The following is a 72,089-nucleotide window of genomic DNA, read 5'->3' on the forward strand; positions in this document are numbered from 1 at the left end:
TTTTGTTCAAATGCATCCATTAATAAGATATTTCGTTTTAGTAAAATCATTCCGATAAAAAATTTGAAAAAAATACTTCTGTAGAATTTATTGAAATCCTTTAGGTATGCATTTTACTTTATCATATAAAGTAGTGTTAAATTAATGTAATACAGTTGATTTGAGTCATCTTTGGTAAAATAGCCAACATTTTAGGTTAAAATATACATTGGAAATGCTTAACAGTAGCATCTATTTAAAAATGACTTCAGGGAGTCAATATCACTTCATCCTCGGTAATAATTCCAACATCATCTTCATCAGGCCAATAAAAAGTGCCACTATTTCAGCTCTTTCTTGCGAATTTAGCAGTAAGGTTTTCATTAGTATCATCAAATTCCAAACTTAGAGTTATACTTTATGATTTTCTTTGACAAGTTTGTAGTTTTTCACAAATACATAGGCACCAGCTTTTGCAATTCTTTTAGATGAACTACACTGACTGACTAATGAAATAGAGGCTTTTAAGATTTGCATTTGAATGCGTGCAATGTGCAAGAGGGAGAATCATGATATGGAATCATGTTTTGCTGGCATTGAAGTGGTGACCTGGTATTCCTCGAGAGTAAACAGACTACCATGCGATACCTAGATATGCTGGCTGCTCAAGTGCACCCTGTAAAGTTGCATTTTTATTTTGATGGCGATGAATACTTCATGGACGATAATGCAATTATACATCATGCTAGTAATGTTGAAAATTTGCTCGCTAAGCATCATCCTGACTTCCAACACCTTCTCTGGTCACCGCATGGCCCACATCTTAACCCCATAGAAATGTGTGGGATATGGTGGACAGATGCATCCGATCGCACTCTCCTCTTCCATCTAATTTAAAAGATCTAAAAAGCTGCATAACCAATGCGTAATATTTTTCAGATGTAAATGCACTCCAAAGGCTTGTAGATTCGATGCCCAAACGAATCAGAGACGTTATCCGTGCAAAAGGTGGTTCAATAAAATATTGATAATGAGTTTCTAATTCATTGGTCAGCGATTGCATCAAAATTCCTTCTAGATCTTCATAATTATCTTGTATTTCATCCACAGAAATGTCTTTATCAGAATAGCTTCTCATTTCAAAATCGTCACTATTATGAGAGGACTCACTTACCCCTAAAATTTGAAATTCACGCGGTAAGAAAAACCCCTCCTCTTATACACTTATCCAAAATACTTTGTAAAAATTGCTATTGCACTTTAGTTTAAGTAATATATAGCAGTTTAATGAACATTAAAAATAAAATAAAAACTAACCCGAAAAAAATTCTTTATAAAGCAGAATAATAATCCGGTATTGAGTTTTGCAAAATGGTGGCAGTGAATTTAGACAAAGAAAAAAATATTTTGGGAATTATCAATCCCCGCCGTAACCAACGAAATTTGCGTTAAATGAACTTTTTTTAAGGTATAATCTTTATATTGTACCTATTCATATGGTGTTTGAAAAGTGCAACAAATCAATGTGTTGCTATATTTTATTTATTCCTTCCTTCTTGAAATTAAAGTTTAAAAAAAAATACATATTAGACATGTGCAAAATGAAACGCTCGCACTGAAGAAAATTGAGCTGCTGCACTCCTTCTTCACAAGCGTTGCCATCTTTATTTCAAAGGTTCTATTTAAAACCTAAGTGAACTTTCTCTAACTGTTACGAAATAAAGTAAATATAATTTTAACTCCACAAATGTCATAAAGATGCGTACGGATTTATTCTGTCTTTAGAAATGAAGAATTTCGTCAAAGAATGATAAAAGCATCATCTGGTAAGTCTGAAAGAGTACCTGTCATCACCATAGCAACGAAAGAAAGTAAGAGCCCTCAAAAACCAATTTTCACGTCATGACCGTCCCAACGACTACAGCACTCGATAGCTTAATAAAAACTCCATTTCCCCTCAAGTCAAATATTAGAGAAGCAAAATGCCATCTTCATTGAGCAGGAAACATTCTATCACTATCAGGTATATTTTTAGATTTTAAAAACTGATTTAGTAGGAAGTTTTCCTAATGATATGTGAAATACCTGGATGTCCTTATCTATTAGATTTTGATATTTTATCCATGAATAAAAGTATCACATTTTTAAAACCAGCTTTACAGCTTTTCATTGCAAGGTATATACTTTTCTTTCATACTTTACTAGTTTATAAATCAGTAGCATTAAAATTAGCATTTTATCTTATCGGATGTAATAAGATAAGACACGATTTCTTTATATTTGTACAAAATGCAATTACAAGTAAAAAAAATAAAGCACATAAGGTTCAAATGTCTCTAAGAGGTGAAAACGAACTCAACAAGTAAGAAAAAAAAATCTTGTAGTTGTATGGCTAAAAACTCATTTCTAGGGTTTTTTTTTTTTTTTTTTTTTTTTTTTTTTTTGATGTGATGAAATATTTAGAAAGCAGAATTATTAAAGAATTAATATGACGATAAAACCGAAACAACATAACGAAAAACTCGATTGTAAAGAGGCCTAAACAATGAAACAAAGGGATAAAAGGAATGGCAAAAATGAAAGCTGAAACAATAAATCAATAGAATTATACAAGAAACTGCAAAACTAAATTAGCAGAAACAAAAATACTAACCAATAAAACTCTTATGATACAAAGCTAATTTGTGTATAATGTTTTAACAGATGCATTTACCGTAGTTGATTGTTGTAAAAAATGCATAAAAAATTATGAATTCACACTGGAGCTGTTTAAAATGAAAACTGATGCTAACATTTTATGCATGATATTATTTTTACATTTCTACTAAAAACAGCAATAAGACACACAGAAATGTTACTCACCAAATAAATGTCTCATTAAAAATACACTTTATTGAATCAGTTCCACTTACCTATGAGAAAAAATGATCTATTATTACATAACACTAAAATTACATTCATTTATATCATTTTAAAACTATAGAACTGAGATAAAATTCCTACTGGTTAGATATCTTCCTGTTGATATTTTTTTTATTTGCGGCAAAAAATAAAATAAAATAAAATAAACTTATTTGCAGAGGAGCATTTTTAATTGATTTTTATTTTTTACATTCTCTTCCCAGATTTGCACCAGTAGGAATATAGCAAACAAGTAACGAGCAAAAAAAAAAGGAACAAGTGTGGGTTCACGCGTTTTGAAAAAACAATCATTGTTGAGACACATGGAGAGATCAATTATTTTAAGTTTTATTTGTTGCAGGTGTCTACTTTTCAATAAATAAAATCCCAGTAGTTTAGTTTAGTTTATACAAAAAGTTTTTCAAATGATTCTACATGTTTCTTTTAGTTTGTGACCAACAATTTTTAGTAGTTGTGCTCACATTTCTTTTTCCGTGTTTCTCATGTTTTCGAGAAAATGTTTATGTATTAAACTTTTACTAGTGTTCGCTCAGTGGTCGAAATTCGACCATATTCATAAATGAATATTTGCGAAAACTTGTATGAATTTAACTTTTCCCGACATTTTTATTTCTACTCTTACTCATGTTTACTGCATATCTGGAAACATACAATTTTTATATGTACACACAATACCAAACAGTAATAATTTATTCCAATTTTGCTTTTTGTCTGTTAATCTCAAAATAAATGGATGAAAGGGGATATTTCGGTAATGGGGTCGTTTCTGAAATTTAAAAAGTGTTTTTTTTTTTTTTTTGAAATAGCATGCTTAAAAACATAGGATTTAACCATTTTTTAAATAATTTGAAAAAAAATAATAATAATATTTTTTAACAATTATTTTTATCGGTGCGCAGATTGAAATTCATTCTTTACGCTTCTGCATATGGCATCAAAAGCAATGAAATGCCATTCACTGATGCCATTAGCGCACATCGCAAATTATCATAACCTGGAAACGCGGTTGACAGCAAAGCGTAAACATTTAGCGCGGCAATGGCGTAATGCGCCGAAGTACTTCACTTGTAACGTCATAAATACCACGCTTTATTACCAAAATCAAACATTAAAAAAATAATAAAAAATAACTGTCGGGAAAATAAAAGTTTTTTTCTGGCTCCACGTTATTTTTCTTTTGCTTATTCTATCAATTTCAGTGACTAAAAGTTGTACTTTTTACTGTTGAAAACAACCCCATTGACATATTAGTGTGGTCGTCAAACTCTTGGCTTGAATAATTTCATTTTGGATACCATGTTGCTTTGTATTAACCCTATGCAAATAGATATTTCCCTACTTATGTTTACGTATGCAAAGGAAAAATATTTTTCGCGCAGGCATTGGAAGACAAAAATTTGACGACAATGGATAAAAATCGCAAATTATCCAATTTTTGAAATCTTCCGGTATGAAATGAAGCATCAAAACTCAGTTTATACGTAAAACTTCTGTGTGAACAATATTACTTATAAAACGTCTACTGTTATTGAGTAAATTGATCCTTCGTTATTAGAAATATAAATTTCCAAGTATCAAATGAAGGAAATCTACTCGTGGCAATATATAACTGTCCATATCCATTTGAAAACACTGGACGTCGCAACAATAATACAATTTTTTAAAAAAAATGTTGTCTTTGAGATTTGTTTATGATTAAGGGCGGTGCATAACTGATATCACACTTTTCAACATTTACGACCCTCTCCCCTCTTTACCACAAAGTTTCACACTTCACCATACCCCCTCTTCCCTTTGTCACATATCACGCTGTTCTTCATAAAAGTTGCTATTAAAAAAAGGCTTGTCACATTCTTCCCTTTTTATGTCCCTCTTGTCATTTCTTTACTCTCCCTTTTCACAAACTGTTACTCTTTCGTGAACCTCACCTTAAAGCGGGACTTTTTTCGTGGACTGCCCCCGTTTTGTGGTAACCGTATGCAAGTATATATTTTTTCTACTCTTTGTTTACGTATGAAAAGAAAAAATAATTCTCGCGCTGCAATTGGTGCTAAAAATTTGACGCCAATAGATGAAAAGCGACAATTTCCCAATGGGGTCGTTTCCGAAATTTTAAAAGTATTTTTTTCTGAAAGGGCATGCTTAAAAACATGAGATATGACAATTTTTTAAATGATTTGTTTAAGTTTAATATTAAAAAAAATTACTTGAATCGGTGCGCTTTCATTGTTTATGTTTCTGCCCAATGACATCACAAATGATGAAATGCCATTCAGTGTTGCCATTCACAGACCAAAATATTTAATTCGCATCTTTATTCACGTGTATTGGCAATGATATTGTTGACAGCAAGCGTGAGCGCAATTTTAATTCGCTTGTTGATTATCATAACGTGGAACCGTGGTAGAAAGATGCGCCGAAATGCATCATTTGTGACGTCATCAAGATCACGGCTTGTTTGAAAAATCGGACACTTAATTAAAAAACAACTGTTGGGGGGAAAAAATATTTTCTGGGTCTATGTTTTTTCTTTTTTTTTTTTTTTGCTTATTCTATCAATTTCAGTGACTAAAAGTAGTACTTTTGGCTAAAAGAAACAGCCCCATCATTGAAATCTTCCCGAATGAAATGATGCCGCAAAACTCAGATTATATGTAAAACTTCTGCGTGAACAACATTTCTTCTTATTGAGTAAGTTGCCTTGACCTCCTCCATTAGAAATATAAAATTTCAAGCAGTCAAATGAACGAATCCTACTTGCTACATTAAAAATTGTCCATTCAAAAACACTGGACGTCGCAATCATAGTGCAATTTTATTTAAAAAAATCGTCTTTCTGATTTGTTTACCTTTTAGATAGTAACTGACTAATGCACTTTTCAAAATTTTTGGTCTCTCTCCCCTTTGTCACAAAGTATTACACTTCACCATATCCCCTCTTCCTTTTGTCACACTGTTTTTCAAAAACGTTCTTATCAAAAAGGGCTTGATGTCACATTTTCCATATTGTATGTCCCTCTAGTCATTTATTTCCTCCCCCTTGTTACGAACGCGTGGTTACAATTTAATGAACCCCGCCTTCAAGAGGGATTTCATTCGTAGTCAGCTCCTTGCAAATAGACATTTCTCTACGCTTTTTTTACGAATGAAAAAGAAAAATATTTCATTTTATAAAATGTCGCACTGGCATTGGTGTCAAAAATTTGACCCCAATGGATAAGGTTCGCCAATTTCACAATTATAAAAGTCTTCCATAATGAAATGATACTGAAAAACTCCTTTAATACGTAAAATTTCTGTATAAACAATATTTTAGTAAGCATGACCATTGCCGTTAAATATAAAATTTCCAACAGTCAAATAAACGAACTCGACTCGCGGAAACAAAAATTGTCCATGCGAAAGCACTGGACGTCGTAATAATAGGCCAATTTTATCAAAAGTTTCACCTTGATGTCTGTTGCTAGTGATAGCAAATGCAGGTATTATCATGAGCTGTTTTTTTTTTAAGAAGGTAATTTTGTTGAAAATGAAAGTCATCCGTCACTCCATAAAATGATTTGTTTAAATATTATAATCGCAAAAACATAAGCAAAATGAAAATATTTTTAATGCTCGTAGTTACCGAAAAAGCCTCAATAATAAAAAGAAACGCAAGAATTTCATTTCTTTATGCTCAAGCGAGGAATGGCATCACCACAATATTATCCAGAATTTCTTCGCGCGGATAATGTCTCGTGAAAAAGCAAATGAAAATGAATTTTCACTAATTTTTAATTGCTTCTAGCTCATTTTAGCGGTTTGGCGTTTTTGAACGGTAAACCGGATGGAACGTGTTTTTAAGTATTTTGCACGAGCTTTCCAACCATACCAAGCTTGAAGCGCTAAAATGCATTTTTCGTATAGAAAGAGCGGTTTAAAAAACCAATTAAAACTTAATGTTTCACGCTTCCAACAATGAATTTCAACAATGGAAAAGAGATAAAGTTAAAATTTTTGAGTTTCGGTAACTAAAAAACGCTTATAACTTTTTTTTCTAGTGTATTTAGGTTATTGGACCTTGGGCGCCCTGACAATTTATTCCATAGGAGTATTTTTTAAAGATCTTTCCAACCATATGAAATTCGAAAGAATTAGACCATCCGTTCGCGTAAAAAGAGCCCTTTAAGACGAAAATGCGTTTTTAATTAATATCTCCATTAATTACCGCTCGATTTCAAAAATTTGTACTGATGACACTAAAACTCTGCAATACCTACCGAACAAAAAAAAAGAATGAAGGAAATCGGTTCACAAACAGAGGAGAAATCGGTACCGAAAGAAAACGGCTTGCCTATTAATATATAAAGATATGAGCTCTGACCCGTGTAGTTCAGCATCATATGAGATTATTAATCAAGGTCGAAGGTTTTTAACGAAAAAAAATTAATATTAGTTCTTATTGACATAAGTTTCTGGCCAGAGAAAGGATTTAGTGATAAGATAATAAATGATGCTTTGAGATTTACAAGAAGAAGTCATTGACCCAATTAAAAGAAAAAAGCGGGTTCTTTAATGGATGAATCTGAACAAGCTTTGATGAAATTTTTTTTAAAATATCATAAAGTGAATAGAAACTTATTCGAGTACCTTCTGGCATAGTGGCGTAGTGACTCGGTCGTAGTGTCTCATATGCCTAAAGGCACAGGTTCAACCCGACTCAATTCGAAAGATTTTTCAAAACACAAAAAATAGCGTCCCTATCGTATGATCGGTGGGACTTAGAGTATTCATTTGGCCTCAAATATTCATAAAATAATTAACTACCAGTGAAGTTTTGCATCGGAGAGAGATCAGGTGCCGTCATCTAGTGAGGAAACTAAAAGTCAAAAATTTGAGATAATTTTTTTTCGCCAAAAGAGATGCCTATTGAAGAATGAACGCGCATGTACGAGTTCTGCATAAAGTGAAAAGCCAATGCACAGTCAGATCGCAAACAATCTTTGTTTGAGTATCTTTTTTTCTTATTTTGAAAACAGTGTTCATAAGGTATAAAAATGGCGATCGACCAATTTTAAATTGCAACAGCAGTAACTGATAAGTAAGTATAAAAGAAAAATAACTACATTTGCAATGTGTCCTAAATTAAGGAGAAAGATATGAAATGCTTGTAGCTTACAGTTTGTGTGGATAAATGTTGAAAATAGAATTTTAATGCAACTGCTTGGTTGTGCCTTTGTCAGGACTTGACTTTCTGGTGGTTTGGAACCGTGCTGAGGTGATTCACAACACTCAATGTCGTCAAAGAACGACAATGTGTAGTGTAAAAGCTTGTAAGTAAATTTGTTTTAGAAAAAATTCCCTTATTAATTTAATAAAGTAACAAAATCAGATGACTTGGAATTAAGTTTGGCTTTAGTACCGGAACTTCTTTATGTTAAGTTGAATACGGAAATATGGATTAAAAAAAATCCTCAAGTTTCAGGGCTTCTTTAGAAAAGTTCTTTCTGAAGTTCTTTGTTCCAGGAAGTTAAAAAAAGACTAAACGGATGCACAAAACTTCTTTTTTTCAAACATACAATGTTTGAGATTTTGATATAAAAGTAATTAGTAGATTTTAGTTGAAAATAATCAAATTACTTAACATTTATTATTATTTTAACTATTTTTACTTGCTTTGGGAAGAGAATACGCTAGCAAACGAATTTTTTTTTCCATACCCAAACACAAAGAAAAAATTTCGTATTTGTGCATCATTTTACTAAATGTAATTTCGTTTAATACAGGATTTTTTACATTTAGCTTAAGTCAGGATTTTTTTCATTACTAATTTCCGCTAGCTTTAACCTTACTTTTAGTTTCTAATTTTAAAAAAAACCTAAGGTCACTGTAAATGGTTATTTACAATGTATGTATAAAAAATTAAATATCGTTATATTTGAAAAGTATGTTAAGGGGGAAGTGCAATTATTTTTTTTTTCTCATTTCACTTGGTTCTGTTTTAATTCCTTTTCTTTCAACCCCCATCAGGGCATTTTTACAACTCTCAATTAGATTGAAATTGACTGCTTGAAAGAATTGGTTTTAATTAAACCTTCACGATGACGAACTCTGGCTACCCGATAATAAGAAATTTGCATTAATATAATTATCTTTTTAAAATGAAATTTATTGATTTATCTCAGTTCTTGTGCTTTTAAAATGCTTCTTGGCTTTTTCTACAGTGACTGGAGTAACACATTGCATTGTTCTAAAACTAGCCAGTAGACATTTTCTTTCTTTCTTTTTCATTAATTTATTTTTTTTAATTTAATTTATTTATTTATTTATTTTTTGATAAAATGCATGACTTTATAATACTTTGATCAAAACAACATTTTGAAAATAATTTAAAACGTTCAAAGCTGAACAAAAATTTGATTAAAATCAAAAATTCTACTGTAGGCTTGAGGTCATCACGCTGAGAACTAATGAAAAAAAAAGTTTGTTCAAATCGGACTGTTCACTCAAAGGTTATTCGGGGGGGGGGGGGCTGCAGACAGACGAGCAGTTTCCCATCTCAAAACCCTACTTTCCAACTGATCGTATATCTGGGATCACTTGGGACAAAAGTTTTCTAGCCTACCGGTTTCGACGAATTAGAGGTTATTTGACAGTATTTGTTGAACGAAATGAAACATAGCATTCTCCGATACTTTTATGCAAGAATAACCACCTGTATCGCTTCGTACATTTTTCCTGGAAGTGACCCCACAGAATAAGACTTTTCCTTAAATATGGCCATTTTGCTTTTCATTTGGAATCACTTTCTTGACTCGATGTTGTTATACTTCTGAGTGCAAAATAGCATTTTATTTTTATTAATCTTTCATTTTGCTTACATGTTTTACGTCACAGAGAGTAAATCATATAAGTTATAACATAAGTAATTAGTTCAAATTTTTTGCAAGTCAAAATACATAACAGACAAACAGTAACATTTTCTTTCCAAGAATTTTAAACCATCATGACATATTTCCTCTTGAGAGTCCACCCCTTTTCATTTTGATTATATTTCTTGATTAATTTTCTTTATTTTATTTTTTTTCATTTCTTATTTAATTTAATTTATTTATTTTAATTATTTTTTTAATTTTAATAAACTGTTAGAGTAATGTTTAGAAAAATAATTATTCTTAGAATATTCCTCTCTTTTCTTGTTTTTAGCTTTCAAGAAAACAAACACAAACGAGCTGATGTGTGCATCACATGCCTTCCTTTTACTCCAATTTTAATGCCATTTTCCCATCATTGGCAATTTTAATGTGATTCAATAGTTTACTCTCTAAATATCACCACCCGTGGCTAAATTAAAACCTGATTTTAAAAAAAAAATGAATAAATCCGCCAAATTTGTCGTCAAGTTGGCAACAAAACTTAGCAACCAAAAAACTGGCGAAATATCGCCAAGTGTCCGCCGAATTATAACACCACTTGAGTATACATCGAAATTAACAATGATTTCCCTCCCCCCCCCCCAAAAAAAAAGGGGGCGAAAGAACCCTTTAGAAACACCCGCATGCAACCAAAAGAAATTGCATTGAAATTTACAATGATTTTGACCCAAAAAGGTGTAAAAGACCCCCTTGGAACATCCGATGCAACCAAAAGGGTAGGTACACAACTAGACTCCACTAAGAGTCTACGTACCAAATTTCAACTTTCTAGGATGTACCGTTCTTGAATTATGCAACATACATACGCACATGCATACATACATACGTACATACGGACGTCACGAGAAAAGTCGTTGTAATTAACTCGGGGAATGTCAAAATGGATATTCCGGGTGTTTATACGTTCTTAGGCACTTATCCGGATGTGGTCGGGTTGAAAAAAAAAGCTCAACATTAATTCGGGGGTGAGCAAAATGGAAATTAAGGCCGAATTTTGAGTGAAAATTTTTTCGCGAATACAATACTCCTTTTTTTTTTTTTTCTTTGTTAAAGGAAGTAGAAATGTTACAGTCTCCTTTTCGGGTTTACGAACCATTGAACTTGAAAGAAGAATGTCATTTTATTAAATAATCTAACTAACCAAAACAATAAAACTGCCATGATAATGTGTTTTTAACGCTCTAAAAGATTTGTGTATAATTAAACTAATCTTTACTTCAGCTTCTGTAATATTTAAAACGAAAAGCGTTAACGCTTCCGTGAGATACCCCTTTCAAGAAAAAAGAAATTAAATAATCATGTAAATGTTTTTTATTTACCTTGGGAAAACAGAGTTAATAGCTCTAGCAGTAAAATTTGCAAACACCACACACACATTTCTATGTGTTAAACCATATAAATAAGGTCGTCCTTATTTATACGGTTTATTTATTTATTTATTTATTTCGGAATTCAACAATTGACGCCCACTAGTTTTCTGACACTATGATAAAATGTAACGTGTGCAAAATTTGAACTCATTCGGTCAATAATAACACGCGCCCAGAGAATGTTTTCTTTATTCCCAATCTTTTTTTTATTTTCAAGGTTTGCAAAATATTTTCCAGTGAGGCACTAAAATTAAACTTTTTGATTACTTTATATCATCTAAAGATTTTATATTGAATGAAAATAAAATAATGCTTTAGAAACTTGATCTTAATCGAACGCTTTCTGAATGAAAATCGATCGTGATTTTTATATTTACTCCACTAGTGTTGGTCTGACTGTAAAAGAGATTGCTTTTGTGACTCATTTTTTTGTAAATTGGTGGCGAAATTCTTCGATCAATTTAACCACTCTTTTAGCTGTATGTCTCTTCCTGTCAAATAGCTTCGTTCAATTTGTCATGAACAAGCTGGAAAAAAAATTTGGTATTTGCTATCGATCAACCAGTTTAGTTGATTTTTAATTGATTGTACGATTTTTACTAAGAAAGTATTCTAAATTATCTACTGTTGTCCGATTTTTTTTTTTTTTTTTTTTTTTTTTTTTTTTTTTGCATACTGTCATTAGATACATCTTTCTTATCAGCACGCGTCTTTTGAGCTAGTCTCTTCCTATCTACAAACTTCATTTCCTTATTAAATACAGGTAATGCTACTAGTTCATTCCCTAAATACCATTAGTATTATGAATTTTCCAAAAGCTGCTTCTGCTGTCATCATTTTTATACTCTACTAGTTTTTTAAATGCATTATACCATTTGAAGGAGTCTCGAATGCGTGAATTGCAAAAAACTATGACTTTGTACAGCAATCTTTACTAATAATAAAGCTGAAATTCTCTCTATCCGGATCTCTATCTGTCTGTCAGGATCTCTGTGATGCTCATAGCGCCCAGACCGTTCGGCTGATTTTTATGAAATTTGGCACAATTGGAGTGTGCACCTCGAAGTGATTTGTCGAAGGTTCGATGTGGTTCTGTTTCTATTCCAATTTTAAGAACATTTTCCCGAGCAAAATTATTATAAGATGGACGAGTAAATTAAGAAATTATCATAACGTGGAACCGTAACATGGGCACAAGCCAATTGGCGAGAAAATTCACCATATATTATTTGTAAATATACAGGTGAACCAAAAGACCTTTTAATTTTTCTATTACGGGCAAAGCCGTGCGGGTACCACCAGTTAACTATAAAACAGCTAATACGTTTTAGGCCTTTCTCTTCATAAAATGGCAATTTAAACTATTTTCTAAATATATACGCTTTAAACAATAAATTCATTTTGCCATTCATCGGAATGCTTTTTACGTACAATAAAATGTCATCAAGTTCGTCTTTTAGAGTTTCCGCGGTATCTGTAATTGATTGAAATGTTAAAAAATAATCGAAATTTACCATAAAGTTTCGAAACGCTTAAATAGTGGAATAGCGGGTCCAGAACAAAGTTAGGCATTGAACTTCTTTAAATACACTCTGCCGAACGATTTCAAGTGCATGATGACGGCAATTCAAATGTAAAATACCGTGATTCAGTTTTGTTCCAAAAAATTGCTTGCACCGTTCATACGGCTGGATTGCAAGTCGCTCCATCACACATTACAGCTCGAATAGTTTCCAATAATGACCAATCATCTAAGACCCAGTGCCTGAAGGAATCCAAGGAATTCTTAGTAATTGCTCACCATTTAGACCAGAAAGCCTTATCGGCGTTCTTTTTACTTCCTTTTGCTTAGTAAAGGTAGCATGGTAATAGTGATTTTTTTTCACTCAAATATCGACCTAAATTTAAGTTTTTCTCGCCCCGAATGCATATTGAGTAGTTTTCTCGACCCGTCCTCACGTGTATATGTACCTAACTCCTGTTACCATTAAAGTATAGAATGCAATTATTTCATAGAATACCTAGTTATTCCATGAAATAACTGATCGTGTCCGTTAAAGGGTGTAATATGTTATTAATTTGACACTTAAACAAGTTATTCTATGAAATAAATAGGTTTTCTATAAATAAACTAATGATAGACAATTGAAATAAAAAAGAAGCAATTTATCTAATTTATGCAGCGTAAAAATGGTATTTATACGCTGCAATGTATCCAATATCTGATACGTGGAAACAGTATTTGACGAACAGCAGCCGGTAAAGTACGTGCAAGCAATCAATTAACCGAAATGAACTGGCGCCAACACGCTAAACAAGTTCTCTCCCTAAGGCCTGGAATACTTCTTAAATGCAGCAGAGGTGGAAGGTAAATGTATTTGTCGTGAAAATATATATGATATAGATTGTTTTACACTTTAACGGGCTGCAGATCGTTATTCTATGAAATAACTAGTTAAACCATGAAATACAAGATAGTTTTATACTTTAATGGACACGATCAGTTATTCCATGAAATAACTAGGTATTCTATAAAAATAATAGATTTCATACTTTAACGGTAACATACCTACGAACATTATGGAAGCTCGAAACATCAATTTTGACGATCTCCGAGTTAATTATGACGAGTTTTCTCGTGACATCTGCACGCGTAAAAATGTATGCTTGTGTGTACGTATGTATGTGTACCTCTCGAGTAGTGTACTCTAACTCCAACTTATTCACTTTCGACCCCTTTTGCCACCCCTTTTAGAGACGCAGGAAATGCAAAAAAAAACTGCACCTCAAGGCCGAGAGAAGGCAATTAATGGTTATTAGATCTCTTGTACCCTTCTTGGGGGAAAGTAGTATTCATCTTCCGCTTCGACTGAAACGGGCGTTGAAGAGCGGTAAGCCTGACACAAAGCCATTGGTGTACATTTTGAAGTCTGTACCATGCAAATTTTTTTTCCGAATGAAAATGAGGGAGTTGTCTATTAGGAAGTAACAGCATCTGTTGAAGTTCAAAATTACTTTAAATATGAAAAGTAACAATCATTGAAATATATTAACATAAGCATAGGGAGTTCCGAACTTTTTTCTTTGAAACTCAAAAAAAGGAGGCCTTTGGGGAATGGGTCCTCAGCATGAAACCTCTAATGGAATTTATAGGACAGAACTAGCCCATTTAATGTAAAAGCGTAATATTCTCGGTAGTATACTAATCTGTAAGCCAATTTTCCAACTACCGATTAACATGGAGTAGTAGAACTTTCAATATATTCTACTTTTCCTCAAAAATATGAATAAATGCAAACATCAATGCAAATACGAGACCGTAAATACGAAAAAAATATTTAAGTTATTTTCTATCGCTCATTTTGAATCGAAAACGTTCTAAAACGGCAAAATCTTCCTACAAAGCCAACTAGTTTCGTCTTCTATTTATGGAAATGGGAATCTTTACATCAGGTATCCTGGGCTGCATCAGGTATTGTTTAAATATGAGGAATCGTTCTTTGAAAGCACCATTTTTTCTGCTTTTTAGATTTTTAGACAAAGATAAATGAGAATTTTATGCAGGGTTCATTTTTTAGGAGTAGTAAGAAATAGATTTGAACAAATCTGCTGACGAATATGCAAAATGAATGTTTTAGTTGGGGAATGTGGGGCATAGTGAAATAGTTAAGATAACTTACCTTTTTTTCAAAACAAACAAATTGAAAATCTGTTTTGAAAATTACAGTACATAAAAACGAGCAATGTATTTTGATTTGAATATAGTTTGCAATGTATTTTGAATGTATTTTGCAATAAAACTTTCATTGAAACCAGTATTTATATTTGTTGCAGTATATTTGTGCCTTAAAGTAATTGGAAATATTTCACCTTTTTTTCATACACCACAGCGAGAAAATAAATTATTTTTCCAGTAGAACATATTTTATTTGTTTATTAAAGATATTTTTGATCAAATAAATGAGTAAATGAAAAAAAATTATTGAATAGATAACGAAACAATGAACAAGCTAAAAAAAAATATACGAGGGAAAGAAAATGACTATTTAAAGTCGTAAATGAGGAGGAAAATAATTGAATGAATGAATTTATCAGCTTTATTTTTACCAGGAAGAAGTAGCTTAACAAACGGTTTTTTTAAAACTATTTTCAATATTATGTTTACATTTTTTTTTTTTTAAGATAAACACTCTGGTAGTGGACATTGCTTCAGTAGCAGCTACTTCAAGGTATATAATTGAAAAAATAGGATTCAGATCTCCCAATGGATTAAAAAGTGTATCAAACGTGCAGGAGGTATTACCATACCTCCTGCTCATTTGAATCCATAGGGAAAATTGGAATTCTATTTTTTCAAGCCCAATCCTTGAAGTTTATTTAAATAAAACCCATTACCGAAGCTCTCTGGAGCACTGGCCACTTCCGTTGTCTTGTGTTTACCTTATTTGCTTTCTTTTTGAAAGCAAATAAAGATTATTTTATAGGGAAAATAAATACATTAGCTGAATTGTTTAAAATGTACTACTACTTTGTTTTTTTATTCATTTTCTACATATCTGTGTCATCATTTGAGCGAGACATAAATTTTGTTTCTAGAAATAAGCTAAAAACGTTAAAAAGCCACGTGTGATATAATTTGCAGTCTTACCTTATTTAAAAAATATTGATTAGATACCAGATAATCTATGTTGGTATAACGGGAAAATAGGCTCTTTCAGTTCTTGGCATAACTTCTTGTTGACTTTTTAAAAAGCTTCCACTTACAACAGAAATCGCAGTTTCCATCGTCACTGATTTACCACCAAATTACCTTCAACCGATAATTGTCCGGGAGTTGGGAAATTATCAAGTCGTTATTTTTTATTCATTACAACCATATCAAATTCATTTATTTCTTGCTATTCACTGCTACCATGTTACATACCTTATTTGTAGTACATTTGGGCAACAATTAGTGTGGTATGTATTATAATATCTTAACTGAGAGGCGAAATTACAAAATAAAAACCAAATTTTTGTAATCATATTTTATGTCATGCTCGATTGACACTAAACGCGAGACAATCCAAACTTAGTTGCATATATTGTGACAGGAAGGATAGGTGCCAGTTAGTCTCTAGAAGGGGGAGATTGGCTGAAATAATTTAGGAACCACTGCTCTAAAGTAAACGCTTGGGCGGGAATATGATACATAAAAAGTAAAAGACTTACGGTCCACGGCTTTAAATTTTAAAAAGCAGTTGTGCCTATTCATCGCTAAAAAAAAAGGCCACTTTGAAGTCAAGTAAATTTATTTATTACTAAAGGTTGACTATTATTATTATTTTTTGTGTCTTGGGAAGCTTTTTTTCAATAAAGTTATATATGAAGAATTTCATGCTTAGTTTTTTTTTTTTTTTTTACCGAATTCTGTATAAAGCAACGAAAGAGTACTTTTAAACACTTTTTTTAGGGAAGTTTTAAACTTGTATACACGCTTACATAATTTTTTTAATATTTAAGCAATGATGGATACATTTTAAAATGTGGTTTTGCTTAACTTTTTGGTTTAAAGCTTTCAAAATTACGAATCTTGCGCAGAAAAAAGCTAAAAAATTGTGTTAATGAGACAATGGAGTTGTTTTCTTCAGTCAAAAATGCTACTTTTAGTCACTGAAATTGATGGAATAAGCAAAAAAAAAATAGATGGAGAGAGAAAAATCTTTCATTTTTCCAACGTTTTTAATTATTTTTTTTTAAATGTCCGATTTTGGAAAAAATGCGTGGTCTTCATGACGTCACAGATGACGTGCTTTGGTGCATTTGTCTACCGCGTTTCTACGTTATGATAATCAAGAAGTGCAATAAATATTGCAAAATTAAATATTGCACTCTACGCTTGCTATCAACCATATCGTTGCCAGTACCTGTGAGTAAAGAAGCGAATTAAATATTGAGCTCTGTGAATGGCATCAGTGAAGAGCATTTCATCGTTTGTAATGTCATCGGCATAAGCGTAAACAACAAACGCACCGATTGAAATATTTTTTAAATATTAAACTTAGTCAAGTTATTTAAAAAATGGTTTGATCCCATGTTTTTAAAAAAATGCGCTTTCAGAAAAAAAAAAACTTTTAAAATTTCGAAAACGACCCCATTGCCAATGATCACTTTATTCAACGAGCTGATGTGTGCATCACATGACTTCCTTTTACTCCAATTTAATGTCATTTTCCCGTTACTGGCAATTTTAATATGATCCAATAGTTTACTCTCTAAATATCACCAACAGTAGTCAAATTTGTCGCTAAGTTGGCGACAAAACTTGGCGACCAAAAGACTGGCGATCTATCGCTAAGTGTTCACCAAATTATAACACAACTTGAGTTTACGTCGAAATTAACAATGATATTCCCTCAAAAAGGGGCAAAAGACTCCTTTAGAAACACCCGAATGCAACCAAAAGGAGAGGTGCACAACTAGACCTCACTAGGAGTTTACATACCGAATTTCAACTTTCTAGGACTTACCGTTCTTGAGTTACGCGACGCACATACGCACATCCATACATACGTACATACAGACGTCACGATAAAATTCGTTGTAATTAACTCGGGAATCGTCATTATGGATATTTCGCGTGTCTATACGGTCTTAGACCTTATCCACGTGTGCTCGAGTCGAAAAAAAAAACTCAATATTCATTCGGGGGTGAGCAAAATGGAAATTCAGATTTTTAAGTCAATTTTTGAGTGAAAATTTTTTCGCGAATACATTAGTTCCTTTTTGTAAAAGGAAGTAAAAAGAAGGGAAAGAAAAAAAAAAATATTTATAAGAGAAAAATTCAAAAAAGGTGCATTCAATTGAAATGCCACATTTAAGAAGAAAACTATTACAAGTATTTGAAACTTATTTCGTTTGCAAACGAAAATATTTTAAATTATAACAGAATAAACATGAGACGGAAAACGTAAAACAGAAATAAAATTTCCCTGGAAATATTCAAATGAGTGTAACTTGACGCTATCATATGCAGAATGCTTGAAAAAGAATACAAATAAGAGGAGACATGCTTGGATTCTTATTTTCCAATTTTGTTTTTTAATAATAAGATCTGAATAAAGATTGTCATGTTTCTGTTTAAAAAAGAAATATGAACCAACATTAAAGGATGTTTGAAGAGGAATACAATTTCACAAGTATTTGATTTTTTTAATTTATCAGATTGAATTTTCTTTAGCGTACATTTTTATGGAAACTTTTGTTATAAGTTTGAATACAAGCTTGAAATCTTTATGACCGCAGTTATAAAACTTTTATTCTTTTTTTTCCAAGATCTTTGGGTTAAATTTCTTAAATATTGTATTAGTGTCTCTTGAGAAACATAAATTAACAATTTTAATGAAAGATATTACGGTAACAGCACCAGTAACAGACCAGGATGAAGTAAGAGACAGTCATAAGCTTGGATTTAAATAATAATAATTTTAGGCGGGCAAAACTGATGTTGCAGCGACCAATGAATATGGTTCAACCATCTAATGTTATCAGAAGGAATTTTATGCGCCAGTTGGTATTTACATGGCAGTGGTGGAATTTTTGACCCGTATTAACCGGTTTTCCCTCTTAAATATGTGCATGGCAATATTGTGATTTCTATTTCCGTATGTCCAGCAGTTGCTTGGAAATATAGCGTATGACATCCATGAGTATATGACACAGTGTCTAATCCTTGTTAAGAGTATTGAAGCACATATCTACAAAGTTTCTTTTAGGGTTACACATTAACTCCTCACCAATTGCAGACCTAATACTTTCTTCATTGGCATTTCCTGACGTCCGTTCATTTATGTGGCTCAACTATCGGCAAATGTCTTTACCACTTTATAATTTTGTCAATATGTTTCAAAAACAGATGGATACACCTAAAATTTTGGATGCGAAATTACACCAGGATTTTGATTTTGACAATTGCATTCAAGCGTAGTATTGACTAAATGATCTTTAACGAGTGTTAAAATCATTCGACGCGTCGCGCCGCTGACAATTTTCTTTTTCTTGAAAATCCACCCATGCTAAGTTTGAACTCAAACTGGAGTATAAGTGCACATAGTCATAAGAACTTATACACTCTGCAATCATGCCGGTATACTTAAGATGAAATTGTGTCCTTGTTAAAGAATGACCATTCATTTCCTTTAAGGCTTAATTTCAAACAAAAAAGTGCATGAGCCCTATAGTCCTCAAATGTTTTTACGTGAAAAAGAAGAGCAGGAACTCCTCTCCCTTGAGCTCCTATGAAAACTAAGCTCTGCTTCTCACTAAAAGTTTCATCTTGCAAACTTATGAAATCTGAATTTTCCAAGCAGCCTAAGTTGTCGTGTGACACGCTGTCTAGTTTTAACAGGTTTAAATTGTGGTGCTTTCTAAATATCATCACCTATTCGTATTTGAACCAAACACGCAGTACAATTTGTTCCATTAATTGAAGCGGAAATCAAAAACTAGATCAAAACAAAACAATGAAACTAAGCTGATCCTAAACATCAATTCAAAATTCAGGGAAAATGAATATTTTAAGCCAAAGCAGGTTATTAAAACTATGATAAAGTACAATATGCTGAAGAGAAACTAGCACGAAGCCCCATTCGCACTAATGAAAAGCAAAGCAGCAGTATTACGTTTAAACAGAGCTTAAGTAATATGCTAAACTAGAGAACCAACACTAAACCAAATCGAAACATCAATTCTCAGCTAAAATAAATTATCAGTTTTAGGCCAAATTAGAATATTAAAAGTATGATAAATTGAAACGTTAGCGAATTAAAAAGAGCAACAATACGTCAGAAAGTCAAGGTAGAGTATCAGTCCTAACTAAAAACGTAACACCAGAAAGTAAAATAATACCTGGTGAATATGGTACTCAATGGAATGAAAATGAAAACGGTTATAAAAATTGCACTGTTGTGTAAGACAATTTTAAAGGCTTCTTTCGTGAATGAGTACTTAGCTCTGAACAGAAATACCTCATCGTCATGCAGCAATAGAAAATGAATAAATAAGTAAATGAATATAACAAATAAAAACGAGCTGATGTGTGCATCACGTGACTTCCTTTTACTCCAATTTAATGTCATTTTCCCATCATTGGCAATTTTAATGTGACTCAATAGTTTACTCTCTAAATATCACCTAAAGTGGCCAAATCAAAACCTGATTTAAAAAAAAAATCGCAAAACTTGTTGCCAAGTTGGCGAGGACTCTTGGCGAATAAAAGACTGGCGATATATCGCCAAGTGTCCGCCAAATTATAACACCACATGAGTTTACATCGAAATTAACAATGATTTCCCTCCAAAAAGGGGCAAAAGACCCCCTTAGGAACACCCGAATGCAACCATAAGAAAAGGTGCACAACTAGACCCCACTAGGAGTCTACGTACCAAATTCAAACTTTCTAGAACATACCGTTTTTGAGTTATGCGAGATACATACACACATACATACGTACATACAGACGTCACGAGAGAATTCGTTGTAATTAACTCGGGGATCGTCAAATATATATTTCGGGTGTCTGTACGTTTCTAGGCATATATCCACGTGTGGTCGATTCAAAGAAAAAAAACCAACATTCATTCGGGGGTGAGCAAAATAGAAATTAAAGCCGATTTTTGAGCTAAAATTTTTTCGCGAATACAATACTTCCTTTTTTGTAAAAGGAAGTAAAACGAGCTGATGTGTGCATCACATGACTTCCTTTTACTCCAATTTAAAATCATTGTTTCATTATTGGCAGTTTTAATGTGATTCAAGAGTTTACTCTCTAAATATCACCAACAGTGGCAAAATTGAAACCATATTTAAAAAGAAAAAAAAATTAATTTGAATTTTGTCATCTTGAATTCAAATTATGTTTTTCGCAATCACGAGTGTTTGTGTATATGTAAGCGTGTGTGTTTGTGTGTGAGGGTATGTGTGTTTGTGTCTGTGTGCAGGCATGAGTGTGTGGGTAGTTGTGTGTATGTGTGTAGGTGTGTGGGGCGGTATGTGTATGTGAGTGTAGGCATATGTGTTTGTATCTGTGAGCAGGCATGAGTGTGTGGGTAGTTGTGTGCATGTGAGTGTGTAGGTGTGTGTGTGTGTGTTTGTGTGTGTATGTGTTTGTGTATGTGTGTAGGTGTATGTATGTGTGTGTAGGTGTATATATGTATAGGTGTGTAGGTGCGTGTATGTATGCGTGTAAGTGTAGGATATTGACGAAACCTGGAGACGGTTTTCACTAGAGGTGCAGCATCGTGAGGAGCCGGTCGAGGGTGATGCTGCGGAGGGTGTTGATGGGAAAATAAAATCAAAGGAACGCCAAAAACACTCAAATGAAAGCAATAAGCAATCATAATTGTTTTAAAAAAATGGCAAAATTTGACGCCAAGTTGGTGACAAAACTTGGCGACCAAAAGACTGGCGATATATCGCCAAGTATCTCCCAAATTACAACACCGCTTGAGTTTACATGGAAATTAACATTGATTTCCACCCAAAAAGGGGTAAAAGACCCCCTTTGGAGCATCCGAATGCAACCAAAAAAGAAGGTACACAACTAGACCCCACTAGGAGTCTAAGTACCAAATTTCAACTTTCTAGGACATTCCGTTCTTGAGTTACGCGACATACATACACACATACACACTTACGCACTTATATACGTACATACAGACGTCACGAGAAAACTCGTTGTAATTAACTCGGGGATCTTCAAAACGGATATTTCGGGTGTCTGTACGTTCCTAGAGATACATCCACGTGTGGTCGGGCTGAAAAATAAACTCAAAATTCATTTGGGGGGGAGCAAAATGGAAATTAAGGCCGTTTTTTGAGTGAAAATTTTTTCGGGAATACAATATTTCCTTCTTTGTAAAATGAAGTAAAAAGAAAAAGAAAAACTCAAAGTAAATATTAAACAAGCATATGAATTGGATAGACTTTTCAAATTATACAGTTATTTTAATTGATTTCTTAAGTAAAACTAGAAACAGCTGCTTTTAGACTTTAATTTTTACTTCCTTTTACAAAAAAGGAAGTATTGTATTCGCAAAAAAAATTTAACTGAAAAATCGACCTTAATTTCCATTTTGCTCACCCCCGAATGAATGTTGAGATTTTTTTTCGACTCGACCACACGTGAATACATGCCTTGGAACGTACAAAAACCGAAATATCCATTTTGACGATCCCCGAGTTAATTACGAGGAGTTTTCTCGTGACCTCCGTATGTACGTTTGTATGTGCGTACGTGTGTATGTATCTCGCATAACTCGCGCGAAAATGTCCTAGAAAGATCAAATTTGGAACATAGACTCCTAGTGGGGTTTAGTTGCGCACCTTCGCTTTTGGTTGCATTCGGATGTTCCTAAGGGGGTCTTTTACACCTTTTTTTGGGGGAAATCATTGTTAATTTCAATTCTAACTCAAGTGGTGTTATAATTTGCCGGACACTTGGCTATATATCGCCAAACTTTTGGCCGCCAAGTTTTGTCATCAACTTGGCGAAAAATTTGGCGATTTTTTTTTTAAATTTTTGTCTGGTATTAATTTGGCCACTGTCGGTGATATTTAAATAGTTAACCACTGAATCATATTAAAATTGTCAATAATGGAGAAATAAATCAGTGTAAAACGTTTGTTTGCTTCGGTTCGGAAGAAACTAGGGATGAAAATATATTAAATGTTTCCATGCTTACTCCAAGGCAATATTATCAATAAATTAGCGTGAAAGGAAGTCATGTGATGCACACATCAGCTCGTTTAAATAATATTATTTGCCAATAGAATTACGTGAGGCTCAATAACTTAGCTCAAAAAAATAATTATGAGTTTTGAAAATAACAATGGATTTTCAAAACGGTATATACAGGATTACTACAAATGATTTATTTGCTTTTGAGAAGCTATATATCCAAAAGTATTACACGTACAACGATGTATAAAAATAACCAAAAGTTCATCGAGATTTCAAATTGGGTTGGCCACGTGGTTAAACAGGAGCCGTATTTGTAAAATCGTGACAGAATAAGAAAAGTGTTCTTTTTTTTTGGGGGGGGGGGTACGATATGCCTGATATTCATATGTTCTTCCAATGATTTGAGGTCCTATTAAAGATCTTGTTTATGTACTCCCACAATGAAATGCTTTAAAATAAATCGAGAGGATAGCATTCATGTAGCAGTATATTCCGTTTTGCACGCGAAGGAACTTCTCCCCAACTTCTGGACCGCAGAGAGAAATTTTACACGGGGGTGATCGGTAAACATATTCACGTACCTATAAACGTACCAACCAGACAGCCTTAACTTGGGCGTGCATTTTAATGTGCAAAACAGTCTTAGTGTCCTTTACATCACTTGCTTCACGTGTCTTACTATTTGCGTTATTCCTACATTTTAAAACCTGCTGCGTTTACGACAAAAGGCTATGATCCGAATATACCATCTGCCGAAAACAGCGAAATAGAATCATTAGTCACCACGTGACTAAGGCGGAGTCAAGTGTCTTCTCGTGGAAAACGAACAATGATAACCAATTCATGGATGCTATCCTTGAGTTCTTCTAACACTTTGGTATTGGGGATATATAAACAAGATCGTTAATGTAAAGTAGACCGGGGCACGTTTACGCAGTGTCTTTTTTTCAAAACAAATTATAACTGGAGAGCCAACAGTCATAACAGATTGATGCTGCTCTCTAGCATATATTCTAACAAGTTTTTGAGCATCAGTCGAGCTTCGGTCTAGCATGCAGAAAGAATTTTCTGTTTTCTACCAAGTAGAGTAAATTTTGAGTTGAACGTTTTAAAGCTTATTGTGAATAAATAATACTTGGTTCAGAGTAAACAAATACATAAGAATTAGCAGAATTTCATCCTTTTTACTTTATTCTATAACTACTGCATAGGAGAAAGTATTGGATTCGTGCAAGTTTTCGATTTTTTAACTATGACAGATTCGAACGTTGTGAGGTATGTTGAGTCCATTTCGACCACTTATGGAAAATGTCAGTGTGTGTGTGTGTGTGTGACCGGTTTTTTGTGGCCACTCTACAGCAAAAACTACCACACGAAATCGAACGAAATTTAGTACACTTGTTAACTTGTGCTCATTGGTTTTTGGCACGAATTCCTAGAAGGGGGATGGAGCAATGGAACGTTTCTTGAGTTATGCGTGCCTGCCTATTACCCAAGAAGTAACTGGCGAAATCAAACAAAATTTGGTCCAAATGTTGCCCCTAACATGTACAGGTAATGATTCAATTTTGGCGATAATAGCTCAAACAAGGGCTGAGCTGTAGAACGTTTTCTTCGTCACTTGTGATTGCTATATCTCTAGAAATAAGGAACTGAATCAAACAAAATTTTATCGACAATTAGTCCATAGAAAGTACAAGAACTAATTCTATTTTGACATTAATAACTGAAAAGGGACGATGCAATCGAACGTTCTTTCTTTTTCATTGCGACTGCTAAATTTCATGAAGTAATGCTACGTTCTGGATGAATTTCTGAATTAATGTGAACCTATATGTAAACAGGCACTGATTCAATTTTGGCGCCAATTGCTCCAAGAGGGAGTTTTTTTTTTTGTGCTTATAAAAATAGCTTTATTAATGTAATAATAAGAAAGATAAATTGTAATATACTCGTCTGCGTATTTCGCGTGACTTTAATTTTTGGGAAATGATCCGGAGTATTATCTCAATGATTTAAAATGTTTAACTGTTGCCATCTTATGTTCGTTAGCAAATAAAATATTAGTAATTAATTCAAACATGGCTTTGAAAATAATTTTCAATTTTCGCTCCTTGCTTTGCTTTTGCGACAATTCAAAAATTGGGACGGTCGTCAAGTTTTTGTGTGTGTAATTATATTTTATCTGGGAATATTGCTTTCTCGTCAAGCATGAAGAGGGATCAGAATTCATAAGAAAGATATAGAAGAAAGTTTCGCAATGGTCACAACATACCAGTTTGAGAATTGTATTTGTATTCGAACTGAAATATTATTAATTTTTTTTGCACGTTAAAAATAAATCCAAACTTAGCGACGCGGCAACTTTACACGTTGACGCCTGAGCACCTTTGCGCACATTCTTACGGTGTCTTACTTCTAAACGTGCTCTGGCGCTTCTTTCGCTATGAACTGTCTCAAACCTTTTTAGTATTTTCAGGCTATTTAGTTTTGAAAATTACAATTTATTTTTTAATTGAGTTACACATTCGTATCTTATAGCTTACGATCATGTAGTGTTGTCTTCATATTCATTCAGCTCTTACTTTATACACGATTCAGTGTATAATAAATTCGCTTGATTTCAACGATGGTAAGACAACATGTTCAAAACACTGAGATACGTTAGGTGCCAAAAACAAAATATGCGTAAACGTGCCCCGTGTCCAGGGCAAGTTTACGCAAAGGACTTGTACTAGAAAAAAGTCTTTTTTAACGGTAAAAACACAAACTGAGCTACTACTGAATGTACCAATTCCGACTCTTAACCGCTTCATTAAACCACAATGTCTAAAATTTCCGCAGTTAAAATTTAAAATTCAGAAAATTCATTGAAAACAATTCGCGTAAACGTAAGCCCGGTCTACCCTACCCACAAAAAACTGCATAAACAGATGAATATCACGCACATTGTAAAAAATTTATAAAAAAAAAAAAAAAAAAAAAACATTAAGAAAGAACGCATTTCTTGTTCTGTCGCCTTTTAAAAATAATACAATTGTGTTAACCCCTGGTTAATACAGTTCCTAATCTTTATGAGTTTGTGGTTATTTTCATTGCATATTAATAATCGTTGTAACTGCAATACTTTTCGGTATGTAGAATGGACCATTGGGAGGAAAATAACTAAACATATTTTGTTCACAAAATATGTTTAGCTCATTTTAATAAATTATAAAAAAAAATAGTTTAATTTCAAAAATCCTGATTAAACATTCTCGCATTATTTGACTAGTTTTCGATGATCTGTTCAAATACTATTATCAAGATATGCATATATTTCAACCTGAAATCACAACACTGCATAGAAAGACATGAACACAAAAAGAAAACTTGTGATATCTTGTCTTTGCTTCCTGAATTATTCTTATATATTTTACGCATTGTCGAATTGGATAGTAAAAATGTCGACGTGATCGCAAGAAAGAAAACTCAACAACTATTGTCTCCAAATGTCACAAGATATCAAATTCTATTCATGTTGTTTCCGAAAGAGAAAAAATATTACAAAGTAATCCTGATTCGTGGAAGGATAAGAAAGATAGAACAAAAATCGAGTTACTGAAAAGTGGACTGATTGGTATGATGAATCTAATATCATCGGATTTTTTATTTTTAGTTTTTTCTTGAAAACGAAGGTAGAAATATTTTTACAATAAAAAAATGGACTAAATTTAATTTTTGTGTCTATGTTTTATATGACATTTTTTTCTTTATTTATTCATTGATATTGAAACCTATTTTAGCTTAAGCGCTTCACATTTTTGCCGTTTAAACGCTGGTTTTTTATGAAAGCATTGTGTTTCATTTATAAGATGGCAAATTTTTACCACTCTACATCCTGAACTTTTGAAGCTAGTAAACCGTACGGCTAATTGGTTTTAAGCCATTGAAATCGGTTTTATGCCTGCACTAGATTAAACTCCTTTCTTATTATAACGGCTTCTTAAAGCACGGCTGATAAGCAAGACTTTGATGAATAAGCATTTCATCATTCAAAATAATCTAGGTTTTTTCCAAGAACCAGATTTTATATTTTTTATGTAGAATTACCTTGTGGTGTTATTTCTTCGGAACTGCAAACTTTTGAAGTAATGTCTTGCAATCCCGAAGCACCTGTGAGCCACTTTATCAGCATATTCAAGATTTTCTATGAGAGATTATTCGTTTTTAGAATAAGTTATGCATTTTTAATCGCATAGAATTTAAAATGATGAAATTGAAATTCAAAATTGCTTTAGTTTTTACCCGACTACGGCGAAGCCAAAAGGAGGGGTTATGCTTTAAACAGTCTATGTACACTATATGACTAAAGTATTGGGACACTTTCGAAAATTCACATTTTTTAAAGAATTCTTCTTTACTAATAATAAAGCTGAAAGTCTGGATATCTGTCTGTCTGGATCTCTGGGGTGTGCACCTCGAAGCGATTTTTCGAAAATTTGATTTTGTTCTTTTTGTATTCTAATTTTAAGAACATTTACCCAAGCAAAATTGTCATAAGATGGACGAGTAAATTACCAAGTTAGTCATAACGTGGAACCGTAACATGGGCAAGCCAATTGGCGAGAAAATTCACCACACATTATTTGTAAATATACAGGCGAACTGAAAGTCCTTTTAATTTCGTACTTTGGGCAAAGCCGTGCGAGTACCACTAGTACACTGTTAAAACTACAGGATGCATTCGGCACCTTTCAAGGGAGAAACGCTTGTTCACCAGCGACACCTAATACGGAGCCGAAATCGCACCTCTAAATAGGGTGAAAAACAGGCACCTTTGAAAAGATAGACAGCCAGAGTGAAAAAAAGGAACCTTCGGTGAGAGAAATGGCACCCTTACTACACATCCTCATCCCCCCTCCCCCGCATTGTGTGCGTTTTTGAATACAGTTGTGTGTGTGTGTGTGTGTGTGTGTTTTTCTATTATTATTATTATTTATGATATTCTACGTTTTGGACATTTTTCACATTGAACACGGTACTGGAAATGATTAAAACATGTTATTACAGATTTGATCATATTTCAGAATTTTCAACATAGTTAAGAAGTGCTCATTGCATTAATTCGTCTGATCGTGCTCTAACTCAGTGTTTCTCAACATCTTTTGATCCACGGGCGCGGTAAAAGCAAATGAAAAACTTTGCAGATCAGTGAAATCTTTATCGTTTTATTAAAAATTCATAAAATAAATAATATTAATAATAATAACTCTGGGGCCGTTAAAAACATGTTAAAAAATTCAGAGTTCTGATGAGTTTTTTTATTTACAAAAAGTAATGTTAAAAATTAATAAAACAATAAATATCTGCCCCTTTATACTTGGTATCAAAGATCTGTCACAAATACGTTATAATTTAAAGACGAGTAATTAATTAAATAATGTGAGAAATTATACGGTTACTAAAACATGACGCATTCCGAAAATGAAGCATAGCTGTACTAATGAATTGCTTACATGAAGAGCCAAAAATATTCAGGGATATTACAGTTACGGAAAAACAAAATCGTTTCACAAACGTCAATCAAGAGTAACAAAATGAAATGCACATGAAGTTTTTCGACAGTAAAAAAAAAAAAAAAACGAAATTTCTAACGCTATCCAGACATTAACCGCTAACAGGAAATGGTTCTAACACTTGAATGAAAGAGCAAAAAAAAAAAAAAAAAGAGCTAGACTGAGAGAGATTTTTTTTTTCACTAGCTTTCTGCTATAATCTACGAAGCAACAAGAATAATTTTTATTAAGGTTCTCACTAGTTAATAAACTGATAATCTTTTTCAGGTGTTTTTTTGGTGATTAATAAAAGCTGCTTATCGAGTACTCAAGAAAATAATGAGAGATATTTTTAGTAGCGTTTTGAATGATGAAAATTTCACGGTAGACAGTAACGGTAACTGAAAAGCAATAAATGCACTTTTAAACACTTTAACTATGTTTGAAAGCCCTAAAAGCTGCAAAGTGATCAAAAGCTGTACTTACTTGTAATTTCGGATAATTAATCCTAGAAAAGTTGTGTTTTAATCCAATAGTGTACTTCATTCAATGTGAAAGACACATAAACGCAATCATCATTCGTCCGCCATATTGAGGTGTTTGAATGTATGTCTTAGGCAAAAGCGCATGCGCAATGAGTCTTTCCGTGATTTAATGCTGTTTGGCTCCTCTGCTCTATTTCCTGGCTTGTATTGCACCTTCAGGCACTATGCTCTCACCTTAGAGGGAATATATTCACTCGTCTGAAACCCGTGGTTCTAACAGTGTAGGAAATAAAAGATCAACTGCTTTGAAACTTTTGTCACATAAGAAGTATGATCCAGCTGTCATTTTCCGATAAAAGTTATATCAGCCTCGCGTTTTGGGAATCAGTCACTAATAGAGCAAAACAAAAATGTGTTTTGATCATCATTCATCATAAATAGCTGAGAATAAGCTGCAAATTTCAGAACATACACTGGTGAGCAAAAATAAGGACGAGACGGTTTTTTCAATATAACTTTGTACAAAAGCTTTCCAAATCAACACATTTAATACCGTAAGATCCCCAATACGTAAGGACATGTGTAATGTAAGCAACACTTACTGAAAGAGGAATCAGAGGGATAAAAAGAAGCTTTATTGAAAAAGTAGCATGGAGCGCAATGCGACTGAAGGCCGAAACATCCCTGTGATGGGTGCCCAGCAAGAAACATCCGGTCTTTAGTAGGGGATATGATCTCCCCGGACTGCTAGGCAGGTTTCACAGCGTCTGCCCATGCTGAGAATGAGGGTGTCAATGAGTTGTTGAGGCATTGCTGCCCATTCGTCTTGCAGCGCCAATCGAAGCTCCCGAATCGTTACTGGTGGTAAGGTACGAGATGCCAAACGTCTGCCTAGAAAATCCCATACATGCTCGATGGGATTGAGATCCGGAGATCGTGCAGGCCAATCCATACGTTCAATATCCTCACTCTCCGAGAGCTGTTCGGCAGCTACTGTGCGATGACATGGTGCATTGTCGTTCATGAAAAGGAACTGCGGACCCATAGCGCCTCTAAAAAGACGCACATATGGAAGAAGAATCTCGTTACAATAACGGGTCCCGTTGACTGAACCTGCGTCGATGATGTGAAGGTCTGTACGACTACCAAGCATGATGCCTCCCCAAACGAGAACACCGCGCTCAGACTGAATCTGCTCTCATCTGTAAAGAGTACTCGTCCCCATTCATTGTCTCTCCAATTCCGGTGTTCCCGGTACCACAGAGAACACCTTCTCCGATGTGCAGGCGTTAGAGGTAAACACCGTATAGGGCGTCATGCAAACAGACCACCACCGTGCAGTCTTCTGGCCACGGTATAACGCGATATCGGTCGTCCAGTCGCCTGTGTCGTGTGTCTAGCGATTTCTCCCGCTGTCTGCCGCCTGTTTCTTCTGGCCTGTAAGACAATATACCGGTCATCTGCGGGTGTGGTTCCTCGTGGACAACCACTACTGAACCCCCGGATAGTTGTTCCTGTAGTTTGAAATCATCTCCAAAGTCGTGAAACGATGCTGTGAGCAATTCCGAACTCTGCAGCCACACTTGTCACACTGCGGCCTTCCTCCAACTTCCCAATGATTCAACCTCGGGTAAAAGCATCCAGATGTCGTCTAACAGATTGATTATTCGCCATTTCTCGCTGAGGCAGCAACTTGTTGTGATTTTAACTGCTATACGGCGTGCACTCTCTTTGCCAGAAATACTGATCTTACACCGACAGCATGCTTTATACTACTCAGACACTCCCCCATTACGTCTGCCTGCATATCTGCGCATGTGCTACCGTACATCACCTTACTTAATCTCCTGATTGGTCTTTCTGTCCGCTCTGCCTCTTCGTTCAGCTGATATGCTAATTTTTCGACTTCGTCCTTAATTTTTGCACAGCAGTGTAGTTAGCTTACTATGTAAAATTATTTTACGTATTTTGGAAAAAATCACTGATATTCACGAAGATATGATTTTTTTTTCTTTTTTCAGATCTACGAATTTTATTTGAATTTTTTTAGTCTCATAACAGGCAAAGTTTTCCATCAAAGCTTTACAAACTTTCAAAAAACTTGACAGCATACAAGAGAAGTAGTTCTGAGAAAAATGCTCATTTCTTCCGGAATATCAGTGATTTTTTTTTCTCCTAAGTATGGAAATAATTGTACATAGTAAGCTAACTATGTTCTGAAATTTACTGCTTATTCTCAGCTATTTACGACGAATAATGGTCAAAAAGCATTTTTGTTTTCTTTCATTTGAGACTGATCCCCGAAATGCAAGGATGATATAACTTTTACCGGAAAATGACTGCTGGATCATACTTCTTATGTGACAAAAGTTACAAAGCAATTGGTCTTTTATTTCCTAAGAAATCTTTTAAAATGTGAATCTGCGAAAGTGTCCTAATACTTTCGGTCATCTAGTGTATGTTTGTCTTTTTGTATGTTCCACCAGAGAGCCTAATTTATTCATCTAATTTTGAGGAATGAGGTGTCAATTGATTCGTAATTATGGCTCGAACTACATAGGCTACATTCTAACCGTATTAACCAACAGAATGAGTCGATTTTATCCAGTAAGCTACGATTTTAATCAATTGAATTCATTTTTTTTTTTGGCGTAGGTTTTAAATGAAGTTATTAAAAACTGTAACCGGACTACGAGAAAAAAAAACATCAAAATGGAAGAAACAAGTTAGATGTCGATAAAAACCACAGTTTTATTTAGTAAGACCAATCTTACTCGAATAGGAATTTTTAATAATGGCATACGCTAACTTCTTTTCTACTCATATTTCCTGATTTATATTGTGTGATTTTTTGGTAACTATTTGACCTCTGCCTGTGTTGACCATTAATCTTGATTTGATTGATAAAATTTACCTTAACACAAACAAAGCCGCGGGTAAAAGCTAGTATACAATAAAATTATAATTAAATTTACCATTCTTGTACATCAAACTAAAATGCTTACTTGTTAGTATGTATCACCCGCGCCATTTTATCATTCGATTTTTATTTTTATTTATTTATTTATTATTACAGTAAAACCTCGCTACAACGCTATCCGATACAACGATAAATCCCTCTACAACGATAATATTTCGTGGTTCCGGTGAACTCGCATAGGAATTAATGTTATCCTCCTCTCAATATTGCGATATTCTCTACAGCAATAAACCCCTGTAAAGCGATGTTTTTTTAAGTTTTTAACCCCTCTTTATTATGATAATTTGGTTTTCAAGTACAGTAAAATCGTGAAAGTAACCCCTCCTATTTTCAAAAAAAAACTTAAAACTTTATTTTTTCTTTAAAAATGGTTAGCTCTAAGTTTCGCGCTACGTTATAAACAATGCGTTTCCAAAATGGCGTCGCGCTGGAGATAGTTTATTTTCACAAGTCAAAACAAAAATGCACCTTCCAAAATAAATAAAAAAGCAGTACAATCGTATAAATTTCTTTTGCAACGCATATGAACAAAAAGAAAAGGCGCCCTTGTATCAAAAGGCGCCTAGACCAAAGGAATAAAGAGCTGAAACCATCCTTCCTCCCCCCCCCCTGAGATTGTTCTTTTATTTTGTTTAAACCACAGTGTTTTTTTTTTTTTTTTTTCTTTTTTTGGGAAAAGAAAACATGCACATGGAGAGGGAAACTAAACATCTAAAAATGCTTGCCAAGTAAAAAAACAGAAAATGTTCAATTTCTTTTTTTTTTTTTTGAGTGAGTGGCAAATGAAGATGATCCGAAAAGGTGTAACATTCCCATCTGATTACGTCATCACTGTCACATGATCGACGAAAACGGAAGATTTGATTTTATTCACTAGTGTATTTTTCCCTAAGATGGCAGGGAGAAAGCAAATTTCATTTCAAGATAAACTCAACGTCATCAGTGATATTGATGATGGAATGAAGCAGGTTGATGCAGCTAAGAAATATGGATTATCTCAATCTGCAGTTGCAACGTTCCTCAAGAAGAGGAAACATATTGAAGATGCTGTGAGATCAAATTCAGTTAATCCCAAGCGAAAACGACTAAAAGTCGCGACTAATGAAAAGATTGATGCTGCCGTCCTGAAGTGGTTTCAAGAGATGAGGGCAACAAATATTCCAATAAATGGACCCTTGTTATGTGCACAAGCACGTATGCAGCAATGCTAGGGAACGAAACTTTTAAAGCTAGCAATGGTTGGCTAATGCGTTTTCGGGATCGCCACGGAATCACTTTCCAGGAAATTCACGGAGAGAAAAAATCTGCTCCGATGAATGAGGCAAAGGCCTGGAGACAAGAGAAGATGAAAGAAATTCTTCAAAAGTATGCACCAGAAGACATTTATAACGCTGACGAAGCTGGGCTGTTTTTTCAACTCCTCCCTGATAGAACATTGGCGTTTAAGGGTGAAAAGTGTCACGGCGGGAAGAAATCAAAACAAAGATTGACTGTTCTTCTGTGTGCCAATAGTACAGGAACACATAAAATTCAACCTCTTGTTATCGGCAAATCTTTGAAGCCAAGGTGCTTCAAGAATGTGAGAAGTCTTCCTGTGGAATATAAAGCCAATAAAAAGGCTTGGATGACGTGTAAATTTTTTTCTGAATGGTTGCTGAAGTTAGATAAGGAAATGAAGAAGAGGAAGAAAAAAATTGCATTGTTGATTGATAATTGCTCCGCTCACACTTCAATTCCAAAACTGCAATGCGTTGAAATTGTTTTTTTTTCCGGCCAACTGCACTTCCATATTGCAGCCACTCGACATGGGCATAATTAAATGTTTTAAAGGATACTATAGGAAACGTTTGGTAGAATCGATACTTCTGGGGATTGAAAATAAAGTGGAAGGCCCTTTTAAAGCTGTAAATGTTAAGGACGCATGTGACTTTATTGCTGGAAGTTGGTGGGCAGTAACAGAGAAAACCATTCTGAATTGTTGGAAAAAGGCCGGTTTAGGTGTCTTAGAAGATAAAATGTTATCTGATTGTGATGAAAATTCCTCTGACTGTGATATTTTATATGATCAGGAAATAGTTTTGAATCTCCAAACATCTGTGTCCCAACTCGAGGAAAAAACGGGCAAAAAATATGGAGTGAACGTGGAGGACTATTTGACAGCGGATGACGATCTTGCTGTTTTCGCTGGAGTTACTGATGAAGAAATTATCTCTGAAATTACTGGTGAGGTGGAACATAGTGGAGAAGAAGACGATGAGGAGGAAGAAGATGATGATGATGATAATACGAGTCCATCACAATCCTTATTGTCGACCCAGGAAGCACTTCAATCAGTCAAATCTCTGCGGACATTTTTTTCAAGTCTTCTATCCACAAACGAGGATCATTTTCGTGCTTTGGACTCAATGTATACCTTGTTGGTTGACTTAACAGTCAAAAAAGCGGCCAAACAAACAAAAATATTGGATTTTTTTCAATAAAAACGGATTTGAGGTATGTTTACGAGCTTATTTTCGGAATTTATTTCAATTGATAGTAATATTTAATCATAATTAACACCTTGCCAATAAATGTATTACAAATATACTATATATAAAAACATTTACACCTAGGTAATGCATATACTATAACATTTAAATAAAAAAAACCTATTGTATTATCAAAATATATAGGCCCTCGATATAACAATATATCCCTCTACAACAATATATTTCTTTGGTCCCCAAAATATCGTTATAGCGAGGTTTTACTGTATTATTATTGCATCAAAGGTTAAAACTGGAAAAAAATTAAAGTTAAAAAAAAATAATTTCAAAAACCGAATCCCGACTACGATAAAACACACTTAAGGAAAGAAACAAGATAGGTGCTTTTTGATATCATCGTCTTCTTGAATAAAACAAGTCATTTGATGTGCAAGATATTCCAATTTATTTAGTTCCATTGAAATTCTCTGTAACTTCCTCATCAATAACATTAGAATTCAATTCAAATGCCTTGGTTGTGGGTTGTCAACTGCAGTTGAAAGAAAAAAGGATACTTGACAACGGACGATTAAGGCATTTGAATTGAATTCTAATGTTACTAATGGGGAAGTGACAGAGGATTTCAATAGAACTAAATAAATAGGAATATCTAAGATATCAAATGTCTTGTTGTACTCGATAAGACGACGATATTAAACAGCATCTACCTTGTTTCCTGCCTTTAGCGCTTTGTAGACCGTAGTAGGGTTTCATTTTTTTAAACTTTTTTTTTAATATCATAAGCATTACGATAATTTAAAAAAGTATTCCACGGCTGAAAGTTTCGAAACAAGAAATCTTAGATAAACTATTGCAGAAATTTTTGAATACAATAAATCATCTGGCACATAAAAAATATCATTTTTTTTTATGGAGACAGTTGTAAAAGGTTGAAAAATAACTGATAACAATATTTTAGGAAGTCAAAAATGTAGATTTAAAATGTTTTTAGCAAAACTAATATTTGTTCCTTAAGTATAAGATTGAAGTTTTTAAAAAAATGCACTCCATTTTTGCGTAATAAAGATTATTCAATAGTTACTATTACTATATAATACTATTATATATCATACCATTAAAGTAAAACATGTGAAGTTGACCAACTATCTAAGTTGACCTCTTTTTTCAGACACGAAATTATCCCTTATGATATAAATCAACTTTTGTAAGTTGAGCACCTGTTTAAGTTGACCACTAAAGTAGTGCACCGCAAGTGGTCAGCTTACACAGGTTTCACTGTATCTGAAAACATGATAGAAAATAGTGCAAAAACCAATAACAGAAAAGTTTTCACTTTTGCATTATACTTTCTGATATAACCTGAAAAATACGTCAAGTACGCAATTTCTAAAATGTAGGTAGATGTTGCTTTCGAAATATATATTTTTTTAATCATGATGGTAGTTCATTTAGGGAATGATAACTAACTCTTTTATCTTATTTTAACATTAGGGGGGTCCACACGCTTCTCTCGCCAACATCCGTTCGTCACGTACGATGGCTCAATGCGGCCTGCAGCGGGTGACAATTGAGAATTTGAGGGCTTTTATCCCCAAGATGTCCTAAGAGATCCTGGATGTCCCATCCCTTTTCTCCATCCTGTTAAGTTTTAGAGGAGTGAGATTGGGTGGAATGGCTTGTGCTGGATATCCTGTATCCAATGATAACAGTATTGACCTGGTATACATTAACAGTTAGGCAAATTTAGTATTACATACACACAGACAGACGCACACAGGTCGTTGTTGTTCTTGTTTTTACTTGTGCCACTCGGGAACGCAAGCCCGAGTAGCAATGCTACTCGATTTTAAGGCAGAGGGCTTCCGTTTAATCGAGCCCCTATTTCTAGGTGGAAGTCCGATTTTGGCTCAGACAACACAATAGTTGGCAGCACCATCTATGGCCAGTTCGAGAATTTAGAACCAAATCAGAAGCTGAAGAACTTCTGGCCAGGCACCCCCAGAAGTATCGTTTCACTTGGAGGACTTTGTAACCATGAGCATATTTAACGTCCCCAGTCACCCTTAGTGAAGACGACGTATCTTCGACCGGCTAGGTGGAACCCGGGACCCTCCGTTTACGAGTCAGATGCCTAACGGATCAGGTTACCACGGCCCTACACACACAGATATTTATATTATAGATGTAATTGCTTCTAATTTATATACTTCTCTAAAAAAAACTTTTGAAAATGTATTTTTAGCTTTAGCAAGGATGGTGTAAATAATAGCAAAATATGTTTGTATTTGATTTCAATTTTGGAACTTCTATGTTGTTTTATAATTTAACTGGTTCAGTTTTTTTTCCAATGTACGAGATCATCTTTGAAATTCCACATAAATGTGCACTCATGGATGTTCCTTTGTTTAATCGTCAATAAAAGTTCTGTCCCAAAAGATTCAATAAAATGAAGTCATTTAAACTTTGAAAAGACAATTGTAAACACTAGACAGTCAGAATCTGGATGAGTCTGAAACGTGCTTCTATTAGCTAACGATTGAAAGGAGTTTTTATGGTTAAACTCCTGGGAAAATAAAGTTTATAATGCTCTGAAACAATGTTACTCAACTTTGAATTCTTTAGAGAGACACTTAGGAAATGCTCTAAAAGTTATTTGAAATAAAAAAAAAATAGCTTTTGTACATTGTAAAGCTATAACCTTTATTTTAAAAACAAAAAAAAATATTTTTAAAAGCAAGTTACTTGTTAATTTTTAAGCAAGCTCATTTTCAAATGTTTACAAAAACTTCATGCCGAACGCAAAATTCCAGTTTCAAATTAAGGTTTAAAGTCCGGTTCCTCTTATCACGTGAACCTGATCTAATCTTAAGGGCACACATTAGGAGGGAAAAAGTTTTATCGGTGAAATAGTTTAAACCTAGAATCTCGTTTGTAAATCGAAACACGTACCGGTCATTTCTTCGATTCATTATACTTTAAAATATATGGCTAAAAATTTCAAGCATTTGACGGTTTAGAAAATACTATTTTGAAGAAATGGAAAGCAAATGCTTGGCTTTCCATTTATTAAAGGACGTAAAAATACATTTCATTTTACCAATTGCATTGGCTAATATGTTTACATGTTGAAACGATGGAAGTTCAGTAAATAGCGTTTATAAAAATAAAAAAAAAATAAAACATTAATAAGTACAGTGCAGTTATTATTTAACTGTACTTATTAGTACAGTTAAATAATAGAGGCCATAAAAATATTCTACTTTCTGCTAATTTTAAAAAAAACACTACCTTAAATAAAACATTCTGCCACGGCAGTTACATAGCAATGGTGTTGTTTCCGAAATTTTAAAAGTTTTTTTTTTTTTTTCATTTTTTCCCTTTTTTTATGAAAGAGCGCGCTTAAAAACATAGAATTTGACCATTTTAAGAATAATTTGACAAAGTTTAATATTTTTGAACAATTATCTTAATCGATGCGCAGATTCAATATCATTTTTTACAGTTCTGCACATGACATCACAAGTGATGAAATGTCATTCACTGATGCCATTAGCGCAGAGCGCAATATTTAATTCGCTTCTTAATTATCATTATCTGGAAATGCGGTAGACAGTAAGAGTAAGCAATCAGCCCGCCAACGTTCATCACTTGTGACGTCATAAAGACCACGGGTTATTTGTAGAATCGGACATTTTAAAAAAACTAATTAAAAATTAAATGTTTTGAAAAAAAAAAGGTTTTTCTTGATCCATTTTTTTTTCCTCATTCTATCAACTTTAGTGACTAAAAGTAGTTCTTCTGACTGATGGAAACCATCCCATAGGTAAATTATTTCACAGATAATGCTAAACAATGCAGAATATAGAAGGTTTAAAAAATAGTGAAGTTTTATCAACCGAAGTTTTTACTACCAGTTTGGGAATATTGCACCTGCGGATCTCTGATGGATCTTGAACGAAAAACGAGTCGTCAAGTTTTAATTTACTGCCACTACATGTTTCTGCGCATTCTCTCGCGAATTGGTCCCGTTTGATGTTTATTATGCAGTTAATCAAAGTGAAAATCAAAAAAGTGGCTAATTAATATTTTATGATCGGTCCACCTATGCCACCAGAGCTTACATCATATGACTTTTTTCTCTGGGGTTATGTGGAGGATACTTGTATAGCAAGAGATAGAGTACAGATGTGATATTGTACTAGTGGCAGGAGGAGGGTACATAGAACATCTTTATCACGAGTACGAAAAAAAAATCTATTTTGTACTATTTTTACTCTTAGAAATTTCCAAGTTTGAAACCCCACCATTTATTTAAATCACCCAGTATTATAATTTTAATAATCATTTAAATAAAAAGCATCGGACACTTTTCAGTAAGTGTTAAAAAACCATTTTTTTTTTTTCAAAACTTATATGAAACAAACTATCAGAATAAGATTTAAAAGAAGACCACTGACAAAGCTGCCTAAAATTCAGTATAATTCATTACAAATTTTTGCAGTGGTGCTCGGTTTTTTTTTTCTTTTTACTCGAAGGATGCCACCGATATTAAGATTAATTCCGCTGACTTGAACACATCAAATACTAACATATTTAAATATTTTTGAGATAATGTGAGAAAATATGGTTTTAAAAAAATTACGAAATTACAGATAGAGTGACTTGCGTATGGAAAACCTCGCACTCGTATAAAGGGGCTTTACGGCATTGGAACAACGGTGTAATAGTAAGGACGTATTTTGTGTTGCATCTATCTTTGTATATCACGATTAAATGTCCTCAGAGCAGCCATAAAATATCTAATCCCGGAAACAACAGTAAGATATCTTACTCTTGTTCTAAGATGAGGAGATGCAATAAAAAAATACCTAACACCCTCTATGTTATCGCGTTGTCAAAAAAATACGTGAAAAGGAAAAAAAAAGTTATCATTATTTAGGTCTGCCTATTTTTTTAAGCTCGTTCGCATTAATTTTTCAAAATTCAATTTTTGAATTTATTCCTCAAAATTAGTAACTATTTTCCTCTTAATAATAAATACAGATGATTGGTCGTTTTGGAAAGTTCAAAATATGGTTTTGGATTTACAACATTTAACACAACAATGGTCAGCGTAAATCAGCTGCGCGGAGAGCGTACGTCGACAACTATTCTTGATCAACAGTTTTTTAAAAATAAATATTCGTTGCATAAGGTAGACCGGGGCACGTTCAAGCAGATTTTTTTCAATGAATTTTCTAATTTTTATGTTTTAACTTAGGAAATTTTTGACATTGAGGTTTTACGAAGCAGTTAATGGAGTCAAAATTAGTATATTCAATAGTTGCTCAGCTTGTGTTTTTAATCGTTAAAAAAAAATATTTTTAAGTCCAAGTCGGTTGCGTAAACTTGCTCCGAACACGAGGCACATTTATTTAGACACCTAACGTCGTTCTGTTAATGTTTTGAACATAATGTCTTACCATCGCTAAAATGAAGCTAATTTATTACAGACTGAATAGTGTATAGAGCTGAAGGGATATGATTGTAAGCTATAAGATTGTAAGCTATAAGATACGAATGTGTAACTTAATTAAAAATTAAATGGTCATTTTCAAAACTAAATAGCCGGAAAATACTAAAAACGTTTGAGACAATTTGGAGCGAAAAAAGTGTCAGGGGCACGTTTAAGTAAAACACAGTAAGAACGATCGTAAAGGTACTCCGACGTTCAATGCGTAACCTTGTCCCGTCGAAAAGTTCGAAAATCTTTTTAACGTGCAAAAAAATAATAACATTTTAGTTCACGCAAATACAATTCAAATACAAAAAGAAAAAATTTACTATTTTTTTTATATTTGATTTTTCTTAACTAAGTATTATTCATTCACAACAATCTTCAAAACGTTCAACACAAAATTTACTCAACTTGGTAAAAAACTGATTATTCTTTCTGCATGCTAGACCGAAGCTCGACTGATGCTCAAAAACTTGTGAGAATATTTGCTAGGGAGTGGCATCAATCTGTTATGACTCTTGGTCCTCCAGTAATAATTCGTTTCGAAAAAAGGGCACTGCGTAAACGTGTCCCGGTCTACACTATTCATTTTAAATTTGTTTTATCAGATCAGATATTGAAATCGTGATTATTTTTCGTTACAGTCGCACATCGAATGCGTTACATAAACTATGTGCAATTCATTGGTCTCAAGAGCTTTAATAACAGAGAGATTAAAGCACCTTACTAGTATCCAGCATTGCCGCTTGATTCCAGTTCACCGAACAATATTTAATTTACAATTGTAAGGCTTCAAAATACGTTTTTCTACCAAAAAACATCCTATCCGTCCAATAAAATGCGAAAGAACAAAATTAATATCCTGGCGTACAAAGAAGAATCTTTATTTCATTCATTTCTGTCTCTAAATATCTGAAGTTTGACATTCCATAAATATCTTATACACGACATCGCCTGATTACTTCCCCGCAGAGCAATTCCAAGAGAAAGTTTGAGTTCTGTCCTATATTAGAAGAAGTCCTCTGAGGACACTGCTGCATTTTTAGGTCTGTGAAATAAACTTTTTTCCAGGAAAAAACTAGACATTTTTTCATTGCTCTTAGACTTTACACTTATAAGTAATGACTTTCTTTATGCGTAGCGTTAATTTTTGGGCTTAAAAAATGGCTAAGAAAAATTATTTATAAATTCTAAAATTAAACTGCGACATGTTTTTGATACATTAGCCGTTTCAAGGCAAAAAAAAAAAAAAAAAAAACTAAGATTTTTCAAATATGTTTCAGTTCTTGCTTGAGGATATTGAAATTGCCATCTCTTTGCAAAGAAGACTATCCACAAATGTTTTCATTTGTTGATGATTAAAATTTTCTATCCCGTGTGACCTTCCTGACTTCTAATAGAGAAGGTTACTCTCTAAAAAGAGTTACAAACAATGACTATTATTTGAAAAAAAAAAACAGTAACACTCAACCATAGTAATTACTTCAATGGACCAACATTTGCTTTTCCAAGGTACAAATAAAAAAACAATAAAGAGTAAATTGCATTCAGGCCCACTTAAAATGTAAAATAATTAAATGCTTTGAAGCTTTCAAAACACATCAGTAAATAAACTAAACAAAAATAAATTTTAAGTGTTTAACATTTCTTAAATATATTTTTTTCTGAAGAAAAAAAAAAGAGTATAAAGAAAAAAAAGAAAAAAAAAAGCTTTATTTAACGTTTTCGGATTTTTACTTCCCAAAAACTAGCATTAAACATTTATTTCATTTATTTTTTTCTCCTTTAGTGTCCTTTATTCTCCAAAGCTTGGAGAAAACTGAGACAGTTTTATTTTATTCATAGCGGTTTTAATTAACATTCTTATCCACCCTAATTAACTGGAAAAACAGAATTAAGAAAAAGCTTTCACATATTTTAAAGATAAAAATGTCGCAACGTTAGAGATAAATTAGTTTTAAACAATCTTAAAATCAGCAATGAACTGTTAAAAAATTTATACGCCACAATAGTTTTGAGAGAAACAGGAATATGTTTGCTGCAACAAAGTATGCTTTCAGTAATATTTAGGCAGAATAAATACAGAATTAATTTGAACTATGGATTTTTTTTCTGAACGTTTATGTATGAATTACGTATTGAAAATAAAAATAAAAAACAAAATTGCGGATTCCGAGTTATATTGGGATTTCTTAAGATAAATAGATGGATGCTGGTTGGTTGGTTGGTTTATTTGATTTTGCTGACACAAGAGCCCATGGGGGCTATACTGCGCCAAACGGTTTCGTATATTACATTATTTCTTTTTATTTGGTATAGAAACAAAAACTAAAAAGTAAATGTATTTTCACGTAAAAGACATAAAATTTCAAGAAGTTAAAATTAAAGTCGTGAAATACATGCAAGCATTAAGAACATTTAAACGAAGTAAAAATTAAGAAACAATAGTTGAAATAAGATCCAGACATAAGCCTTAAATAATTAAAAAACGACAAAACCACATTACGACGAGACAAACACTAAATGGCGGATGCACTTGCAAAGTTAAAACTTTTCTTTGTTACAAAAAACATTTTTAATCCAGTTAAGAAGTTATAAATCACTGTACAAGACCTAATCCAAAGACATGAGAACTATTGATGTTGCGCCTGCGAAAATTTGGGAGTATCATTTAGAAAAGGTGGACAAATGATTTCCTTCAGCAGCACCTGAGTATAATCGTTGCAACAACTTTTGCTTCATGTGCAATGTGTTGGGGTTGGTTTGTTACACGGACAAGGAACACTTAGCAATTTCTGCTAAGCTGAACGACATTGACACCGGAGGAACTTTTTCTCACGGTTTATCGATTTTATTCTAAACAACAAGACATCAAATGACTAACCGGACCAGACTAGGCGAAGAATTTTTATAAAAAAATCTATATGAATGAAAGACAAAAATATTTTGCATAATTGTTTTTATAATTTTGGTTTAGATACTTAATTTTAGCTAAACATAACTTATTGTCCCCCTACGTCTACTTTCTTTCAAATATTAGTTGATCAACTTTGAATCATCTGACTGCGAACAAAATAAACAGAGGAAAATAAATATAAGTAAAGAACATGATGTGCCATAAATGTATTTGGTACTTTAACACTTACTTAAGATTTAAGCAAAATATTTATAGTTTCACAGACTGATTTAATCGGAAATCAATGGTTTTCCTGGGTTAATAATTTAGTACCCGAAACATGTGTCTGAAATAAAAATATATTGTACATCGACGGTGAAGAACGCACTCCATCAAACGAACAGTTCGTTTTTTGTTTCTTTTTTTTAAACATATACGGTTTTTAAGGTTTTTTTTCACATGTATTGGAAACAGTTAATTCCTTCTACAAAATTTCAAAAAGTAAATGAAAAAAAAAAAGTTTAATTTTTCCTCCTGTTTTGAGATACTCTTTTAATGAGTTTGCGTACTCCACACCTCCCCCTAAATACACCCACCATTAAAAATTTTAAAGTCGTATTCCAAATGCTACATTTTTTATTGATACTAATAATTTTGAGTCGTCTTACAATTTAATCGTTTATTTCAAAAACAAACCAAGAGACAAAATTGCTAATTTTAGGAAAACATTTGTATCACCATATTCAATTATTTAATGATAATTACAACATTGTTTATTTAAAGAAATATACCTAAATATCCATCCCTTTTAGTTTAAAACATTATAAACCTAACAGAACAATTTTAATACAAATGTAAAAGTGATTTTTTCAAAATTTCAGATTTTGTCGCTTGACCGGATTTGGAAATAAACAGATCAATTGATCTCATTCTTTGAGCAGGAGAGGGGGAGGGGGGCTCGTAAATTGTGACGAGGTGGGGGATGGAGGAAACAAGAAATGCGACATCACACTCTTTTATAACAATATATTTTATGATAGATAATGTGCATGTGACAATGGAAGAGGAGAGACTGAGGGGAAAGGTGACACTTCGTTAGTGTGACAGCACTTATGGACAGCCTCTTTCTGAAAATAAAAAATACACACAAGTATTCGTTGACTTGTAATATTATTTTGTTTACAGAATGCAAATAACATCCACAGAACAACAAATTCAACAAGAACGAAAAAAAAGTCACATTTACAATGACTCGTATTTTAGATCTGAGCGAATCACGTTAGTGATTACGTCAGTACAATTAAAATTACTTCCTTAAGACGTAATCTTAATGCACATTCATTAGACGAAAAGTAGCTGCAAACTGCAAATCATCAAGAGCAATGACCCAATTAAATTACCGATTAACGCGATAAAATGCAATTTGTGTGGCTAAAAGCTTTTTTTTCTCATTGTTTGCGAATAATAAGTTTCATTTTCCATGTGATTTCAATCTTATCCGCGCAAATACTGTTAAAACGTTGATTAGCACAACTAGTATTAGCATCTTTATTTATTTATTAATTTTTAATTACTTTATTTTTTATAGAAAACCTACCATAAAGTGATTGGAAATATGGGATACGAATGTATATTTTTAATAATGATCAAATATTGTAAAGTTCCTGGAAAGACAAAAAAATGTACTTACAAATATATCAATTGTACTGATTAGAATAAAACTTTTCACACTGATAAAACACTTTAAAAAATGGAACCCGTGTTTTGTTAATCTGCAATAACTACTTTTATTTTATCCCAAACTCTTGGGTTACTGAGGGTATGATAGATTCCTTTGTTTAAAATGTTAATTGCAAATATTTAATTAATGCTTAAAAACAGTAAAGCACTTTATCTTACATCAAGAATATTAATAAAAATTACGTGTTTTAACACTTTTACTAAAAAAAAAAAGTTTTCCCATTCACTGGAAGAGACTTATTGCAAATGATGATGAAACCTTGTAAATGACACTTACGGAAAAATCCTAAAACACGTCAACTTGCAATTGTTTTCTTATTGCAAATATGTATTTTTTGAATTTTAAGTATTTACTTGATATTTTGTAACTAAAATTGAAATTTAAAGACTATAATAAAAAACCGTCTAATATTCCACTAACCCAATATTTAAGAGTGAGTTTTACCCAGCTAAAAATGCTTATTGCCGATACAAAAAAACAAAAAAAAAGATTACGTTTTTTAAAGTAATCTACCGTCATACAAAAATTTATTACGATTGAGTGACACTTGGGTAGAGTTACTTCTTAGTGATTGACCAAAATAAGTTTCAGGGTACCACTTCTGATATAAACTGGACAATGGTATTTTTTCACCACTAAGGCTCTTCGACTTGTCAGAGGATTCTCTCAATCACTCTATGTCATTTTTGTAGATCAAAACAAAATTGCGCATTATCTTCTAACTAGAAAATCGCCCGTCAAGGTATGACGGGGGAAATTAAATCTACATTTGAACGAAGCAATGACCTGTTTGTTAATATATTGATAGTTAAAATTTTAACCCTAACTCCAGACAATAGCGTTCATTGTCGGCCATTTTTCGTTCCTGAATTCTCCTAAAATGACAGTCTTATCAGTAAAGCAGTCAAGTTATCGAATTCAGTTCTGCCTTGCCATAATCAAGCCTTTCCCTGCTCGTCACATATTACCAAAATATACTATCAAATTATCATGCCGTAAAGCAAGTTTCATTGTTGGTGACGTCAAGAGCGTTACTCGATCATTCGCTACTATATATATGAGAATTAATGCGATTTACAGAAAAAAAAAGTTATGTGCATCGACCGTAGCAATTTAAAAAAAATCTGTTGTACTGAAACGCTTGATGTTTAAGTAATTGATAAGAGCACTCCACAACGAGCCATTTCCGTCGTATTTTAAGAATCATTTATGTTTAATAAAATGTTCCAAAAAAAGTTATTGTACTTTTTGTGTCTGTATTCCAATTTCGTTGCTTTGGTTTTCTTATTAGTACTTACACTAAACAATCCTTCATATCAAAGTAAATTAAACAACATTATACTGACGTGGGCAAGTAAACGGTAGTATCGACAGAAATGAGTTTTGGATTCAATACAAAGTTGAAACGTTGAAATTAGGCTTTTTTTTTTTTTTCGCGCTTTGTTTTCAGCGGAAACAAAATTATCAAGCTTGCACAAGAAAGTTCACGTACAATTGATGACATATGAGAAAAAAGGAAAAAAATGCAGTTACATCCCCTTAACCTGTTCACAGCATCATAAGCCTCCCCCCATCCCCCTCCCCACACACACACATTTGCAATAAATGCAGATACGCAGTCTTGGTTGTTCGAGAAATCCCTTCAATGAAAAACATAAAAGCTAATGGATATAAATAAATCTAACAAAAAAGTTTTGTAGTATGATTTTACCTACATTTGTTTACATACGTTGCAGTCAAACAAGAATTCTTTTGTAACACCATAGCCCTTATTTATTTTATAACGCATTTAAAATCTCGTTAAATTTACTTGTATTTTTTAGTATGACGCTATTTATTTATCTCTTAATCTTTAGGGCAATAATAAGTGATAAGAAACGTCAGTCAAGGGATAAGCTACAGGTCATTAGTTCATAAACATTTTCGGTATTAGCACATTTACAGCACATTTCTTAACATCTTATTTTTAGGATTGGATGATATGTCATTTATTTTCCATAGAACTGCTGTTTTGTTGATCTTACGGAAGAGATGATGTTACGTTCTCATGGCTGAAGCCAACTGGTAACAAAGTTTACTTTCCCAAAAATTTATTTTCCGGTTTGCAATCATACAACTCAGTACGCCAACGATTATACAAACACTAATCAACTGAAACAACCGACAGCCACGAGCGTTTTAATGCACATTTTTGCTTCATACTAAATTTTTATTAGCAACCATGTAAAACTATACCATCCCAACCTATGTGTTTATTGTCAATTTTAGCTTTGTGTTTAGTGTCAATTTCCTTATTTCTTACTGTTTCTGTGATACTGATATAATTGTGTGCAGTAAATGTTAGGTTTAAAAAAAATTAATTATATAAATCCATATTATTGAGCAATCACGAATTGCTTATAATCCTTACTTGACCAAAAAATAATGTTGCTCTGATTTTTCACATTGCCATGACAACGGGAATAACCCAAGCTTGTTGTTTTAACATTTATTAAGAGGACAAACTTTCGTCGCTATGGTTTTAAATTTTTTCCGTTCATTCAAGACTTAAATTAAGCAGATTTTACTTAAAATGGCGGGCAGGTGTAAAAAAGCTTTTTTTAAGAAACTCATTAACATAGATGAATTTAAAAATCAAAACTTTACTTAAATACAAAATTTCCCGATTTTTAATCCCAATTATATAAGATTGATAAGAAAAAACGGGTATAAAGATATACACTTTGCATTTAACTATTACGATGACTATAGAGGTGCAAATTTGCCTTCTTTTTGCCAGATAAAACCAGATCTTTGTTACCGCATCCTAATGACCATTTCTTCTTATGGATATGTCTCATGATACCTTAGCAAAAAAATTACAAGTCATAACATGACGGGTGCGAATTTTGCTTCATTTCTATTACAGTCCATTTATAGAAGCAAGAAACTCAACGAGTAGGGACCTATCACAATCCGCGACTTCGAAAAATAAAACTTGAATTTAAAATGTCAAACTTGATTTTTTTTTGGAAAATATGATGATTTACAATTTTTTCACATGTAAAATTAAATAAAGGTTATTAATATAGACAGTCATTTAAAATTAACTAAGCATAAAAAATCAAATTATTTCAAAGGAGAATAAACTTTCTGGTTTTTGAACAATACGTATAAACATCAATTTTTGATAATATATACGGTAACGGTACCAGTAACAGACCAGGATGCAGTAACAGACAGTCATAAGCTTGGATTCAAATAATAAGAAATTTAGACGGGTTAAACTAATGTTGCTGGAACCCATGAATGAGGTGCAATAATCTAGTGTTATTAGAGTGAATTTTATGAGCCTGTTGACATTTAAAAGGCATTGGTGGAAGTTTATGAACAGCCACCACGTGGTCTGCCGGTGTTTTATGTCTAAAAATAGAGAATTTTTGCACATTTTGAAGAGAGAAAGGGAATTGTGCCCATTACTCATCCTTTGCTCATACTATCTGCAGCTGGGTATCATCAGAATTTTCGGTGTCGGTTACTGGGGGTCGGACCTTTATTCAAAATTGAGTAAATGAAAATATTCAAAGGATATAAAAGCAGCCAAACGTTAGATGAGATGTTGTTGCATGAGCGAAAAATAGTTTTGAAAGTATAAGTAGTTTCAAAAGTCAAAAAGATTCATAAAATTGAGTTAACCTCAGAGCGATGTATTAAGCATGTCTGTTACTGATGCCGTTGACCTATATATGCAGGGTTCCCTTTTAACCTGCAAGACCTTTATTTTCGGAACCGTTAGTCCTAGGTGTACACTTCCAATTGCAAAAATGTTCAAAATCAGGTGCAGAGTTAAGATATTGAACGTTTGATGCAAAAATTAAAAAAAAAAAATGAGTCAAAAAATTACAAAATTTAACTTTTTATACGGGCCCTAGGTCCCCTAATTAATATGTAGAGAAATCCTCTCCATTGAAAACTATTACTAACACAAAAAAGTTGACATTTTTGCGACCAAAACTGAAGGAGATACTCCAGTTTAAAGTTTTAAGGAACTATACAGAAGATGAGATTGGACCTTATCGCCCCTTAAGATGAATGACAAATCGTCAAAGTAAGAAAAACAAACTATTTATATTTTTCATAGCTATTCAAAAATGAATGCAAATTTTATGCCGTGACACGCAAAAACACGCTACAAAACCTCGAATAATTTTAAAAATCACACTCTATGTATACATGTAATTGTAAACACTTGTTAACCACTATATTTTCCCCCAAAGGGTGTTATTGACGACGTGTGAAAAATGGTGTAAGTCACAAAACGCTGCGTTTCATATGTCCGTGAATATTGGTCTTACTAATTTCAAACTTTTTGTGTTGGAATTATTTTTCAATAGAGATTATTTCTCTAGATATTAGTTGGGGGGGCTAGGGCCCGTATAAAAAGTTAAATTTTGTATTTTTTGACTCATTTTTATTTTTACGTCAAACTTTCAATATCTTTATCCTACATCTGCTTTTTGAAAATTTTTGAAATTGGAAGTATACATCTAGGACTAACGATTGATAAAATAAAAGTCTTGCAGGATAAAACGGAACACCCTGTATAATATGTATTTTTTTTTTTTTTTTTTGTTAAGTTAAAATCTTGAAAATTTCCGCACGTGCTTACAATGGAGCAACTAATATTCTGAATATTGCGTTTACTATTGACAAATGATAAACATTTTATACTTTATTTTTTTCTGTTTTGCCCATCAAATTTAACTTCTGCCAAGATTTATCTTTAAAACTCCTTCCTGTTTTACTCGCTTTGTTTTCTTTATTGCTAAATTTAACTCTTATCAACAAAATTGAATGTAAAAAGTCTATAAACGCTTTCGTTTGGAATGCATGTTTTGCAGCAAATTTAACAAAAACAATTGTATACAGAAACGAAACTTCCATGCATTTTATTGACTTATCTGAACTTAAATTTATGAAATATCATGCATGAAAAGCTGATACATTCTAATTCAAAACACAAATATTTCAATTCATCTGCGTTTGGAGTGTTGACAAATATTTACGTTTTTTAGAAACTACTTTCACTGAAGGCAAAATAAGAATTTACTGCAGCGTTATTTAACTGAATATTTGCCTATACTGCTCAAAACCAAAGTTTTCATTTAAATGCATATCACTGGTTTATTAAATGCATGAACTAATGTATATCTTCCATTTTACATAGGTTCGTTCAGCACATTGAAGTATATTCGTTTCAAAAGTTTTACAACATTAAAAAACAAACGTTATATAGGTCATTATGCATTCATACAGAAGAAGGAATAAAATTTAATTTGTAACAGATACGCAAGTTAGAGTGCTGGGCGAAACTTTTGATGAACAAATCTTTAAAAAAAGTGAAGATACAAAAATAAGTAAGTAAATTTATAAACGTTAACAAAAAAAATAAATACAAAAATTGAAGCAGTTCCGCCCGCCTTGTCTAGTGGTCAGAGGAGTCTGACCACGATAAGGTAGTCCCAGGTTTGAATCCCGGCTCCGGCATGGATGTACTTTCTCTCTCCTGTCCTTGTCCTTCCTTTGTGTTAATGTGTTGTTACGCGGTGGATGGCAGCCAACCCTATAAACGGGTCCTGATGGCAGTTATGTACTGTGGAAGTCGAACTTCGTACCAAATTACAGTACAGTTGGAAGAGTGAAGCAGCGCACCCCAACTTGCCAGCCTAGCTGGCTAGAGACAACAACAACAACAATTGAGACAATGAGAAACAAAAGGATACAAGTAGACATTTTCTAGCTTTGAGTAAAACGCTTTTCAAGTTCCGGTTGGAGGTAGACTTTAATTAAAAAGTTTTTCAAACCATGCAGTATAGCAGCACCTGTCAGGGTTACTAATACCCTTTCTTGCCCCAAAAGAGAGAAGAGGTTCACCTACCATTTTTACTGGTTATCTCCAAATTTTTAGTTTTGGCACTTACATCCCTTTGCTGATCACTGCCTTAATTGCGGTAGTTTGCTTGGGAAAAGAGAGAGAGAATTTTCTTTAAATTCTCAGCACAAACAATACCAACGATTACGCAGATCTTGTGCACAGATAATGTATTTGAAGCACGTATATATATATATATATATATATATATATATATATATATATATATATATATATATATATATATATATATATATATATATATATACTGCCTGTTTGGTGATATTTTAACCCTGCTGCAGTGGATTAATCCTAAAATCCAGTAGATAGCATTCATTGTTGACCCCCTTTTACGTTTCTTTATTCTCCAGTAAAACAGTTCAGTTAACAGATAGAGTTCAGCCTTGTCACAATAAAGCATTTCCCTGCATGTCAAACATTAAGAAAAGTATTATCAAATTATCACGCCGTGGCGCGAGCTTCATTCTCGGTGACGTCAGGAGCATTACTCGATGCTATATACATATATGTGTGTATGTGGATGTTATGAAAACATGCCTTATAATAGAATTATGTTAGCACTGATTACTTCTCTTAGTTCTGCTGATCAAGCAGAAAGGGTTATGAGCAACACGACTGAACTCTTAGCAGCGAGAATATTTGAAAATTGCGGTGTAGTAATAGCAATGTTCATTCATATATATGATTTATCCCGAACTAAAATTTTCTTAAAACAGGAAAAATATCGCTGTTCACACCTTTGATTCTAAAGTGGCGTTATAGCGTTCTAATGTTAAACCTAATGCATAAATTAATCTCAGCAAACGATGCGTTGGCACTTGCACCCAAATGCACTTTATTGATATTGCACAATTGTAGGTATTCTTACCTATGCTACAACGTCAAGGAAACCGCCAAAACAAATATCGCACTTATAAAACGTGAAACTGCAGATGTTGCCCCACCACCTACATATCTAGTTCCTTTAAAAATATCAATATCTCTCGGCCAGAATACGAAATATCGTTACAATACAATGAAGAATACAGGGGACGGAAGATGCAGGCCATCGCTCCTCCCTTGAGGAACCCTGCACCAGCCATTTTTCTAAATTTAGGTTTCAAAACGCAAACGTAGGCCATATTTGTCGACGTTAAGGAAAGAAAGGGGATTCGAATCTCCCACTGGTAAATTTCAGAAATTGAAGTTTCAAAAAGGCAATTTCATAAGACCTTTGGTTAGTTTAGGAGAAGGAGTTCGGAGACTTTCCCCCGGATACTTTTTAATTTTAAGTCTTAAAGACTCGATTGTAGTGTTGTCGGCTGGTGTTAATTAGGAAAAGAATGGTTTCAGTGACTTTTCTCCGGTAATTGTTTGAAACTGAAAGTCCAAAAAAGTGCATTTTTAGACAACTTTTGGTCATGTTAGGGGAAGGGGTTTTGAAACATTCCCCGGAATTACTACGAAATTGAAGCATTAAAACTGAATTTTATAACACACCTTTCAACGAAAAAGGGACGGAATAAGTTCGAGGACCTCCTTGGACAAATATCTGTATTTCAGTTGTGTTAGATGAAAATGACGTGGCATCCCCCCCCCCCTCACTCAAACATGTGTAAACCAGATACGTAATGAAAGGTAAGTTGAAAAAACAACCGTCTACTCTTTGAACAATTTCTGGATCCTCCCTTGTTACAATGTCTAATAAATCCAGGCAATCTACACTTTTACACTTTCGGTCGTTTGCTACTCTCAAGCCATATCAAGATTCGTTTGTCTTTTCAGACCGATTATGATTCTATTCTCCCAGACAGCTTCGAGATTTCTATTGTCAAGAAAAGGTGTAATGTGAAAAGAAAAACTTGGCAAACTACATCTTTTCAGCAGTAAAAATACGTGCTTGCTGTCGAAAATTTCCTAATAGAAAAAAAAAAGATCTCTCCCCCCCCCCCCCAAAAAAAAAAGAAAAGAAAAGAAAAATAAAAACAAAGAAGAAAAGAGATAAAATTAATTTGAATTCGGAAATTTTGAATTCAAATCATTTTTTTCGCAATCACAAGTTGCGACAGGACCCTACTCATTGGAGTTACTGTTTCTAGAAACGGCTCCTGTCCCTCTAAGCCTGCCCCTTCTCTTGGGCTGTTACGTATGTATAGTTGTGTATGTGTAGGCTTGTGTGTATGCACGTTGGCATGTGTGTAAAGGTGCGTGTGTGAGTGTGTAGTGTAGGCACGTGTGTGTAAGTATGTAAGTGTAAGTGCGTAAGTGTGTGTGTGTAAGTGCGTAAGTGTGTGTGTGTAAGTGCGTAAGTGTGTGTGTGTATGTGTGTAAGTGCGTATATTTGACTGTCTCTGTGTGTATGTGTATGAGCTTGCGTGTATGTAAGACATGGACGCCACCGAAGAGGAGAAGCGGATTCCGGGGGACAGTGCTCAGGACCAGAGAAGCCGCGCCTGCAGGAGACGGTGGGATTGAAAAAAGAACCAAACATCAAGGACGGTCAAATTAAAATAATTAGCAATAGTAATAGCTCAAAAACATTAAAATATAATTAACACACTTACGCGCTTGATACTTATTAACTGTAGACTACAAAAGAGCCATATTACGCGCTTCTGTTATGCACGAGTAAAATGGTGATTCTTATCATCAGCTGTTTGGTTAAATTGCCCCTAATATATGACGTGTTTCGAAGAAAATATAATGACATGCCCTGTGTACAACCATCAAACAATAACCGCAAAAATCAACAAAAAAAAAATGGTAATACATTATACTCGGATATAATTTACAATTTCATAGGAGATTATTTTTCAGTTTGTAACAGCACGCCACTTAGACTCTGGTCAATTATGTTTAAGGTTCAAACTATCTAAAAATAATTACGATCGTTACAGGCAAAAGAACTTCATTTTGTTACTGCAGATAATGAATCACTTCAGGCAGTAACGGTTTTATAAATATTTACTGCACTTGTAAAATGGTTTTGCACATAAATCTTAAACATTGTTCACTCTCTAAATAAGATTTAATTGCGCTCAAATTATTTTTTAAATTTTAAGAATATGTTAGATCATTTATTTTCACAGAAATATACCTAATTATCCAGATATTAGTAAATAAATTTTAATAATAGCTCCTTCGATTTTTTTATTAAATATTTAATGTTAAATTCTCACACGCATTCTCGATCTTCAAATTAATTTCACAAAAAAAGAAAAAAAATGTTAATCGCACATTTCCTATTAAACTCTTTCCGATCGAAGAGTTTAAATTAAAAAAATAGTTACAATTAAAAAAAGAAGCAGAAAAAGCAGATGGAAATATATTTTAAATTAAGAAATAATTAGTCTGAATGTCATATTGCAAAATTATCGGGAAAAATGTGTGATTTAAAAATAAAAATTCAATGAACATTGCTTTGAGAAAAAAATACTACAAATAATAATAATAATAGAGATTTTGTTAAGCTAGTTTTGTTAGGCAAATATTTAAGTGTTGAATATGAGACAATCGTTTCTGCATTTGCGTGACCTTTTTTTTATGTATTTTCTTGCAAAAAGTTCGTCAGTTTCACGCCATTCATCAGATTTTTGTAAGTTTGCATTTTTTCCAAAATCTCTTTAAAACACCATTATGTTCATAATGTCAAAAGCAGACAATGATGAAGAATATTTGTTAGGCTCTTTATGCTCAGATACTATTATTTCAACAGAAGAGCGTCCATTTTATGCAGGTAGGGTCTAACATCTCAATGCTTCGGTCAAAAAAGAAATAACTTGAGTCTTTATTCTTCCACAATCGTATGTCCTACAATGCATCAAAAATATATCTGTTTCTAACATTTTGATAATAATTAGAGACGTACCGAGTACTCAGTAACTACTCGGTACTCGGCCTACTCGGCCAATTTGCCGAGTACTCGGTACTCGGCTAAATTCTGATCAGACACTCGGCCAATACCGAGTAGTTGCAAAAAATTGAATATTGTCCAAGACAGATACTAAAATTTATTTAAAAAAAAGAGCAAGCATTATATTCTTCAATCATTTAAAATTAAATTTTATAAGCCAAATTTAAATTTTGAGAATAATGAAGTTTGTAATGCTTCAATGGAATAAATCTTCATTTTAATGTCCCCAAAGTTAATAAAATTTATTTATTAAAAATTGTGCAAAAAAGGTAAGCATAGAAAATATGGAATTTTTATATTAAAAATGGATTTTTGCTACAAACAAAAATTAGTTATAAAAATATAAAAATACCTTTGCTTAAAAAATAAAAGGAAATAAAACAACGTTAAAAACACAGTGCAGGAACGCTGCAGACACGTGTTTTGGCGTTACAAGGAATTCCTTTTTCAATGTACAAAATGGGAGCTCGTGGATTTAAAGGCATCCGACAAAAGTCGGATTTTTTTGTCGAATGTCTTTTCATTCTTTAGCTCACATGTTATGCACTGAAAAAGACGTTCCTTATAACGGGGGGGGGGGGGCAGAAACAAGTGGTCTGCAGTGTTCCTGCACATTTGTTTTATCTGCTTTTAAAAATTATTTATGATTGGCGGACTAGAACTATAATTGATTGGTATAGTAATTTGTTTTAATTCCAACTTGATTAATCATATCTTTTATTTATTTATTTTTAATTTTAAAAATTATTTTTTCGTAAAATTTTTGACGCAAACAAAATTGTATATATAATGCGTAATTAAATTTCAGCAGGTATTTAGCTTTAAAAACTATTATATGGGCAAGGAGGTCCATACTACTATTCCAATAAACTCAAAATTCAGTACATGTGTGTCGGTGGTTCTTCTTAAAACATAATTGGTACTTGGTAACTCGGCCGAGCAGTGAAAGGCCGAGTACTCGGTAACTCGGTACTCGGCCGAGTAGTGAAAGGCCGAGTACTCGGTTACTCGGTACTCGGCCGAGTAGTGAAAGGCCGAGTACTCGGTACTCGGCTACTCGGCCAAAGTGCTACTCGGTACGTCTCTAATAATAATGATGAAAAAAATTAAAGATAACCGAAAAATCTCCATTTCTGACACGTTCTAAAAGATTTATTTAAAGAATAATACAATACGTAATTATCTATTATAGCAATAGATTTAAGCCAAAGAAAGTAATGTGTATGTTTGTACAATCAAGTTTGCTTTGAAAACAAAACAAAAGATGAACATGAAACAAGTAATTAAGCAACGTAAAAAATGGAGATTGAATACTAAAACTTTGCAAATATTAATATAAAAAGAGCTCTTTTAAAGATTTCAATAACGTTTTTGTTCAAAAAATATTGTGACTATACAAAATAATAACACGCCTTAATAAATATCACAAGGTAGAACAACATTAATCTTAGTTAGGAAAAATATGAGCGAAACAATTTTCTTAATTAAATATTTGCCAGCTTCGATCATAAAAGAAAACTTTACCCATTTCAATTTGTAATCTTTTAATCCCATATTAACAAGTTTTCGAAGATAGGTTCGACTTTTTTAAACAAAATGAAGACAATAAAAAACTAAACAATAATTATAATTGTGTGGACACAAGATTTTATATATTATTTTAGGAAAATATTTTATGCTTTTTGCGGTGTTTTAGCGACGAAATTTCTTATAATGAAAATTACCGTTGAGCTGTACATTTCTTATCGCAAATAATATTGTATGGAATAATTTCTCACCCTCATTTGTTTACTTTTATCTGTTATTTATTTTTCTTTAAATAAAATTTCGTGATATTTCATAAACTATTTATTACCAGTATAATATTGAAGCATATGCTATCAAATTCAATAAAAATCGGCTGTTTTTGAAAATGTCAACTATTGGATAGTTTAATAAAGCGAATTAATAGTTATAATTTAATACGCCTGACTAAAAAAACTTTATTTTTGTTGTCCAACGGTTTGTAAAACCTAAAATATCAAATTCAAATTTCTTTTGTAATGAAACATAGTTCCAAACTTACTTTTTTACAAAGTGAAAAATAACTTTATTATTTCTTACGTTCATCGTTTAACATTAAGGTGATCAAAGAAATACGCAAAGGAAAAGGTTTTACGAAAAATATTCCTGTAAAAGCAGCTTACTGTATCAGGCTTCATTATAATATCATTAAAAAATATTTTATATTTAACAGTTATTGCAACAAATTATTGCAGGCCTTTTTAAGCTTTTTGAGAAAATATTTTAAAACAGCTAATTAGATAAGTTTATGGTTTTAAAAAAAGAAAACATTACATTTTTAAAGAGCTTAAAAGATTACTATGTGGCTTAATTTTCCAAAAAAAAAAAGTGTTTCATTTCAAAGATTTCCACATTTATATTCCCTTTAATAGCCCACTTCCACCGCTGAAAACCCGTAAGCGGATCTTAAACTACAACGATCAACTGACTTTTAATAACATCAGGACACCCTCTACTCTATTTTAATTTCTAGCAAGTAGTTCTCAGTTTTATCAAATGCAGTCTGTAGCTTGTGTAGATTAAGAAGTTTCAACTTCTTAACGCCTAGGAAAGTATATATCTTAAATTTTTAATTTTGCAACATGTAAAAATATAATGTGCTTATAATTATAGTTGCGATTTCACAACTTTCTACTTTTAAAACTACTGGTAAAAATAATTTGAATTTTCTCTCGAACAGTGCTGACGCATGGAGATTTTCTTTGGTGACAGAAAAAATAAATCCACAATTTTCTAATAGATGGTGATGTCAGCGTTGGTATTGCTCTTGTGAACATATGTTAATTACTAACATGTGACATGCGCACCACAGACATAGCGCCAGCACAAATACCATTCGATGTGTTGCAGGAACATGATATTTAATGTTTCCAACTACTATCTGAACAAAACGGACATCATGTGGAACATTAATGCAGTCATAAAAAACTGTAAAGCACTCGTTTCATAAAGCTTCTCTTTTCTCCTTAATTCAATCATTGTTACCTTTGTAACAATGATTGTACCACCTGTAGTTTTGTTAATTGAACTATGAATTTTTCGTAGAAACACCAAGAATCCATTGTTTTCATTCCATTAACCGCTTTTCCTTGCTTAACTAATCCCTTTAGTAGTTTTTTTTTTTTTTTTAACTGACATCGCCACAGCATTTTGGAACTATATTTATTTACGGAACAAAACCATATAATCTCAAAACTGCTCTGATCAAATGTCAAAATATTATGACCAGCAGTTTTTAAATTAGAGCATTTCAAAATCCTAAATTTAGTTACAATCACCCTGTATATCAAGTATAAACCAGAGACCTGATTTTGGTTTACTTTTCTTAATTCGTTGACTATTTTTAAAGGAATAGCATTGAATATAGGTTAGAATCAAACGGAAACACGCATTTTCAAATGTGGAAAAAAGAAAGTCTAGACGGCAACAACTAATGTCGTTCCAGCACGAATATACTTGGGAGAGATCAATTGGAAGTTTAATTAGGGTTGGTTTTCCTTAACACTCGTAGATGTAACAGTATGAAACCCAACGTTCATAAAGCACAAAATATCAATTAATTGCGATCAATCGCTAAGTTGTGTGTTACAGAGGGGATTGCATACAGCTACTTTGTTGCACAAAGGTTTTTTTTTTAGTTCGTACACGTACAAGTGCTCCTTTTGCATGGAGTTTGAACTATCAGAAATGTGAACCGTCGCTTGATGCAAAGTGCATCTAAACACGCAATGGAAAGCACAGTTTGGATTAGATCATTCTAGCTAAGCGGTGACTGCGACCCTAATTCTACCTTTTAAAAATGTGCGAAGAGCTATGTATGATACAATATGTAGGCGAAACTTAACCCTGAATTATAGAATAAAGTAGCAACAAGTCCACCATTTCGGGGCTAAGGGATACCTAATTCCTATGCCTGCTATATAGTGAAGTGAAGTGTTTTGCTTCTTGATTGCGAGTTTTTATTTATTTTCTTTCGAGTCTATGTTAATCCACAATCAAAAAGCAAAACACGCTACTTTATCATAGCAGACAAAAGAAGAAAGCGTCGTTTAACCCCAAGATGGCGGCCGTGCCGCTACTTAAGCTACGATCTAGAGCTTTATGTGAAACATTTCCAACGACTGGCGGAAAACGGTTTGCTTCGAAACTTGCTATCGATGCCAAATCAGCTAAGTGAAAAAATGCAGTAGTGCAGATCAGGCGACAGCTGTTGAAACTTCATTACTTGGGGTAGAATATTTTATTGTGACATTTGACAAGATTGGTCGCTCTGAGACTCATCAGAGGCACTTTGACGCAGTAATAATATGTTTTCTAGGTGCTGCATTTGGTTTTGTTTCCTAACATCCAAAGATTCCAAATGGTATTTCCAGTAGTTCTGTCCCACACGTCGTTCAACATCTGACAAGCCTTCTAACATGATTTCAACTGCTCCCTTGCCCTTTCCGATCGAGCATACTTGAAACTTGACTGCCTGCTATAAATCTGACTTTCCCAGCACTCCACCTGAGGACAAACTGTATACTATGCTATGCATATGGCTGTAAGAAGATAGAAGTAAAGATATTTAAATGAAAAAAAAATTAGACTTTAAGTAAAACGAGGATACAATTTTTGCCATAAAGGAAATTTCTTGTAAATGCTTTGCTATATTACGCGCAGTTTAACAGCAGCTAACAAAGTTGCCACTAACATATTGCATCTAAAAAAATACTGATATTTCTTTTAATCTTTACATTAATTTTCTTGAAATTTATTCATTTTCGGCAGTTGCAAGCAATACCTTTTGGTGTCTCGTTTTGTTTTTCTTTCTTCACGACACTACCTTTATGCTAATAGAACCTACGAGGGTCAATCAGAAAATTAGTTGCACTGCTCAAAAAAACAAAAAAAGGATTGAAATTTTCAATAACTTTATTGTTATCTTAAATTCCATTCAAAATCTACTATTTAACTTAACCACTTCCGTTATTTAAGCACTTGTCGAGGCGTGGTACGAGTTTTTCGATGCCTTCTGCAAAGAAATCACGTCCAATACCCGATAACCATTGTTGGGTTGCAGCTTTCACTTCGTCATCCGAAGGGCATCATCGCTTTGAAAGTTCTTGTTTTATATGACCAAAAACATCGAAGTCAGGAGGTAAAAGATTAGGGTGGCTTAGTAAGGTGAGTCCACACTTCCCACCTAAACTTGGTCTTCCTTCGCGCTCGGCGTCGTCAATATCTGTAAGTCCATTCTCAAACATGTTGCAGCATTTCACGATAGCTTAACGTGACATTGCATTTTCACCATACGCTTCATGCTACTGCACATAAATTTTAGGGTAGTTGCACCTTTTTGCTCACAAAATTGAATCACTGCACGCATTTCCAATTTGGACGCTACTTGCAGCTGTTGAGGCATGTTTGTGACTGATAATCAGAAAAACTGAACTTGTCTTGGGGAAGCTGCTACGTTATATGATAAAGGTATATGTCTGAACTATTGCCACAGAATTTCATCAAAATTGTCTCAGAGAGAACAGATTTACGAAGAAGTGCAACTAACTTTTTGACTGACCTACGCATATCTTGAAGGGGTTCTGCTTACATCTCCATTAGATGCGTTTTTAATTCTAACTAACTGCTAAGCATTTTCATCAATGCATGTATTTAAAGCTTTGCAGACATGATTATTTTACATGTTGCCTGCTGATCAAATTTATACCATTTAGCCCAGTTATTATGATGCTGTAATTTTTAATGTCTTTGAGTTTACTTGACATTTAGAAAATGTGAAACGACGCATATATAACAAACATTTCGAAGTTTTTATCTCAATAAAAGTGTATTATGTGCAAAAAACATACCAAACTACTTTGAAAATTTGCTAAAATATGTGGGACAACGTTAGCCATAATTTCTCAGTAAAGATGGCATAGGACATTCGCTTCAGTTTTACATTCTTACTGAGTCATTTAACAGCTATTTTGTTACGTTTATTAATTCACAAACGACTGCCTGTTGGCTCAAACTAATAAGCATTAGGTAACAACGATTGAGATCTTGCCAAACAAGTGAATCCTTACTTCCTGTGTAAGTTAATGAGAATTTCCATACTTACCAATGCAAATGCATTCCCATGAGCTCGATTTGAACACCAGTTCTCCGATATATCACTTAGCATAAATCTAACTCAATCACACACAGTGGACGTTCCACGTGTAATTCAAATGAGCTTAAAGGCTGGAGGAGTGTTTGAATATAGTTTTGCGAGGATTTCATATGTTGTTTTGCGCATAATTAGGAACAACGCGGAAATTTCAAATTATTTTTACGAAGGCGAAAATGTGGAATACAACGAGAGACATGAAAAGAAATTAATAGCAAATGGCTATTCGTATCATTCACCTTGAAAAAAGTGCGGCTGTCAAATCTTAACTTAAAAATAATTCAGGAATAAAACTGTTGATGCTATGATTATTAAAAATTAGTTGTTTGCAATATACATATGCGACTTTTGCAAGAATTCCCTTACAGCGGTACATTTTTTTGTGACCAGCGTGCCACGTACAATAACATGGCGATTATTCTACCTTGCAAATTTTTATAAAACTGTTGCCACTTTCATAAACATAATCAATTATTCGCAAAATTGATCGTCTTATAGCATTTTTAATTGGAGTAACAGAGGTTCGGTCTTAACAGTAGTTTTTAAAAACAACTGAATTAGTATCATCGTCTGTGCCAAATCGAACCCCCCAAAAAAGGCGGGGAGGTAAAGCATTTCACGCAATTGATCGAGCAATTGTTTCAAAGTCTATATATATATATATATATATATATATATATATATATATATATATATATATATATATATATATATATATATATATATATATATATATATATATTTATTTATTTATTTATTTATTTATTTATTTATTTATTTATTTTTATTTTTATTTTTTTTCAAGTAATTGCAAGAAACTGGTTAAGAACATTTTAAAAATATTAATTTTCATGAAGACGGATAGTTATTATTATTTTTTTAACGTTTTATTATACGACATGCACCAATTTGAATTTTAATGAATAAGAAATTCAATATAAAATGAATTCTACAAAGAAGTACAACAGCTCGTAGTTATAACGATTAACTTTATTTCATTACTTTTCTAAAAGATTCTCAACACCTCAAGTAAAAGACGAGTAACATAAGTCCATCTTAATGATTACTCATTTCATGTTCAATTATTTCCATTGAAAAAAGATATTGGTAGGAAAAAAACGGTCTTTTTTGCAGCACAAAATTAATTTAAACAACGATATTTTTTTTCTTTTTCTTAATAGTAAAAAGTACTCATTCATTGTTTCAGTCTTATGGCAAACCACTACAAATGTCAGCATACCTTTAAAAAAGGGTATGTTATTTTCTGACGATATTTTTTAAAAACAATTTCAAAATGCCTGTACAATCATATTTTCAATAAATTGCAAAAAAAAAAAACGGCTATTCAATTAGTAAAAAAAAAAAAAGTAAATCGAGACAATTTATTAAATATGTTGCACTTTGCCATTAGATTTTTTCTTTACTGCCTTTATTAAAAAAGCATAAGATATAATTTATATGCTACTTCTCTTCTGCATTTTTTTTTTTTTTTTTTGAAAATTCTATTTTTCCAGTGTACTTAACGAAAATAGCAGCCGATAAAAAATATTTGGTTAAGAAATGTAATTCTTTTCACGTAAGAACGATTTAGCTGATGTCAAACTTTCTGTAGTTACTTTTTTTTCTCTAGAAACACTCAAGTAAATTAATATTTTTGAGTTTGCTTACTTTGGGAATGTAATTACAAAACTCTTAAATATTAACTTAAGCATTACCTTGCTACAATTTTAAAGAAAATTGATTAAGCCCTTATGTTTCTGTTCATTAGTTTTCTAACGGCATTAAAAATTCACAAACACATATTTGTACTCGAAACACTTTATTTAAATTAATGTTTAATGTTTAGAATTACTTTTTTACTTTTATAGATCAAAAGATAGTATTTAAGTAGATTACATGTTACAAATATAAATACTTCTTACTGAGCTCCCAACTTTGTTATATATTATTTAATGCTCGGCATATATAAAAAAAAAAAAAAAAAAAAAAAAAAAAAACACAGTTTATTATGTGCAGATAAAATGGCGAGACAATGTGAAAAAATGTTTGCTATGATAAGTAGAAGACAGTATACAGTGAAACCTGTGCATAACGATACTGTCTATAACGATAACCTGTCTATAACACTTTTTTTTGGCCCCAGCAAAATGTCAGCATGAATAATCAAACTGTCTATAACGATAACCTGTCTATTGCGATATTTTTTTAGGTCCCAACAGTATCGTTGTAGACAGGTTTTACTGTATATCAGTAGCTAGATACCCGTTCAACGCCAAGAGCATAAACATTTCCTCTGTTCAATTGCATTTCTCCCATGTTGAACAACTATTGTCAGCTATTTATTTTTTTTTAAACCACTAAGTTATATTTTTACCGTACGACCTTACGTTAAAGCACTTATAGTTGGAGCGTTGTGATGACTTATCATATCCTAATTTCAGCACTGCAACATTGTCAAGTTAGGTTTTTCCCTAAACATAGATTTGTTTGAGCAAAAGAAGTCATTATAACGAGCATCGAATTCAAAGAACCTGTCCTATGGTAGACTTACATGAGTTAGAAAAATTCGTAAATTTTGTTAAAATTAAAGTTATTACTTTTTTCGAATTGCTGTTTTATGAAATATTGATATATATTATAACTGATACTTCAGTAATTGAGAAAACTATAACTTATTGGAAAAGTATCAATTTGAAATCAATACATGAGGCGTGGGAAGCCGAAACATTGATCATGATTCTTGTGCGAAAAGTCATTATCCATAAGGTTAAAAGAATAATCGAATCAACATATTTCATATTGAGAGTAAGGTTTATGCACGAAATTTTCCAATGCCACTGAGATGCAGAGTAGCACTAACTAAATGTTTATGCTTGAGGGAAAATCTGACGATAATTTTGAATGCTTTGTTAAGAAAATTTGGAATTTCGTAATTTTAGCCTCGAAATTTTTATGCCTGCATCAAATGTCACTTACACATTTTAAAAACAAGATAATGTGTACATCACATGACTTTCTATTATGCCATTTAATGATAAAAGTGCCTTTGTGAGTAAGCAAGGAAACACTTCAAATATTATCTCCCCTAGTTTGTCGCGATCCAAAACAAAAAAGCGTTTTACAGATTCTTTTTCAAAATATTGGCATTTTTAGCGTGATTCAATGGTTATCTCTCTAAACATCGTCAATAGCGTCACATTAAAAACAGGTTCAAAAAAAATTGACGACCAAAAGCTTGGCAATATATCGCCAAATGTTCGTCAAATTGTAACATCACTTGAGTTTGCATTGAAATTATAACACTGATTTTCCTCCAAAAAGATGTAAAAGACCCCTTGTGGAACATCCGAATGCAAACAAAAAGGAAGGTACACAACTAGACCCCACTAAGACGCTATGTGCAATATTTCAACATTTGAGGGCATGCCGTTTTTAGTTATGCGAGATACATACGTACACAGACGTCACGAAAAAACTTGTGGTAATTTACTCGAGGATCCTCAAAATTCATATTTCGGACATCCATAAGTTCTTGCATATGCACGTGCGATCGGGCCGAAAACCCAACTCAAGATTCCTTCGGGGGTGAGCAATACGGGAATTTAAGCCGATATTTGAGTGAATGAACTACTTTCTTTACTATGCAAAAGGAAGTAATAAACGTATTGAGGCAGATGCCTAGGACTCTTGTAAATGTTAAGCGCTGGTACAACGTATAATTAAAATACACTTAAATGCAAATTCAAAACATAAAATCTCTCAGAAAGATTCTTCACTGGTAATATATATATATATATATATATATATATATATATATATATATATATATATATATATATATATATATATATATATATATATATAAAACCTTGGACCAGTTCATTTATTTGGGTTGAAAGAAGAGGCATTCTCAGAATGTCGCAACGCTTGCTGATCCACTACAATGGTTGGAATTTTGAAAGCGGCAACGCTGCTGTAAAAACGCTATGCGAAGAAAGCAAAGAATATGACGTGCACCGCAACTTAGTCACATCCCTACCCAAACTCTCAGCAGAAATGTTCACTTCTATGTCACGTACATGCTGAGTAACGCAAAGAACTATGCTTAGTATTAGCTTGTTGTCAAAAAGTGAGCGTTGTTACGATGCCTTTGAAACTAGAACAATGGAATCGGATAAAGATTAAATGGATCAATGGTGCCATCAAGGTCTTTAAGTGACTTGCAAGGAATCTGCTTGCGTTATTCAACATGTCAGGTTTGGTGAAAGCCTTCAATGAAGGACGTTAAAATGTAACTGACATGCATCAACCAGGTCAAAAAGCGCGCATCAGAACATCTTTTCGGTACTGATTTTGTGGAAAAACAAGTTCTCATTTCACATATAATTGATTTGGATTCACATATTTCACATTGGCGTTCCGGTACTGGAAAAGTTACGAATTCACTCCTTACTTGAACTGTAACTATCTGCTTTAACTCTTGAATATGTAGGGGAGACCGGGGCAGGTTTTCGTGCTTTTTTTAAATTATTTTTTTTTTATTTATTTACCTATGTTTTAAAAAACTGTACTACACCATTCAGAGAAACCTTGGCTACAACGTGGAATTACTTACATCAATTAATTAAGCTTTGTTTTACAGAAAAATAGTTTTAAGTGTCGTTATGTCACGTGCGAAAATGTGCCCCGTGACCGGGGCAAGTTTTCGCATACCTTATCAATAAACAGGGGCAAGTTTTCGCTTGAACTTATATCAATATAATTTAGGAAATGAAACAAAATATTTTTAAGGTTGGTTATTTATTGATTTTCAGTAAATGTACATTGAAAAAACTCATCACCAACTTGGCTACTTAATGATTTTAATACGTGTAGGACTGTTAAAAACACTAAACGGCATCGTCACTGTCACAATTAATGCATACAAAGAACATAGGGTTTTCTTTGATGCAAGACTCGTGGGCCCATCTGTTGCAACGAGTGCACTTTACCCATATCTCCTTAGCCTTAGATTTACTGTACAATTTTAAGCAGTAAATGCAAAGCATAGTTTTCTTCCTCTTCATCACTTGATTCTTCATCTTCTTCGGGCTTGTTAGGTTTTCCAATTTGTCTCTTAAATAAACTCTTTCTTACATTTTTCTTATCTTTCTTTTCATTCTCTTTTTTTATTTGTTTTCTCTGCTTAGCTTGTTGCTGCCCTAGTCTAATCTGCTCTTTGACCGGAGTGTCGGTCAAAATGGCCGACTTTCTCTTCTTTCTTCCTTTGCCGGTCTGTTTTCTCGGACCCGCTTTTTCCAAAGGTCTCACTTTTTCTGGGGTACTACACTTTTACTACACTGCTACACTTTTCATACTTCTTCCTTCTTTTACTTTGTTGACAGCTTCTACCATAGTCTCTATGGTGTACTTGCCACTTTCAGACTTCTTTTTGTAGTGTCGTACCACGATAAATCTGAAAACCCAACACACAGATCAACATCAAGTCATAATAATCAAGTCATTCTGTGAACATAACAGTTTATTGCTATTTTTATAAACACTAAGGCCTATTTTGTTTTAACATGTATCTATCATGAATGATTGAGATTGTGATTTATTTTTTGTCTGTTTTTTGTTTAAAAATATAAGTTGTCAAATAAGATGCTTACTTTGTTATGTGTATTTAACTATTTATGCTTCATTTAAGAGTAAATAAACATCGATAAATAGTAGCGATCGGAGGAGGCGGGCATATTTTCGATGCTAAAATATGCCCCGCTTGGTGTTCGAAAACGTGCCCCGTTGCCATGTTTTTCCTTACACTTCACGCAACGGTCAGAAAAAGAATTTTATGGACAAACTATCACATCACAGGTAGCTCCTAAATGTGCTCTTTCGAAATATTACAACATTCAAAAACTTAACTTAAGACGTATATGTTTGTTTTTAGTTAAAATGGGGTCATCAAAATTTACTTACCTGTATAAAAACAAGTGAAACTGACGTTACGGAGCGATGTGAACTGCCATCCAACTGAAACTCTCAAGAAGCAAGTCCATTCATCAGCTTAGAAATGCTGATGCAAAGATCTCAAGTCACATGGTTCAACCAACTTCGACGAATGGGAGACATGTTGTAAGTGAAGAGTATACTTCACTTTCAAATATATCACGTGGCTTGGGATATTCGCTTCAGGAATTGAATGCTTCATTTTATTCATTTTATCCCCTTTTCAATGGGTGCATAGATTTTTTAAGGCGTAAAAACACTCCCTAAAATTTTCAGAGGAGTTGAATTCATTTTGATAAAATTAAAACGCAGATGAAGACCATAAAATTGACTAATTCAATTGAAAAAAATACTATCTTTTAAAGGAAAAAATAGAAGTGTTTGCTTCTTTTCTTCTTTTTACCAAGATGTAAGTTTTTTAGTCATTATATAAAGCGATAAACCACTTAACAAAACTTTTGAGGCTTTAAAATACATCTTCCCATTACCACAAAAATACTTCGACTTACTCTTACTAATACCAAATATTTTAAATGCACCTATTTATATTCGCATTTCAAACCAAAGTACTAGAAGCTACACTTTTCACGATGAAATTATGTAATATTTCAGAAAATATGATGATGCAGAGAATTTTTTCCTCAATTAATTACCTGCAATGTAACCATTCAAGCACGAAAAATACCACTATCAATCCTTTCACTTTGTGTTAGAAACTCTCCCTAAAATCGAATGCCGTAATTGTTTAATTAGTGCTAGATGACATGCAAACTATGCATTCGATTTATAATTGCAATTCTTTACTTATAGTAGCGGAAAGTAATTACTTCTCTTTTACAAGTTGAGATGTTTTCTTTTTGAAACTGGCTGCAGTTGAAGGGCATCCAATTAGTCTTGAAATTGGGCATTGAATTTTCATAGTGTTCTGTGAAGCTGTTCTACATTACTGTGTATCATGAAAAGCTGTTAGTATTGAAGAATTGATTTTTTTCGGAATTTTCAAATAATAATTACAATGGATGAACTTTAGCGTTATAAACTTTTAAAATTTGTTTCATAAGAGGCTCTCAAAACTTTATACGATAAATTCAGAAAACAAGAATTTAAAAAATTATGTTTATAAATACATATTTTTCATGTAATATATTGAGAAACTAAAAGTAGACTGTCTTATTCTCGAAAAAAAATACAAACAAACCTGTTTATATGCAGTGAATAGGGACCGTATAAAAAAATCACACAAAAAAAAACTTGTTCGAAACTTTACAAGTAGCTTTAAAAAGTCGTTTTTGCAACACAATTAAAAAATATTTATTTCCAAACGGTGTATAGGAACCGTATAAAAAAGTCTCAAATAGAAAGTAACCCAAAAACTTACAAAATAATCTTTAAACGAAATCAAAATAAACCAAGTGAGGATATTTTTTGCTGCGTAGTCAGACAAAATTTCCCATATAGAGAAATTTTGGGAGGTCACAGTGACTTCTCATTGGAGAGCCTATGTCATCACTTGTAGATACTACCTCGCACTCGTTTAAAAATAATTTCATCATTTAAATTCTAATCTGATTGAAATTTTAGCAAACCACACAAAAAAATCGCTTAAAAAAAGACCGCATAAAAATAGGTTTGGGTTACTCAAAAAAGAAAAGAAATCAAAGGCTATTTTTTTCAGATTCAGATATTTATTTTTAAAAAGTTATTTAATAATATGTATTCGAGAAAAATAATGATCTAAAGAAAAAGAGATGGAATTTCAAGAAGAAACATCTGAAGAGGATATATAAATATATATCGTAACTTTTATCATTTCTTTAAGGAATGATAAAAGTAAGAACTTGATTTATTTTATTTTGTTCTCCCCATTTAAGTGGGATTTATTTGCTTTCCGCTTCATAAATCTCAACTTCTTACGCGAATACTTTGCATCAAAAGGTCATTCAAATAAGACATATACCTGCATTAGTTTTAGGCGCGTGCTTCAAATGTATTAAAATGAATTCGCCCTTTATTCAACACATTTGAATATTTCATTACATATTTTATAAGCAAGTTCTGTAAACGAAAGAGGAGGCAGTTCCAGCAGATGATAAACCTAATATGAATGAAATAGAAAAATGTTGTGTGAGTGAATTTGGTTTATAAATTATCCAGTGCATATAATTTTAAAACCAGGAAGATAATTCAGGAAAGATATTCACTTTAAAAAATGTAAAATTTTTATTTAAAATATGAGGCAGTGAGAAGCAAAGGGATGTAGGTGGACATTTTCCACTTTTGAGTGAAACGCGTTTGAAGTTGTTGTCCTAGGTAGGGTATCAATGAAAAGTTTTTCTAATAGCAGCTAACCCCAGGACTACAAGGGCTTTGTTGCCCCAATACAGGGGAGAGATTCACCTACCACTTGTTTGTGCTGGTTATCTCCAAATTTTTAATTTTGGTACTTACATCCCTTTGTTTATCACTGCTTCATATATAATTTGTAGTTTTTTTTTCTTTGAGACACCGTGCTGTCGATTAAAAAAAAGTTATATTATGAAGTTTAGAACTGTTTTCAATTTCAAATTATGACTTTAAAAACTTTAAAATAGACCGACAAGGAGTAAACTAAGCATTTTGGCCAACATTTAAATGTTTCTGCGTAAAACTTGCTCTTTTCTAGTAACATATTAAATTACGCACATGAAAAAAAAAAAAAAAGGAAGGCAAAAAATGCCTTCAAGTTGAAGGATTTGATATGCAAAGCACAGCTTCTTCTCAGGTTGTTCTTAGATACGAATAAAGAACGACAAAACATTTAGGCAGCAGCATTTCTGCTGGACATAGAATTTAGTGTTAATAACCGTAGTAATTCTTTTAAACCTACTACCCCCTCCTGACTAATTATGTAACCGTAACTATACCTTATAAGAGCGTTTTTTAACTTAGAGAACGTAGAAGAATTTCAAGGAAAGCGAGAACGTATAAAATAATGAAGTAAAAAAGTAAAACTAAAAACATATACTCTTTAGTCACATGTAAGGATTTTCGATTAATAATTTAATTCGGTTAAAATATTGTCACTTGTTGCGGTTTTTAGTGAAGTTTTCAAAATCCTATCTCTATGAATCTATCATTTTCAGCTACATCATACATAACGTCGAAATATCGAGCTGGACATTGAAAGTGACCGACAGCTTGCTTAGTCATAGTCACAACCAAATATTAGAAAATCCTCACTGATGTTTGGAAAGTGACGGGCATTACAAACCATCCTTACCAAAAACCCTCAAACTAATTTAACTTTTACTGTTTTCATTCTTTAATTTCGTGTTTTCTCGTAATGGTATCCTTAAAAAAAAGTTACGTGCACTAATTTTAAATTTTGTGGACCGAAATTACCTATATTTTATTTCAATTACAAGTTTCCGAAATTCTACCCAGCTTCGATTTTAAATTCCGATTGGACTACTCTGTAACGACCACATATGAGGGGGGGGGTGGTACTTTATTTGAGTGTTAAAAGGATGCGCAGAGCCTGAAATGTAGAGAACTCCTGAAAAACATTGGTCATTGCTCTAGCAATGTAGTTTTATAATAGTTATAAGTACAATAAACAACAAATATCTTTTTCATCTATCTAAAACGTACTCAGAAGGGAAAACATTTTAAAACTCCTAAAAAAATTTAAATATCAAATTTATTTTAAAACAAAAAACTTTTGCTTTTCAGGATTTTTTACTTAATTATGAAAGGTAAATGTTTTGCCTATTTAAATCTTACGGTAAAGTATAGCTTTCCCATTTAAATGAAAAAAAAATCAAACTGTTCGTTGGATTTAAATTTTAATTAATAACGAAATTATGTTTATTTTTACACTAATAACTTTTCTGTAAAATTCTTTAGCCCCAGATTACATTTACATCTTCCCTGTAGTTCAACCTATCGAAATTTTTTACGTAAAAAAAGTTTACATTTTTAAATGCACTTTTAGGTAACATTTTTTAAATAAGTTCAAATATGTTTTGTTAGAAACACCTGCTGAGAAATTTAGTTAACTTATTATTTTGAATGAAGAAAAAGTGCTGACTGCATTTAAACTAAAACAAAAAAAAATATTATCAATGAATCTTGTTTTAAAAGAAATTTTCAGGTGATTAGCTTCCCTTTTTTTTTTTTAGAGTAATATTTCTCCCGAATATGTTTTACCTATTTAAGGCTTTAACTCGCGATCTAAGGTGATTATTCAGTAATATTATATTTTTGTTCTCATAATGTTTAAACATTTAAATCAAACTGTAGGCTATTTTCTTTTTTCAAATTTCTTTGTTGTTAATACACTTAATAACATACAGATGTCCCGAGCCTTTGCTCCGTCTACGCAGTAGCTCTAACGTTAACTAAACTTGATAAAAAGGCACCAGCGTTTTTAGTGTCATTTTAAAAAACTTGAACGTTAAGATTAGGGAACATTTGTGATTATGTTTGCACAAAACATTTTTCAATATGAGCAAAAATGTGTATTTCTTATATACTGCAGTGGAAAGTATACAGCTGTATCTGCAAAAATAAGTTTTCGAGATAGTTAAAGAAGCGCGTTTTATATTCAGTACCAAAAAAAAGAAATGCTTGAATTAGAAAAAAAACTGTCTATGTTCTTTTAGCAGAAACCAAATAACCAAGCTTATATCTACAATGAAGCTAGCGTACAATAAATGAACAAAATACAAAAAAAAAAAAAAAAAAAAAAATGAAAAATTTGCACTTACTGCCCTTTGCTTGCCCACGGAAGTCTAGTCCAAACATCCAGTTAAAATAAATGGTTTTCTTCGATAAAAATCAATGTTAATCTAGTTAGGGGCTGATAAAAGATTTTACTATCACAAAGGTCGTCTCAAATTTTAGTTTTTGGAAAAAAGGAAAGTCTCAGTTTACCGAATGAAACTGCAAATTTTACTCAATGATAAAACACGTGCAAACTGTAAACAACGCTGTAAAAAATGTGTGTAACCTTACTCCGTAAAAGCTGCCTCCATAGCAATGTGGTAACTGATCTGATAAAACTGGTGTAACGTTACACCAGCTTTATCAGTTTACACCATTGCTATGGAGGAAGCTAGTCGCAGGAATAAGGTTACATCGTATTTACGGAGTATGGTTACACAATTTTTTTATAGTGCAGTAAGAAGAGACGCCATACATTATTTTTAAAAATGCAAAATTGCAATAATGCCATATTGTAGATTCGAATAATCGTCAAACAAAAAGTGTGACATCCTATGACCCTCATCATGGCACTATCATGAACAGAAGTCCTCATTTTTCTCACCACAAAATTTTTTGAAAACAAATGGTGTAAAAATTTGATATTAAAAATAATGTATAACCTAATGAATTTAGCACAGTTGCACTCAGATTTTTAAAAAGCTTACTTGTGTTCATACGTCTTCCAAAATGAGGTGACGTATGAAACGTCTCGCATTAGTATTTCCCGTTACCTGCACTTTTATTCTTCAAAAAAATATCAAAAGTTTTTCCTTGAGTGAAACATCTGT

The 72,089-nt window shown here is 32.9% G+C and overlaps 2 protein-coding genes across 2 annotated transcripts; both read left to right on the forward strand.

Annotated features, from left to right (window-relative positions):
• The first annotated feature begins 32,799 nt into the window (after positions 1-32,799).
• Positions 32,800-33,396, forward strand: LOC129222596 (tigger transposable element-derived protein 6-like). The gene is given in 3 exon segments (XM_054857110.1): positions 32,800-33,100; positions 33,103-33,314; positions 33,316-33,396. Coding segments are annotated over 3 exon segments (594 nt in total).
• A 315-nt stretch (positions 33,397-33,711) lies between these two features.
• Positions 33,712-34,386, forward strand: LOC129223177 (tigger transposable element-derived protein 6-like). Its single transcript, XM_054857744.1, has one exon. The coding sequence runs from the start codon at positions 33,712-33,714 to the stop codon at positions 34,384-34,386; it is 675 nt and encodes a 224-aa protein (XP_054713719.1).
• The last annotated feature ends 37,703 nt before the right edge of the window (positions 34,387-72,089 follow it).

This window comes from Uloborus diversus, chromosome 5, assembly GCF_026930045.1.
Source record: "Uloborus diversus isolate 005 chromosome 5, Udiv.v.3.1, whole genome shotgun sequence".
Taxonomy (NCBI): Eukaryota; Metazoa; Arthropoda; class Arachnida; order Araneae; family Uloboridae; genus Uloborus; species Uloborus diversus.

Excerpts from the sequence above, each read along its gene's own strand:
- LOC129223177 (XM_054857744.1), top strand. The coding sequence starts at position 33,712 with ATGGGCATAATTAAATGTTTTAAAGGATACTATAGGAAACGTTTGGTA.